General features: G+C 41.3%; 1 protein-coding gene and 2 long non-coding RNA genes across 5 annotated transcripts; 1 reads left to right on the top strand and 2 right to left on the bottom strand.

Annotated features, from left to right (window-relative positions):
- The first annotated feature begins 3,829 nt into the window (after positions 1-3,829).
- Positions 3,830-14,373, top strand: CBLN4 (cerebellin 4 precursor). 3 transcript variants are annotated; one of them, XR_008206930.1, is made up of 6 exons: positions 3,830-4,581; positions 5,355-6,341; positions 7,528-7,644; positions 10,161-10,296; positions 10,896-11,601; positions 14,084-14,373. XR_008206930.1 is itself a non-coding variant. In XM_052683841.1 (5 exons), exons 2-5 carry the CDS (start codon positions 6,066-6,068, stop codon positions 11,129-11,131), a joined length of 765 nt encoding a protein of 254 aa, XP_052539801.1. In that variant the 5' UTR covers positions 3,830-4,581; positions 5,355-6,065; the 3' UTR covers positions 11,132-14,373. The 3 variants fall into 3 exon arrangements, 2 of the variants coding, with proteins under 2 accessions (XP_052539801.1, XP_052539802.1); XM_052683841.1 differs by having other exon boundaries at positions 10,896-14,373; XM_052683842.1 differs by lacking the exon at positions 14,084-14,373 and having other exon boundaries at positions 3,835-4,581; positions 10,161-11,008.
- A 6,636-nt stretch (positions 14,374-21,009) lies between these two features.
- Positions 21,010-24,387, bottom strand: LOC128080899 (uncharacterized). The gene is made up of 3 exons (XR_008206914.1): positions 24,204-24,387; positions 23,638-23,785; positions 21,010-22,192 (listed from the first exon to the last, which is right to left on the bottom strand). It is a non-coding gene; the product is annotated as an uncharacterized LOC128080899 (long non-coding RNA).
- A 23,505-nt stretch (positions 24,388-47,892) lies between these two features.
- LOC128081022 (uncharacterized) lies at positions 47,893-49,884 on the bottom strand. The gene is made up of 3 exons (XR_008206948.1): positions 49,772-49,884; positions 49,488-49,640; positions 47,893-49,101 (listed from the first exon to the last, which is right to left on the bottom strand). It is a non-coding gene; the product is annotated as an uncharacterized LOC128081022 (long non-coding RNA).
- Positions 49,885-60,948: the final 11,064 nt, after the last annotated feature.

Here is a 60,948-nt window from a genome sequence, read left to right as displayed (position 1 = left end):
CACTGAAGTCAGCAGTGTTTGTATATCAGGATCTATAGCATCTGTATGTGTCAGGAGCTGAAGATTACTGCTTTTTGGCTAGAAGAGGAAAATTCAGTTCCTCTTCCAGCACATGTGTACATCATAAACAACCATTGCAGTTTCTGATGTGTGTTATTCCCTCTCCAAAATCTGAACCATCTTCATTTATATGTGAATCGTGTAAGATAACACTGCCTACCAGTGCCATTTCCATGGTATCCAGATCCCTGCATCCCTGAACAGCATTCGTGATGGCCATGATAACTTTTATGTTTTTCTGCCATTACTTTAGCTCAGGAGTCCTGGGAAGTCTATCTTAACTAAGTTGTTTTCTCTTTTTTTTTTTCTCCTGACTCACTTTTCCCCTCAGTCTCTTTTCTCTCTTATTATATCTAACAGCTTGTACTTGTTTTATAGCTCAGCTGGCATGGCTTCTTCCAATTAAAAATATATTCTACACAGTAGTTGATATCTGTGTCTTTGCATGAATATCCTGCAGCAATCATTTGAAAAATTAATGACCAAATACCTTCTTGGCAAGAAGCTCTGCCCCTCCAGAGGACATGAAGCTTTCCCAAGGAACGGGAGCTTACAGAGGAGACACGTTTCCATTTTCCCAAACAAAGCATTTTTTCTGTGTCTGTGAGTGTCAGAGCTCATCTGATTTATATGTAAAAAGAAACAAATACAGCTCATTCCCTTCTGCATTCTTTTTTCCCCCCAAATAATATTTTGCATCATATTGGTGTTTTTTTTTCTAGGTCTCTTTGAGCCAACTCTCTCACTCTGTTTTAATGGCATTTGTTTGTACAGAATAATAGTTGTTACACCTCAGTGTTTATATAGACAAGCTCTAAATGTCTCTGCAGACAATTCCTGTGGAATCCTTCCTTAGCAGCTGACAGCAGTACCCTGCAAACCTGCAGCCATAAACGCCCATGTGTGAGGTGAGGCTCCAGGAGTGAACCCAGATGGAGCACTCCTACAAGGAGCTGCCTTCCAGATCTGTAGTATTTGTAAGTTTGGGCTGACTATTGCCCTACAAAGGCACCAAGCTTACTTTGGCGTATTATGAAATGTGAAATCTGAAGGAGGATGCAGTCCTGCTTGTTATTATAGATAGAAATTTGCTTGACTCATTTCAAAGCAGAAACTTTTCTCAGGCAGTAAATACTTCCCGGCTAATATCCCTGCTAGGATATTACTGCTGTCAGTACAGCTGACATTAAACTTTGTTTTTGGGAATCCTGCCATCGAAAACAATCTGACGTCTTCCTTTGCTGTTAGGAATTAAGCTGATTAAGGAAATTAAAAACAAACAAAACCATTTTGATTCTGGATTTACTGGACTTGCCCTACGCAAGCCACCTGTGCCGCCTGCACTGTGCGAGCTGAAGTACCGCTGTCAATGGAGCAGCCCTGCGAAGCTGCAGAGTGCTGGGCAGACCAGTGCTTCTCTGTGCTGTACCAGAACAGACATCTTGGGGAATGAAATTTACACATTTAGAAAAGTTACTGGGTTTTTTGTTGTGTTTTTTTTTTTTGTCTTCTTCAGTCTCTCCCCTTACAGCCGTGCAAAATTAGTCAAGTGCTGCTGAGCTGCACGTGGAACGTGATGGCTGGAGGGGGAGATGGAAGTGACAGACAATACTTCAAGAGATGTTTGTGTATTTTTTATGTGGAAAAATCATTGGCTTATAAAAAGAGAGGCCGTTGATATGGAAGGCAGAGTTCACACTGCTTCTGTTCAGGACAGAGCTGTGCACCCATAGAGGCTCATTCCTAGAGAGACAGTGGCTGCTCATGGCTTTTGTAGTCCTTGGGGTATTTTGCTTCTCCAAAACACTGCTAGGAAGCAGTTTCCAGGGGTTATCAGCTGAGGACAAAAAGAAACACAGAACGTGAGCTGAGGAGCCTCATTTCTCCCTAACAAGAGTTAAAAAAAAAAAAAAAAATAAGACAACAGTCTCCTGGAAAAGACATCTACAGTCCAGGGAGAGAAATCGGTGAGTTCAATGGATTTGACTCCTCAGCTGTGAAATAAACGTATTACTTTCTTCCTTGTATCTTTTTAAAGCATTCACTACCACAGAGAGATATTTATTGTTCTTGACAGCCTTGTCTCTTCTGTTCGAGTTGGCACATTTCAATAGATGGCACTAAAAATCCTAATGCTGAGCCCTTCTCCATGACTTCCATCATCATCATGAGTCTTCCAGTACAATCTCTCCCTTCTGAAGATCAAACAGGCAGTGCAGCCAATGGACAGACTCCTAATGCACTCTCTTAGGCACATCCTTCAAAGCAAACTATTCCCTCATTGGCTTTTGCTATGAAAGCCACTCTGTGAGCAATTTCTCTGGGACAAGTTCTGCTGAGGGGAGGTAATCTGTGAGCTTCTGTTGATGTCAAAGGAGATGCACTAAATTACACCACTTCACTATCTAATTTTCTGTGGTTTTCTTGACACGGTGCTGGCAAACTGTATCAACAAAATGTATCAACAATTTAGCAGTGTAAGCTAAATTGAGTGCCAGCAGATCATTGAATCCTTTGCAAACTCCATCCTGTGCATTCTGTGCCTGCATTGCTTGGGGGAACAGGTTCTGAAGATCAGAGCAGGCAGCAAACTGAGTTCCTTCCTTTTCCCTCCTACTGAAAAAGAACAATTTTCCTGCCAGGCTATTTGTTTCCCTTATTTGCTGACCCTATCTGATTTTATTCCACCTTGGCAAAATGCACACTTCTTGTTTCATTCAAACACAACTGAAAGTCTGAGACCATTGCATAGGTCAACAGAGTGCCTCAAAAGTTGTTTATTTCCTAAAACTGCACTAAATGTATCAGGTAACTTAGCTAAAAACACAAAAATGAGGTTTTTTTTCCTTTTTTTTCTCCTTTCTAGACATGAGCTGAAATGTAATAATAAACCAAGAATTTAATTTACTTTCTTATGAGTTATAGGGCTTTGAGTACCTGCTATAAAGGTGTAAATGTCTGTACGTGCACAAGGTCATTTTTTGGTCTTAGTCCACAAAAACTCTTTTATGAATGTTTTGGGAATACATATAAATTAGCAAGAGATGTTCTGGATAGATTTTGAATAACAGTTCACTCAAGAAAAGCCAAGCTCTTTGTGGGCTGTCCCCAGCTGCGACTGACAATGAAATTTACCATCATATTGATGTTGTGAACAACTGACCTATGAAGGAGTAGAATGAACTGTCAGGGTATCAGCTACTGATGTAAATCTGGACTAAGTGTATTGGACTCAGTGGATTATTTGCAGACCTCCATCCAGTAGCAGCAGAAACAAACAGCTGGACGTGACAGCAGAACCTGCCCAGGAGCATCTGCAGCCCTGATGTGCACTCTGCGCTCAGGTCTGGCGTGTGCTCAGGTCTACAGCACTGAGCAAACAGAGGGTTTGGCTGGGTGAGAAAGCTGAATAAAGACCTGAAATGCCAATGCTGTCAGCAGAGCTGAACGTTTGTACCCCCACACACAGGCGGACATCCTGCTGACTTCATTTTGTAAATTGCCTCTAAGATTCACACACACTTTCTAAATTCCATTTCCAGTCATCAAAGCACTATTATTTATTTGTTCATTGTCATTTTGTAACAGAATGCCAGGGAAACTAAACAAGTACCAAAAATAGGAGCAGACAAATATTTTTTCCTGGTATCCTTTCAAAAAGAAACACTCAAAGATGGGATGGTGTGATGAGAGCAAAGTTCGAAACAGACGAACAGAAGGAAGAAGCTTAGTAAGCCAAGCAAGGCACCAGAGATGGAGCACACACACACACACAAACACACAGAGGTCTATGAAATAGATTAAAATGAAGCAAGGAAAACGCCAGCTTGGTTCTGCATCTGAAGACTTCATGGGCAAAAGCTTTTGTTTATTTTAGCCATTCCAGCCATGTACATGTGTACATCGCCATACACTTAATGTTCAAATTGGGGGGAACTTTATAAAATAATTATTGAATCTTCTTAAGGCTCATCAAGCTCATTATCCAAGTGAGCTGGTTTTGCATTTAGCCAGCAAACCAGCGAGCTAACTGCAGGTCCTGAGGCCAGCTGTGCAGGAGAGCAGTTAGCTGTAATTGGCTGTATACTTAATTACTAATGTGTTCGCACAGCTGAAGTAACCTGTGTGTACAGCAACGTGTGCACACCACTGGGATAAGAGCACAGAAGAGAGCAGTGCTCAGCTGAGGGGGGCTGTGCAATCAGCCCCATGGCATGCGAAGGAGTGGAGTGGGATGGCAAACAGGCTTAGAGCGTGCAGCTGCAAGCAGGGAGATGGGGAAGTCCTCTTCTGAACCTTCATCATCCTGCACCCATTTCACATAGAGATGATGTCATTGTTCACAGCAAAAAGACACTGAAACAAATCTGGCTGAAATGACTGCAAAATTCTGAGTTTTGGACAAATGATGGAGCTTTCAACAATGTCAAAAGTTTCAAATTCCAGTCAGAAGGTGTATCTATGCCATATGTATATTAGCTGTGAGTGGTGCACAGCTGAAAGGCTGTGGAGCAGCATGAGGTAAGAATGAGATGTTAAGGGGGAGATGTTGAAACAGCGTGGGATTATTTATACATATGTATTTATCTACAAAACATTGTGAAGCAGAATCTTGCTGTTTTCACACAGTTCTGCTTTGCAAGGGTTCTCCAGACAGGTGCTCCTGTGTGTGGGCATAAATCCTTTTATCTGCAGATCCAACTTCTACAAAAGAAATAATGTTATGATGCAAATCTTTGTTTCCTTTCTTACTTCGTTTCCTTGTTTACAGCAAGCGCCTCTTCTCAGTTTGACTTTTCATCGCTGTTGGTGTGACTGGAAGAAAAGGATATCAGTGCATTCCTAGAAAACAGTGCAATTTCTTAACTCTTATCTGAGCTAAGGGATTCCTTAAAATTTGCATCTGGCTTTCAGAATTTGGCAGAAGACTTATTGTAGGCTAAGGGGACTTTGGGGCTGCTCTACGGCTTCTTGAAAGTGTGGGCAGTGCTGATGGCCGCAGCTCCAGCAGCTCCAGTTGGGTCTGGCAGCTCCGGGCAGGGGTTGCTGGACAAGAGGTGAATGAAGGCTACTCGTAGTGGTTGACACGCTCTGCTGACAGGCTCTGAGTGCCCCAGCTGGGCAGCGCCGGGTCCGGGTGCAGTGCCAAAACAAAACCGCCGAGCAACTCACAGGGAGGCACCTGCAGGTTGAGATGCTGCCTCCCAACCAGGCTGCAACTCCAACCCCCGCCTCCTTGTAAGAGGCGTTAAGAGACGTTGCACTGATCTGTTGCTTTCCCTTCGGCTTTGCAGCTGCCGTAAAAGTTGGCTGGGAGGACGAGTGTGTGCGTCTGTAGGTGGCAATTCCGAGAGGAAAGTCCATCCCAATGGAGCCCAGCTAGGTGAGGGACGGGCAGGCTCGTTGTGACATAAGTCTTTGGGGGTTGTGGCAGAGAGAGAGAGAGAGAGAGGCAGAGAGGCAGAGACAGCCGGAGCCCGCAGCTGTACCGGACCCGGATCAGACAGCGGGGTGAGCGCCCGCATCTCCAGCTCAAAGCAGGGACACAGAAGCAGAAATCATGGCAACGTGGAGTGGTTTCATTTCTTCGTCACCTGTTTCTCATCAATAATTCACCTGACTTTTTTTTTTTTTTTTTTTTTTTTTTTTTTTTTTTTTTTTTCCCCCCTACCTACCACTCTCCTCATTAATCTCTTTTTTGATGCGGAGAGTGAGGGGAGAAAAGCGTGCACCGGAAAGTCTTTATTTTGTTCGGCTGCTTTTGTAAAGAGCTCGAGAAAGGACCAGGTAAATTAAAAAAAGAAAAAAGAAAATAGAAAAAGGCACCAAGTGGTGGCGGGCGGGAGGAGGAGAAGACGGAGAGGTAAATAAATAAATAAATAAATAAAAGAAGGGAAGAAGCCGGCAGAAAGAAGACTTTCAGAGCGGCTGCCGCTGCTGCCGGCGGGGAGCGCCGCTGTGCGCGGTGGCCGGAGCGGGGCGCGGAGCGGCCGCGGGTGCGGACCATGGGCTGGCGGCTGCTGCCCGCCGTGCTCCTGGCCCTGGCGCTGGGCGGCCCCGCGGCGCGGGCGCAGAACGAGACGGAGCCCATCGTCCTGGAGGGCAAGTGCCTGGTGGTGTGCGATTCCAACCCGACCACCGACGCCAAGGGCTCGTCCTCCTCTCCGCTGGGCATCTCGGTGAGGGCGGCCAACTCGAAGGTCGCCTTCTCGGCGGTCAGGAGCACCAACCACGAGCCCTCCGAGATGAGCAACAAGACGCGCATCATCTACTTCGACCAGGTGAGCTGGGGGCCCCGCGGGGCCGCGCTGCGCGCAACAGGTGCCAACGCCCCCCCCCCCCCCCCCGTGTCCGCCGTTATTTCCCACCGGAGTTTGGATGGCAGCGGGAGGGGTGCAGCCCCGTACAGCACTGCGCTCCGCTGTTCTCCCTTTGCCTCCCCGCCCCCGGAGACGGGGCAGCCCGCGGAGTGGGTGTGCACAGCCTTCTGAAGGGGAAAGAGGAAAGATTTGCAGGGAAAAAATCATTGAAGTTTTCTCTAAAAATCACGGCTTCGTAGCCCAGCCCCTCTCATCTCAATCACATACAAATACCAGCACGCGTTTAATACGAGCTCCTGCCCTAGGGCAGGTAACTGATGCTGATGCTCGCTTTAGTCTCTGTCTGCTATCATAATGAACAGTAAATTGTGGTGACAGCTGGAGCCAGGCTTGTAGCACAGCTTTATGCTGTTTGCATCACCCCAACTTTGTGGGCATTCCTAACGGCTTTCTGTAAAAATATCAATTAAACATAGAGTATAATTAAGTGGGATGAAATAAAAAGTAGGAACTAAAGGAGATATCATACGGATAAAGGAGATATCATACGGATGATGCACTTATTTGGTGTATTCCCCTCTGTTCCTTGACTCTGTTTAACCAGACCCAAATTACAATAAGTGCTTACATAAAGAGGGCAGCAAAGGCTCCTGGCCAGACAGTGCTCATCCACCAGGCATTCCTGGAGCTCATCTGACTGAGCACTGAATGAACTGTAATGTTCCCATACATTCTTGCTTCCAGCTTGATACTTCCAGGAAGGTGTAGAATTGGCCATTGCTTTGTATCCCAAACCGGTGTGCCACCCCTAGAATCAGTGTTTTGATGTCATTTTGGGGGGATGATGAACAAAAATGACTTTTGCCAATATCCTCTAAATGTGTAGAATAAAGGTCATGTAGGTGTGAGATGTAGCAAAGTAAGAAAGATTTCCCCCTCAGCTTATTTATCGTAAGGCTGCACTGTAGATAGAACTAACATCCATTTTATGTGTAATATTTCCATGTGAGTTGATAGAACAATAAATAAAAAAGATAAATGTGGATGGAAAATTTTCCTTGGGTGAATAGTTTCTCCAGTTGAAAGTCTGTGTTTTGAGTACTGCTGAATGCCTGTGCTAATTCCCATCTGTACTTTTTGTTTGTAGATCCTAGTAAACGTGGGCAATTTTTTCACATTGGAATCTGTCTTTGTGTCACCCAGAAAAGGAATTTACAGCTTCAGTTTTCACGTGATTAAAGTCTACCAGAGCCAAACAATCCAGGTACGCCTATACAATCTTCTCATTGAATTGTTTATTCACAATAGAATCTAGCCTGAACACAGGAGTGTTTCGTACACTCTTGAAGAGGAATAGCTTAGTTTACAGCAACCTGTGGTGTACAGCTCCCAGCAGGGTGAATACATTTAAATCGAACAGCTGTAATGAGGCAGGATCCTCAGCTGAGATATATTGGGCAGCTTTGCTGTGAGAACCAGATATCTGGGTGTGTGGGGTATGAAACAGAATGGACTGAGTAAAATATATCTCTAAATTTCACTTGGTTGCCTAAATACTATTGAAAAATGGTATTTTGCTACAGGAGTCAGTGTTGATATGTAACAATTCTGTCTGTTCTGGTAGGATCTCATCACCTGGCTGCCAGGTCATGGTGCCAGATGGATGCTCATGAACCCAGCCTGCTGTGTACCAAGGCTGAAGTGGTTGGTTTGTTCTGCAACAACCAAAATGTTATATCTCTGTAGGGAGCCTTTATAGCAGTTTAAACTTGCTTACCCATTCAATACATAAAAGATGCCTCATGTACTAAAAAATGGTGTAATTCTACTTTTTTTCTGTAGCTTACTAGCAGCTGAACTACATAATTAAATATAAATTATTCTAAGTTCCTGAACATTTCCTTGCTAAGCCAAAAGCAAATTGCTCAAAGCCCGTTCCTTAATCTTTGCCCCAGGTCGTGCAGTGCTTGTGATGTTTGTACTGGCTTTCTAGATGTAGAATAACATTTTGTTTCCACCTATGAGGCCATTGGATCCACAGAAGAATCTGATGCTTTTCCCCTGACCTGTCTTGCCATTGGATATGTTCTTCATGTGACAGGGCTGAGACAAAGCTGATTTCTGCAGGAGTGATCCCTGTGTGCAGCCCTGGCTTTGGGCTGCCAGTACTGAAAGGTGTGAATGGTGGAGAAGGCAGAGAACCTGGAGGGCCATCCCTGCTTATAGCTTTGAGTCTTTGTTTCATTCAAGACAAAGATAAAATCTGGGATGAAATAATGGCATCACCAGCTCCCCTGTAATGGACTATTTAATAAACTCTGATTTGGTTCCTTTCACTCTTGAATACCAAGTGTTGAAATGGTCTGGAATGATGGATATCAGCCCTTGTTACTGGGTTTAAACTACATGTTGCCAGGAAAGACATCAGGGCTTTGGTTCTGGAAGTGTAGGGCAAACTTTGGTGTTTCACTGCCATGTACTCAAACCTGGGAGCTGGGGTGTGTAACAGAGAACATCATGGCCTGCCATGTGACATCTGTACATCTTTCATCAATGAAGTTTTTCAGAAGTGATGGGTGGGTTTGGTTGGCTCTATTTTGGCACAGTTCACGTGAGGCCACCTGGGGCAAAGCTGCAGTGTGCATCCTGATGAGGGGCCCTGCAGGAAACCAGCCCAGTAGAGAACAAAGAAAGCCAAGCCTAGCCATGAGCAAACTCTTGGTGTCCTTTTGTGCACAGCATGTTGTGATAGCAATAGGGAGGACTGAAAGCATTGCCATCGAGCAAACCAGCTTGAGTTCCAGCCATGTGCAGCCTTAAACACCGCTGACTTGGCAGAAGGCTCCTGTAAGTGATACCACTGCGCCCCTGAAACATCTGTTAGTGCCATTAACTATCATTAAGCTCAAATTGGTTCCCTGGGGACATCTGATTAAGTGGATTTCCCCGATAAGTGAATCCCAAATCAGTGCCAGATTCTGCTGCCTGACTTTTGCTGAGTAGTAATTTATTCTGCTGTGACTCCTGTTAAAACTGGTGGGAATGTGTGCAAGGCCAGAATACTCCTCTTGAACAGGCATTTCACCCCTCTGTGACTGCTGTTTAAAAAGAAGAAAACTAACATTTGCCTCTGGAGAAGTGGAGGTGAGTGGACCTGCCCGTGCCCCTGGCCCTGCCTGTGGGTATTTACACAGAACCTGTGTGATGCATTTGGGGCAGGGGCTGAGCTGACTTCAGAAGTGTTCTGTGGAAGAATGAGTTCACTATCAAAATGCAGCTGCTCATAAAGCTGAAGGTCTGTTCTAGACTTTAAAATGCAGCTACTGATAGAAGGGATGTTTATTTTACTCTCAGTGGAGCGTAAACTTCCACTCTACTATGGGACTTCTGAAATGTAATTAAGTGCCTATAGTGCATCTCCAGGTGCCTATAAAGTCTCATGAAATTGTTGTCTTTACTGAATGTGTCTGAATGACCAACGAAATGGGTGAAGTGGAGCAAAACGGAGCTCCCAGGTCCATGTTACCAGACAATGAGCACAAAGGGTGCTGCCTGGCCAATAACTGACAGCACATGCAACCAGTTATCCTTCACTCTGAGCCGCAGCCTTGCAGTTGGGATGGTGTCCCACTGATCGCTGTCAGCTGCAGATCAAGGCCAGGAAACAAAAGGGCTTGTCCACAACATACCTGTGGTACTGTAGTTAATATTCAGTGATATTTGATTAATTTTTTTTTTTTTGCTGTTAATTAGAGCTTCTCAGTGCTTTTTCTCATGCAGGTTAACTTGATGCTCAATGGGAAGCCAGTCATCTCTGCTTTTGCTGGGGACAAGGATGTCACTCGTGAAGCTGCCACTAATGGAGTCCTGCTCTATCTAGACAAGGAGGATAAGGTTTACCTGAAGTTGGAGAAAGGTAATCTGGTTGGTGGATGGCAATATTCTACATTTTCTGGCTTTCTGGTCTTTCCACTGTAAAGTCAATTTTCCTGTGACGTTTGTCCGGTTGTGGAGTCGTCATTGCCCCTGTCACACGAAGATCATTCTGTCATCGTGGGATTGATGTTTCCTTATTGGTTTTTCATGGGTGAATATGGATTCTCTTTATGGATTTTGGCCTCATCTGAACTACGCAGAAGTTTCACAGAATTTTGTGTGTTTGAATACAATATGTTTGGATTGAGACTAAAGCAGACGATAAATACCTGTGCTTAATGTTACGGTCTAAAGCTGCCTGCACATTTTATTCAGATTTCGTTTACTGGACTTATGGATTTGTGAGAGAAGTGGATTTTCTTTAATTGTAAAATGACTGGAAACCAGGTCCTTAATTTATCAGAATTTGAGTTCGTTCTTCAATCAAGAGTTAGTGTGTTGCTGCCAAAGAACTGTATATTGGTATATTGGTCATACATGTTTCTGTCACTGGGACTTAGCTAACATGACTCATTCCATTGTCTTGAGAAAGGTAATTATTTATGCTAAGTGACTGACTTTAATTCTCCTCTGCTGTAGTGTCTTGGATGGTTCACCCATACATTTATGCTCTGTCACTGGCTGTGATTGCATCTTGCCTGCAGAAAGCTGAGAAGGTATGGCTGGATTTTAGTGGGATCTGTAAGTTTTCCAAAAACAAAGAGCAGCTGATAGCCATTAAGAAAAACACTCCTATCAGGGTTAGAGGTGATCATCCAGGCGTGATTTTCAGGATAGCTTTGCTCTTCAGGAAATCTCACAATTTTCAATTTTAAGTAATGTGATTGATAATAAATGCTGTATTGAAAACCTGAGGGATCCCTTCCTTAGACACAGATGCTTTATTAGCAGGAAATGTGTCCCCCTGTTTGTAATTATGCCCATTTTTCAAACCTTCTCTTGTGTTACAGGTATCATCTGGCTTTGCCTTAACTCCACAACTGTATATAATGTTAGATTGTATGCGTAACAAATCTGGAATCCAAATAGGCAGTACCTCATATGGTGCAATATCTTTTTTGTACAGGTCATAAGAAGCTCACAAACTCATTGATTATGTCATTGTTACATAATAAAGATTAATATATGTTAGCTGAATTTTTGACCTTTGGATGTTGGAAGTCACTTCATGCTATTTTTTTATAGGATATAATTATTATATGCAAGATATGAGCTTTTGGGATTCACAGAAAGTGCCCTGGGAGGCAGGCGTGCTGTCCTGGTTCAGTCTGATGGAATCCTAGAGGTAATCAGAGTGATCTAGAAATAACCTATGCATTTTATTTGAAAGCAATTAGGCAGAAATCCTGGCTTTGAGGAAGTTAATGTTAAGAATCACATTGATTCTGAAGGATTTTGGATGAGATCTATGCTTTAGGTTTTGCCATCGGCATTAAACTCTGGTGCAATTAAAACTGAATATCAATTGAAAATGATTTTCATGAGCTGCTAATGAAACCTTCCTTCCTCTTGCCCTTCAGTGATATGAAGTCTGCTCATGGCTGATGCTTCCATTACAATTTCTGAGCATCACTGGCAAAGAATTGTTCTCAAATTCCTATTTTGTGTTTTGGCTCTGTGTGGTTTTTTTTTTTTTTTTTTTTTTTTTTTTGAATTTCAGAAAGTGAGATGGGTACATATGGGTACATTCCTATGGATAGGTCAGATGAGGAGGAGGTTGTTTGATTGAGACCTTATAGTCTCTGCACAGAGCACTGCAGTTTGGGTGGATGTGGAAGGACGTGGCAGGAAGGCAAATGATTTACTTCTCTAAAAAATACATTTGAAAATGTCCATTATGAGAGATCAAAATGTACGACTGCTACAGCAAATAAATGTGTATATATGTATATACATAAAAAACATTCTGTGATTGCAGCACATAACATGCATGCCATTATGAAAAATTTATTTTCCATAGGAGTTGATTTCAGAAGGGAACGTCAGCACTTCTCTATTTTGTATTAAATCAGTGAAATCTCAAAGCTCACTTTAGCCACTGATATCTGTGAAATGTAACTGAAATGCTGCTCCTGCACAGATGGAAGAGGAATGGTACTAAAAGTGTCTGTGTACTTTTTGGAATGATCAAACGTATCCAACTCCTTCAGTCTGTAAACTTATGATCTCTTAAAGCTGCCATCATCAGTAATACTCAGCTCTTAATATACTTTTGATTTCCCCTTGGCAAAGCGTTTCCTCTTGCTTCTGAGTTGTTAACAGATATTTAAACTTGAACCAGAGTCTAGGAAATTATTCGATTAAGAGATGCATTTTGATAGAAATGCCCTACATTTTTCTCCTCTGCCTCTAAAATGACATTTCCTGCCCAGTTCTGCTGCTGATGAAGGGGAGAAGCGCGGAGCAGTGGCTGGGAGCAGCAGAGTGAGGTGTGTGAGGTCACAGCTCCTGGTCAAAGGTCTCAGCAGGAGCAGCAGTGGCAGTTTGTCCACAGCTAGAGCTGCCTTGCAGAGCTCTCCCATTCTCTGATCCCACACTGCTGTTGTGTTGATAGGAGTTTCTCCCAGCAGAGCTGCTCAGAGGAGGTCACCTCGTGCAGAAGGATCTGGGCTTGGGAACTGCTCCTTTTCTTCTCTGTGCATTCCTTTTGCCGCTGTCTTCCTGCGTCCGTGCTGCAGCATCAGCTCTGTGGCTGGAACAGAAAAGCATGAGCACATGACAAAAGTTTCTGGCTAAGTGTGGTGCATACATTCTTATTATCTCCTTAAAATGAGATCTCCATTTATTTTCAACTCTTTCTCTGTATTTCATTTATTTTGGATCCGTGTTTGATTATGAAACTGAGGGAGGGAAAAAAACCAACTTATTTCCCTGCTCAGGTGTTGTTTTGTAGCAGAGGCAGGCATTGCTCTGTTCCCTTGCATTCACCCTTCGTCAAAGCAGCTCTGCCCTGCTTACTGGGAGGCACAGAGCATGGAGGTGGCACATGGCTGTGGAGCCCGAACTGGTGCTGTTTAAAAGAACCCAGGTAGCAGAAAGCAGATTGAAGCATTTCCCAAGCAGCTTTTTCTTTATGAAAGAAGGAAAAGCTAGCTTTGAATTATGGAGAAGGAAAATGTGAGGGTTGCATTTTATTTATTTATATGCATTTGTTTTACATTATGTCAATTTCAGGTAGTGCTGGAGGTGATTCAGTCCCCATTCCCAGGCCCAGCACTGTACCTGGGCTCTCACTGCCCCTCACTGCTGCTAGCCCCATTCATTCTGCTGAGCTGCTCTTTTTTTCTGATGTAAGGCAATTGTTGAAATGGTGTTTTGGAATGAAGGGCATATTGCTGGTCTCCTCTTCCTTACTGTTTAGATCTTCCTTATTATTTAGATCTGTTACTGCATTCGTTTTCCTAGAAAAACTAGATGGTTTTTAAGTGTCCTGAATCTCAACCTTAGCTATCAACTCTATATATTCATTTTTAGCTTAACTTTGTTTTTGTAAGCCCCCAGAAGGGCAGGTCTGTGGTACATGCAGTACTTTTACAAGCAGGATTTAGGGTAGAGAAGATAAATGCAAGAAGCAGTATGTCACAATCACAAGAAGGCACCTAAACCATTAATAGGAAATATGGGCTGAGGCAGAGAAGCAGATCTATTTCCTCCTCCATTTATAAGGGTTTCTGAGTCAGTAATATGCTTTACCTTAGCAGTTCATTACAGTCTCCCATCATATTGCAAGAGCTCTTTATAATATTAAAACTCTTTGTCTTCTAAAGGCATTGTTAACCAGCTGACACAAAGTGCGTACAAGAAGATCCCCAGTGACAGAATGCAGTGGTTGGCACATGCCACAACATCGTATTTTTTGTGCTATTGTTGAGCAGATGGAAATGGCTCCTTTGAGGAAAGACATTGTCTTGGATGCTGAGCTGAAGTTATTTATCTGTTGCTGTTTGCCAATGAGGGGAAACCTTTCCTACCCAAGAGCACTAAGGGAAACGTGCAAAGAACAATGATAAAATCAGTCCCCATTATATAAGTGATGATGAGGATGATGGAAATGTGGCTTGAACAGTCTGCTTGTTCTGCTGTGATCTAAGGTGTCTGATGGAAGCAGTCGCTGTTTTAATCTTTGCAGTTTGGGGAAGGGAAAATGCCACTTTCCTCATTTTTAATAGGTTATTTCCTTGACCCTCAACCCCCTTTTTTTCCTTATGTCTTCTGGTTCAGACTAGCTGCAAAAAAATACGGAATTGGAAATGATCTAAGAAAAGTTCATTTCTGAAGGGGGAATGTGGTTTGGTTTTGTCCTTATTTCCTGCGGTGTTTGATGTGGGGAACAAATAACCACAAGGGGGGTGGAAATGTGACAAAGCTGGTTTCTATGTAACCTGAGTTAACCCAAACACATTCTTGAGCTGCTGTGCAGTTTGGTGCCCTGCTTGACCTGTTCTGCTCCTACATGTGATACTTTTTTACCATGCATGGTACCGACCTGTCCTGTTGAGGCTACAGTATTGAAATCTGATGGCCTTCATCCTGCTGGAGGAATCTAGATGTAGAATCATAGAGCAGAGCACTGGAGACCGACTAATAAAGCAGCTTTGTTTCTGTACCCACTTGTATGCCAGAATTTACTGCTACCCTTGGGCTGTTTGTGGTGCAGAGGGCAAATGTGGGTATGAACGCTGACCCACGCAAAAACGAGCTGAATTCCCACTGGCATAACAAAACTGTGCTCTGATGGCACTGTGGAGACCTGATGGTAGAAGGGAGGTCTGTGCTGGGCCACTGCTGGGGCCCTCTGAGTAAGTTCTGATCAGTTTATGGCAGCTGGACATGCTCCTAGGCCCTCCTTAAATCTTACCCTGTTTAAACATATAGATTTTTTTTTTTTAATCTTTTTTTTTTTTTTTTTTTTTTTTTTTTTTTTTTTTTTTTTTAAGTGAAGCTCTATTTACAGTGAGCATATTCTCAAACAAAGGCAGGCTTTATTAACATTGTCTTGACAGTAAAGTTAAGAAAGGTTTTCTGAGTAAATAGCAAGGCTAAATTTCTCAAGTTGAAGGCATGCAATTATGCGGCAAAGCAGACTAAAATCAAGGCACATCTGTGCTCTGCAGCTTTATAGCTAAAAAGGGAGAAGATAACCTGATGTACACGTTTAAAGAAACAGCACTGCTCATTTCTTTGGGAGAAATAGATTCTGGTTCCAGAAAGCAAAACTGTGACCCAAATAAAGAAAAGACCTGAAGAACGATTGTGTAAAACATGGGAATATTAAGGCGATCAGTGCTGTAGAAGAGAGGAGAATTCTACTGCACCATCCTGCATTCTGGTTTTTGTTGCCCACTTAATTGGATTCCTGCAAGAAGAATAAAGGTTTCTGGAGAAGATAGCACCAAGACCATCTATCTTAGCTGTACTGAATGGAAGACAGCTAAGTCAGATAGTCTAGGCTTAGTCTATTATAAACAGTGACTCACCGGGTGTGATTCAGCTGTCATGTACATTTTGAACGGGAATTATTTAACTGCATGAGTATGGAAGATACTTTTCTTTAGGGCTCTTAGGCGGCTGAGGGTGTATGACTTTGAATGAGAATGTTAGAAACTGAGAAAAGGCTGAGTTCAGTATTCCGGCTTGCAGACTGTAATCCATGCTACCAGTTTGTGTAAGTTGTATTGAATTTTATGCACATACATTTGATGAAAAAAGCTGTGAGATTTTTGTTCCTGTCAATATCAGTCTTGGCTAAGACATAGAATTGGCTTGAATGGCGTTTCCAGTAAAGGTGGCATGCAAGATAACATTTGTGAACATTTCTAAGCTCTGGTGATTTGTCAGCAAGTCACCATTAAGTGAGAATTTTGCTGAGCATACACCCTAAGGATTTCAAGATGAGAGACCTGTTCAGTAGAGCTGGACAAAAGGTAGCAAGTGCCTTTCATGGAGGAAAAAAACGACTTTGTTTTCCTTCAGACATCTGCAAGCTTCAAAAAGTAGCAAGAAAATGCTTTTCAAAAGCATTCTTGCCTATGGGAACACCATGATATTGCATCAGCTTAGAGCCATCTAACTTATATTCTGCTTTCCATTGGGTTTGTGTCTTCTAGACTTCGCTGTTATCCTGAAAGGCACTTGGTCATTGGGTGGTAGATAATGAGGGGATTATCTGTGGAGTAGCAGTACCTGTCCAGATCAGCACAGCACTCAATCCAATATGCATGAGATGAGTACAGGAGGGTTCAGTGCTTCCCTCACCTATTGGGGTGCACGTGTGTTACTGGAGGTCTGCACCGAAGGTGAGAAATTTGTCTGTCCTGTGCTGTTACGAGAGGCTGTCGGTAGAAATGTCATCTCATACCTTCCCAGTGGCAATGGAAACCCATTGTAAATGAATGAGTAACCGTTTGGGCACTGCAGGGCTGTGCATCTTCAGGAGCAAGGCAGGGTTGCCTGTGAGCTCTGTAAGCTCAGTCTTTTTGCCTATAGTGTAAATCTAAAATGTAAGGTGTTCAAAAGGCATTGCTAGTTTTTTTTCTTTCTTTTTATTCTTCTGGAAACCTCAGCTAAAAAATTTGGTTTTCATGATGCCCCTTAGGATGACCACAAAGTAATAAGTCAGCATCATTTTCTAGCTGCAGTTGATAACATTTATTGCTAATTCTTTAAACAGTTCTTTAAAGGAAAACAAGTCTGCAACCTGCATTGCACCCACAGGAATAATCTTTATTTTCCTCAGTTTGGTAATTCAATTGTGGCTTGTAATCTTGTGCAGTTGTAGCAAAAAAAAGTATACAGTCAACTCCAATCTGTCATGAGGAAAGTAAAAAGTGCTTACCACTACCAGTATAGTAAATCCTAGCTGCTTTATTAAATAAATGTAGAATTCCACTCAGAAGCCTTAAGGAAGAAGAGTTTTAGAACATCCGAACAATTTAGCACATTTGAAAGCTGAATGAAGACTGATTTAATTTTAGGGTGAGATTTAAACTTGTGGCATACCAAATCCAATTTACTTAAATTAACTTAAGAAGTGTAGGCATTATTTATGTCTTCTGAATTGTGAAAAGTGATCTGGTCTACCAGATAAATTCTGGAGTATCATAATCTTTTCAGTACTGCAAAAGTAAAGACTCTAAGAAAGATCCCTTGACTATTTAGAACTGTAAATCGGAGAGAGTGAGACTGATAAAAACCACTGCAAGAGGAATTCAGTGCTTGGGTGGAATGGTGCTGCTAATGTTGAAAAATAGCCCTTTAGTTCCAGCAGCAGCACTGCTGAATTTCCTTTCAGTATAAGGTGTGCTGGCTGTAAGTGGTGTGGGACAAGGCCCACAGGCACAGCAGAGCCTGAGGGCTGTGCCTGTAAGAACTGCACTGTGCTGGCAGTTTGGTTGTGCCTGGGGTTGTGACCCTTGTGTGAGTGCTGCTGTGTGCATCTTCTTGATAGTACCAAGAGCCATTCAAATGTTGCACTTAAATACAAGCCCCCGGCAAACTGCTGGCTGTGGAGAGATGCATGCATGAGAAACAAGCAGGGATGTGAGGGGCTTTTTCAAATCAATGTTGTATGTTTCCTTGGTAGAATGTGCAATTCTCTGCTTCTTGTACTGTGTGTTGTAGTTGTGCCTAGCTATGAGAAACTAAACTGAATTTTATCGGTTTGATTTACAAAAAGAAGTATTTTTCCAGCAGCTAGATTTAGTAATGGTTTCCAATGGAATAGCTTTTGTTGTGTTTAATCAACGATATCAATTTCCCTTTCAATAGAAAGATTGCACAGTTCAACAAGGGATGAAAGAATGGTATTTTAAAGATGAAGTGACTGCGTGGTTTGCTGAGCTCTCTTCTCAGTAAATCACCCTTTGTTTCACAGTTTTGTCAGGCATGGATCTTCATGAATTAGTGGCTTTCAGTACTCAATGATAAAAGCCTTATAATATGTTGAAACAAAGCTCTTAGCACTTTTCAAGGCCTCAGTATGCATTATAGGTTATTTTTTTCTAGTTAACTTTAGGTAGCTATTGAAAAGCTAGGTTTCTTTTGATTTGCTTCTCCATGAATATAAGAAATGTCAGACGGAGGGGACTGTGTACCCCAAGTAAGTAATTTCCCTATGTAAGGAATTGAAAGGAGTGAAGTATTTAATTGAATTGATAAGGCTGGAATCCAGCTGAAGGATAGAGGCCAATTTAATCCTGGACTGAGACTTCGGAGAAACCTCTAATGGAAAATGTTGGAATGGATTTTTAGCACCAAAAAGAATTGCAGGAAGCAGAAAGTGGAGTGTCTGACCATCCACAGCACTGAAGGTTGGATTTGATCTTTTTGTCCTTCTTGCAAAGAAAGGCTGACATCTCAGGAGAGCTGGGGGTGGTTTCCTCTCCTGATGGCTGCTGCATGCTGCTTGAAGCTCAGCTCAGAAATCTGGAAGGTTGGTGAGCCTTAAGATCATTTGTATTTTCTAATCTAAATGCCATTAATGCTTTTGCACACCTTTACTTCTAATAGGAAAGAGGTGTGAAACACAGCTATTTGTCATAGCCAAAAATATACTGAAGATTTTCACAGCCACTCTACCTAGTGAGTATAAGAAAATGAAGGTGTGGGGAACAAAGAGACCCCCTGCTTGAATCTTTGGAGTGAAATTTGCTCCTGGATGGAGTACTGAGTTTAGTGGGGATGCAGAGACTGGTAAGTACTTCCTCTGGTGCTACGGAGAGAAGTAAAATTAATGATGGAGCAATTAGGAAGAAACTGGAGCAAGAATTGAACTAGGGAATAGGAAATTATACTGCTAAATGTCTCATGAACAATTAAGCTCCAGATGAGGCATCTAATGTAAAAAAACATAATAATAAAATAAATTTAAACCATGACAAAGGAACCAAATATCTTTTTCTGATAGAGGAAGATATTAATAAATCAGTGCAACAATGACTTTGAGTATTTTTACAGGAGCTAAGGAAGGACAAGCACAAAGGTGGGTTGGGCTGTGACTGTCCTGTGCTCTATCGGTATTCGGGTTTGCTCTGTGCTGTTCTCTGTAGAGCCATCCATAACATAACACATTTGATGGCCTTATAGTTCAGCAGCAGTCAATAGGTGTACCTCTGCAATCTGAATTACATTAAGAAAATCATTATAAAATGAACACGGTGACATCCCAGTTCTCTCAGTTATGTCCCACTGCTATTCACATGCCACTGAAGCCAAGGAGAAGGAAAGGACATACAACTGCCTTGAAGGCTTCTGACAGCCATATGGCACAAATATGAGAAAATCCTTATACTCTTTGTTCAGTGTCACAATTAGTGAGAATCAAAGTGTCTGCAGCTGCATTTAATACAGTAAATTATTAGGTAATTAACCCTCATGCACCCTACTCAGCATCTCTAGCTTTCAAGTGTAGCTGAGAGCATCTTTCAAATGCAGCATTACATATGACTGCATTACTGCTTAATTACAAACAGAACAAGCCTCTAATGCAATGTGAGGGATTTTGATGGTGCTAAGGGAGAACGGAAGAGGAAGAGGGAAAGAGAGAGAGAAAGAGAATGAAATCTTTCATCAGAGCAGAAAGACAAAGGTTCATATATCGCAAGGATGCAAATAAAAAAACATCCAGACAAAGGCCTCCTGGCTTGCAAGCAGATTCATTTTATTATGTTTATTATCTTCCACAAGGGATTGCGTTTGTTCTCTTTCACATACAGAAGTGTTTTATGTTTAATAAAACAGGGATAATAAATGTTTAAACCAGCCTGTCTATAAATAAAACTGAGATTTTCAAAATCCCTATTGGCCAAACCCCTTTTCTGGGCTTAGGGCAGAGGCTGGCCCTAGCAATGTCAGGGACTGCAAGCTTGGAAACATGGAATCGCTAAGGCTGGAAAAGACTCCCACAGGATCACCCAGACCAATCATCCACTGATCACCTCTAGTTCTCACTAAATCATGTCCCTCAACATGAAATCCAAACACTCCTTGAACACCCCCAGGGTTGGTGACTCCACCACCTCCCTGAGCAGCCCATTGCAGTGCCTGACCACTCTTTCAGAAAAGCAGTATTTCCTAACATCCAGCCTAGCACAGCTTGAAGCCATTCCCTCTGGTCCTATCACCAGCTACCCGAGAGAAGAGGCCAACCCCCAGCTAACAACCTCCCTTCAGGTAGTTATAGAGAGCAATAATGTGCCCTCTGAGCCTCCTCTTCTCCAGACTGAACAATCCCAGCTCCTTCAGCTGCTCGTCATAAGGCCTGAGCTCCAGACCGCTCACCAGCCTTGTTGTTCTTCTCTGAACCTGCTCCAGGGCTTCAGTGTCTTCATTGCAGTGAACCTTGAAGCTGATACAAGTTGAAGTATGTTCACAGCAGCAGCAACACAACTGGGATGGGCAGAGGATCCAGCCTTCCTCCAGACAGCAAGAAGGATTGGGACTGCTTAGATTTCCTGATATAGTAGTGCTGATGAGAGAGAGGGAAAAAAGGAAAGTACACACATTAATAACATATTGCTGGCCATATGGCTGCTTCAAGAGAGCAACTATGGACCATTCTCATATCATTTGAAAGGGAATGAAAAAGATAGGAAGAAGGAATAAGTCCGATGTCAAAGATGAGATCTGCTATTAAATTGCAGCCTTAGAAATATACTTCAAGATGCACAAACAAAAAGCAGCAGTAGAGCTGCTAAACTCCTCACAAGCACGAATAAGACCTGTTGGCAGTAATGTCATGGGTTTGGTTTCCACTGAGCACAGCTCAAAGGACGGGGTTTATTGCTGCTAGTGAAAGTGGTGGCACTTACTGGAGGAATCTGGATAAGCTAGGAGTAGAATCTGCAGCTCCACATGCTGCTGGCAATGCTGGGCTGTACCAGTTCCCCACAGCTGAATGAGAGTTGCAGGCTTCTTAAAACAGGGGAGCTGTATTTGCAGTTCCCCCACTGCAAGGGCAAGTATAAATGCAAATCAGCACAGGAGTACAGGGTTGTGAGAAAATTGCAGGAAACAAGGCTTCATGTGGTGGATCATTCATCTCCTGTGCTGCAGATTTCTATGCTGGCATATAACTGCAGATACTGCACTCCATACACTTAAAAAATGCACTAAATAACATTTATCAAACTGTCAGTGCTAAGAAAACAGTTTTAGGAATAAAACTCAGGGCTGTAGAGTCTGGATCTTCTGGGAGGGGAACGCAGGCAGATGCCCACGAGCCAGATGGAGGCACCCATTTTCAATGGGAATTTTCTTTGTAGTTGCAGGAAGATTTGACCCTAAACAAGCACTGGTTTAAAAGGACAGGAAGAAGAGAGATGGATGAGTTCTGCCAGCTCCAACAACTCAGCACAGCTGCTACTACTCACAGGACATCTCTCAGGACTCGACAAGAAGTGATTATTTTCCTCTGTAATTTCACTTGTCAGCAAACAGCAAAAGCCAGCAAGCACCACATGAATCTCAGCTTCAAAAATGTCTTGCTACAAAATGGCTATTCCTCCAGGAGCTGAGCAGTATAGGTCAGGTGCAGACACTGTCTGAGTCTTTCATCAGAAGGCAAGGAAAAAGGAATGAGGATTTTTCCTTGTGATCTTGACTCAAAGTCAGCTGGAATTTGGCTCTGCGTGGGAACCAGTGCCAGATGTGCCATCTTCCCCTTCTCACACATCTTCCTCAGCTCCAACCACATGTAATAAATCAGAAGTTGTATTAACCTGAGATCCCTTCCTCTTTTAGCCCAGCTGAGCAGAGTGAAATCCCAGACCAGAGGCAGAGCTGGAACAAACAAACATTCTCAATATTCTGCACTTCACAACTGGTACAAACTGTTGAAGCTTCGTTGACTTGCTTTGCTTCAGGACATGTCCTCACTTCTAGAAAGGAAAAAAGCATGCTGTAGGATGCAGGCAAAACAACCCACCTGGCAGCCATTCCAGCTGGCCCTCCAAAGGCAGCAGCAGAAATTCCTGCACGATAAACATCACCTTCTTGTGGTGCAGATGATGCTCCAGTGGTAAGATGGTGCCATCAGTGTGCAGAAGAGGACCTCACTGTTTACTTGAGCCCATAGGGCCCTCCTGTGAGACTCGAGTTGTGTAAGGGCTTTCCTGTGGTTACATTTAGTCTCCTCTCTCATACAGTGAATGAGTCAATTTGAGCTCACTGAAGGGAAGTAGAGGAGGTGGAACACTGGTTTTTCTCTTCAGGAATTCCTGAGGACTCTCTGATTTTTTGCTCTGTCTGTGGTAATAGCTTTGGATGATTTAAAAGTGACATGAGTTGCATCTTATGGGATAAAGGTGTAATACATGCATTCACAAAGAAAATCAAAGCAGATCAGTGTATGTGTGGGTATTCAGGGATCACTCTGAAATGACCATACAACTCATGGCTATAAAGCAACAGAGTTGCTGAAGCAAGGAACTGACTCTGACTTTACCTATGTGTTCTTATACTACTTGTAAATGCTCTCAGACAGACTCTTATGTATGTTGCTGAGTATCCCAGAGAGATAAACTCTCAACCAGAGCTCCACTAGGCTTAATGATACAGAGAGGGGTGCAAAAGCACAGTATTGCTTACAACAGTGAAGTTCTAGCAATTTACTAGAGCATTCATTATTTAAATAATTACTAGGTGCTCGATCTGATTAATTTGCTCTATCTGAAGTCAAGGTGCACTTTAAGGTTTGTTTGTTTGTTTTAAATAGAATAAAACTGTGATAGAAATGCAAAGTGGAAAAACTTAACTCATAGCTTAGAGAGGGAAAAGTTATATAAAGCACATCAGCTGCAGCCCTGACTTTATTTTCACTTTCTCATCTACAGAAGAGTAGCCAGTCAACAGGAAATGCAATTTTGACCACATGAAAGCTACTTTTTGCAATTCTAGGTGATTGTAACAAGTCTATTGAAGAATTTGTACTCCTGTGGTACTGTCCAAATGCTGGTATTTTTCAAATTACACACTGGATACAAATACTGCAAGGAACAGCCTTTTTCCAGCACCTTCTAATGGGCTCCTGTGCCCTTATCCACGCTGAATGTATACTTTATTGAAGAGCAAAGCTATTGACTTACTTCAGAGGTATTATTTACAGTATCAAGTTTTAAGACACTCAAATCACCCTGAAATTATTTTCTTCCCTTGCTTTCCACCAGTTAATAGACAGAACTGAGAATGGGCCCAGCATCTTAACACCCAGAACCGGATCGAGAGCTCCAAAAGCTTCAGCCTCTACTAAATCAGGAAGTATTTCACTCAGCAAAAACAGAGTTTTACCACTTTAGAAAGTCAGTACAAAAATTTTCACACTGACCTGGAAACTTCCTAGGTTGTGATTCTGGAGGTCTGAGGAACTGGACTCTGGTTGTGTTTTTGTGCCATAGCCAGAAAGACGCAAAAGGAGACCTGTGTTAGCTGTGCTCTGACCCACCAGGAACCAAGTCTTCTTTGCTTTACTGGGTCTAAAAATGAGAGAGTAAAAGTTGTACTGACTTTACTACCATTAATTAATTTCCTAGTTTTAAAAAAAAAGCTAATTTCTAATGTGATTAAGAACATGCTCAACTCCCACTGCATTCAGTAGCTGCTAAGAACGTACTCACGGTTTGCTGGATAAAAAGAGACTTCCCTCCAACCAAAGAGCTATACTTTACAGCTCTGCTAAATCAGAGGATTTCTCACTATCTCACCCCAAACTAGAAAAGCACCAAACCAGGCAGTGCTTTTGCATACAGTGGTATGCATGCTACCCTGTAACACAATAGTAATGTGTTACAACAAAGCAGTAAGGGCCTAGGCTGAAGCAAGTGAAAAATGGTGAAAAAATGAGCTTAAATACAACAGTCATTAGCACAGAAACAAAGGAAACAAGTTGCTTACCTTCAGAAGGCCTCAGGTACACAGGAATTGCCAGTAAGATATGCTTGCCTTCACTACCAACCCTTAAATGAGGGCTGGAAGGGGTGGATCCTGGCTCCAGCCCTTCTGGTCACTCAAGTACATTGCATGCACCTGGGCTCCCTCCCTTGGGTTTGCCCTGCCTTCCCACCAGGTGTTCCATCACTAGTGCAAGCCAGTTTGTAGTCCATCAGCCTCATGGAGTGGTTCAGGTATTTGTTCATATGTATTTTCTTCAGAAGTTGAAGCTGTCCAGGCGAACACAGGGAGGCCACTGTGTGTGCTGATTCAGCAGGGTTGGGTAGAGCCCCAAGGAACATCACTCTGCACCTTCCATGTTTTAAACCCCCTTATGTGCTGCCATGCACTCAGTTCCAATTGGCTCTCTGATAAGTGAAACTTCTTGCAGGCATATAATGAGGATTTGGTATTTTCTGGATAGAAAACACTAATACTGAAGGAGCTGGTAGAGGAGGGGGAAGTACCAAGAATTACTGAGTTTTTACCTTGCAATCTGTCAATTATCATGAATTGTTGCCCTGGGAGGAAGGCAGTGAAAGAAACCAGGAAAAGAAATCAGAACAGCAGGAAGGGTGAGACCTGGGAGAAGAGAAGAGAAGAGAATGTAATGATTCCTAATAGCTATGTATTTTGGCAGTGTTACAAAGCAGCAGTCACTGTTCCACAGAGCTGAGGTGGTTACCATTGAGAGCACGTGCCTGCACATCCACCAGGTGCTGAGCAGCCCGTGCACTGATGGGCACTGCAGCTCTCCAGGCTCTGGTTTCCTCCCAAGGAAAATGAAGGGCTGCATAGAGCCCAGTTCCCTCTGTGCACTCTGTCTGGGAGATGCCACAGTGCAGGACTGCCATGAGGAGCCAGTGGGCTGCAGTCTGGACACCACCAAGTGCATTCACCTGTAGGTATTACTGAAGGAATGTGACTCATATGAAGCATATGAAAAAGAACCCTCCAGATTTCATTTTCCTCTATGCTAGCACAGAATCCGAGCCTGCTATGACTGGGTAGTGAGGAAACCTGTTTGAAATAATTACTGCCTGGTGAGGGGATAAGGCAGAGAAATATGCTGTGCCCCTCCACATACATCTTATAGAAGCCAAACAAAATGCTAGCTTCGAAGAATTTGGAATGTGCTGTAAATCTGGCATAGGAGGTCTGTGTTCTTCCCTTTGTGAGAAGTAGCCTCTTAGATCCACTCTACTGTGAGAAAATGAGGGAAAAATGGGCAGGTTGATGAGTGCTAGAACTAATAAATTCTGATTCCTATGGATTTGTATTGCCTGATTAAATAACTCTGCCTGAATTCTACCAAGGATTGCTGTCATCTGCATCTGCCAGTTTCTGCAGGTAGCTACCATCTCCTGAGTTAGCCCTGCTGATATATATTGATCCCCTGCAATATTTTCCAGCAGAAGGAGGCCCCTGGAGCCTAGCACTGCCACAATCACAGAGTTCTGAGCAACCTGCCTCTCATAGTCCCTGTCAGTAGTGATATCTGAATGCCGAGGACTGAAGCAATCCACCAGCCCATTTCTTTCCTCCAGTGTCCCCAGCACTGAACAGTCCTCAGTTTACTCTCCAGTTAGGGACCATGTATGGCCTCAAGTGCATCTCCTGCTGTGCTGAATTTGAAAGCTGTTTTCTCCCAGGTCACAAGTGAACTTCTGGAGCTCAGGAACATATATATCTATGGCAAAGTTTTTTCAATATCAAGGTGTTTATAATGCTGCTGGCTGCTGTAGATTCTCTGGTGTTTAATAAGCTGTGAACTCCCACTGCCACTTTTCTCACTTTTTTTTGCCTGAGAAAGCTCAAATTGAACAATGGCAGCTCTCAGGGAACATGGAAGGACAGATGTAGGCATGTAAACCTCCCACCCACTCCCAAAGCGAGGATTTCCTCAGGGAGCGAAGCTAAAATGAGAGAAAACATCCTCAAGGAAACTGTGTTTTACGTATCTGCAAGAGACTGTAGTGCTGTGAATACGAAATGGATGTCTACCTCAAAGACAGAGGACTCTCGAGAGATTTAAAGGCATAACATACAGTGAAGAAATTTGTAGTAGTTATTCAGCTCAATACAACATTGAAGCATTTTTGGCAGAATGAGCTTTTCTATTCCTACATTAAAAAGCATCAGAGAGCAGAACAATCCTTTAGCAAACGTCAGCAGCAAAAACACATCTATTCTGCTTTTTATTAAGCTACTCTGTGGTAATCTGTTTTAGACACTGGTTGCAAATTCGTTTTCCCAGAGTTGTTTTTTGTTGTTGAGAGCAGGATGGCTTGGCATGGCAGGTGCAGGAGAGTCTTCTGCACACTCAGACACAGTCTGAATCACTACCAGCACTTGGGAAAGGCCCTGCAGAGACAGTGCTACAGGAAACTGCCTCTGAAGCTGGGGAGATTCTCATCCACAGCCCATGCAGATGGCTGGGGCTCCTCCATCTGACTTGTCAGCACTAGGCATTGTCAGCTGTGCACTCACCTGGAGTTTCCTGAGGATCAGAAAAAGCTGATGGACTACCTGGCTTGCAATTGACTATAGAAGGAAAATTCTTGACAGTATAACCCCTCTACCCTCCCATTCCCTTTTTTGATGTGTGTGCATTTTTTCAGGAGAAGGGGTTTCGTGCCTCTCTGCAGCACTGACAGCAAATCAGCTGCAGATCATGGCCTGCACTGAGCAAGGAGTGGGCTCAGAGTGAAGGACTGCACTCCCTGGGAAGCTGGCATAGCTAAAAATACAAGGGTTCACTCCTTATTTCTCAAAGCTTAATTATTTCATCCAGGAGATCCTGTAGCAGTCTGCAGTGGTTCCTTTTCCAGACAGGGGCGATGATACCCGGGGCTGCATTGCATTCTCTTCCCAAATGGCCCATTTGCTCTCTGTGTGACACTGGGCAGAGGATGTGAAGGACAAGACTTGGCTCTGAGGCTTGACATCTGTGACTCTTCGTATAGATCAGATAGTTTGGCACATTAAAATACTTACCAGCCCAATACATGTTACCTGCTGTGAATATGCTAGACTTTACTAGAAGATTCAGAGAAATAACCAGGTCTTTCCACAGTACATGTTTCAATACATGAAACAGCTATTATATGCAGTTGGCCTTTTATTTTTTTTAAGTGTCAGTCTAGAGCAATAATTTCAGAAACAAACATGACAAATCCTTAGCTTCTGTCAGCTAACAGCAGTTTACACTCTGGTATCAGGCATTTCTCAAATGCACCAAGAAACGCCAGCAGTGACACGGTCTCACTTATTATGTTTCTCAAAATCAGAGATGATACATCACATCTAAAAAAGGAAAGCCTTTCCATTTGCTGGTTGCTCTATTCCCTATTCCCTCTATTCACTGTTAATTAAAGACTAAGTAAAAGCTTCAGGCATAAAACAACCTACCAAGAACAAATACTGATGGTACTTTTGAAAGCTAAATGATGGTACTTTTGCAAAACAAAGCAAACCCAAAAAAAACCTCAACCAATTCCAACCCCAATTTTATTAAAATAGTTGCATGAAATTTATATTTCATGTTTAATACCTGTAACTGGAAGACCATTGCCAGGACCTGTGTGTATCTGCAGAGTCTGCAGGGGTGGTCAACCTGTAAGTGATTCAGTTTCTCAGCAGTTAAGAGCAGAAGCTGTACTTTGTGAGCTGTCATCTGTTAGGTACTCTGATTAGTGGGTTTTCAGAAGGACCTGGGTCTGGAACCCAGAGCATTTCCTAGAGTAACCTGAGTTGGAAGGGACCTTCAAGGTCATTGAGTCCAACTCCAAATTCCCACTTTCAGTGTTAATGAACTCCTATTCTGCTAGTAGCCAATATTTGTCCATCACAACGTGTAGATCTTAGAAGAGTAAGGACCAAAAGTCTGCTTGGAAGCTCACTACTTACAGCAAATGTAGCAGCAATTTAGTACAAACTCTTACATAAAGCACACCATGAGGATCAAACTATTGAAATTACTTCTCTTTCTCCTTTTCTAAAGGCTTGGCTATCAAGCTGTGTTGGAAATGGCTAAGCTGTTCGGCAGAAGGCCCAGCAACATCAGCAGTGTACTCTTGAATGACTTTTGGAGATCTCATTTTCAGTAACCTTACCTTTCGTTTTCTCCATAGACCTGAAGGGCCTAGATCTGATTACATTCTGTAAATCTAATGCTTTAAAATGACCCTTCAAATGTAGTCAGTATCTTAATGCCTGGAAGTTATGCAAGAAAGTAAAGCAAAAAGACGAAAACAGTTTAGAATTTTCAGTGAGAATGGTAGGTTAGAAACCAATAGTTTTTCTGAGAAAATATTGGTGTCAAAAACAGTTGATGCATCCAGCATCAAGGAAAGGGGGAAAATGGAAGCCAAAATGTCCTTCTGAAGTAATTTGAAACAATTTTTTTTCCCCCCAGTAAAATTGGAAAGAATTCTGTTTTGGGGAAGGCTTGCTTTGTGTTTTGCTTTGTGGTTGTTTGTTTTTATTTCATTTTAATGTGGGAGTGAAAATTATATGTTCTGGCCACAACTATTGGCTGACTTCTTTATGTATCTTATTTATTTTCTGAGTCTACATTATTTCTACATTATTTCTTTTATTGCCAATATAGACACTGTCATTGCTGTTGAATACAAACTAAATGAAAATCTGTGGTCTATTGTACATTCCCTTTTCATTGCCTAGGAAACCATGGGAGATCAGCAAGGCAAACTAGTGAAGACACAGAATATCCATCATCTGCATGTCTGCGTGAAAATGTATCCCAGGCATTAATCCCACCTTGTGGGATTAATGTGACAGCAAGACAGTGGATTTCTATACCTAAGGCACAAAGATGTCAGCAAATCCCCCCTCAAACTGCAGAAGTGAGTAGTTCAGGGCACATGGCCTGGTCTGCCCCTGTCTTGTCCCTACTGCATTCGCCATGGCAAGCTGCTGCTCCAGCCTGTACACGATCTTCTCATCCTGGGATTCTTTTCATCAGCACTGTCATTCTGAGAGCTATCTGTTGCCTGCTTTGCTCTGGTACATGCAGGTCCTGACTGAGTTGCCCAGACGGCGCTGCAATATCTGAATGTGTTATTGCACCGTGCAAAACCCAGCAGAATTTTTTTCCTCCTGGTTTCCTTAAAACCTGCCTCTCTGCTGTAGTCATCATTTCACAGAAATTCCAGCCCATTTGCCCCAACACACCCTCCTGGTCTCACTGAACTCCTGCAGCTTCTGCCTTTGTTGTGCAGAGGATTGGTCCAGCCAGGCTCTGTCCCAGAGCAGCATTTCCTCTGCCCTGTCTTACACCTGCCTGTGCTGAAACATTAAAATCCCATCCTTTGCAGTATCTCCTTTTTTAAGCATAGGAATACATTACAATTACTGCAAACGCCCAAGGCAATGAATCCTGAGCCTTTAGCAGCATCTGTTGTATGCATGTCTTCAGTTCTTTTTTACAAGCCAAATATTTGATGGAATTATAGTTCTGGCATCATGAAAGGAACTGGTTATCTGTTACTTTTCCTTGCCTCCCAGCCTGGGGCATCTGTCTTTGCAGATGACAGCAGTAACACAAAGGACTCTTATTCCTGTAACCTGAAGTGCTCTGGATCTCAGACACACTGCAGATTGCCACTGACACTTTGTTCATATGCTCGATGAAAAGAACTGCAAACTCATCATTATAAAGAGATATGCAAATCCCTCTTTTGTTTTCAAAGAAACCATTTAATTGTCTATTTTTCATCCTCAAATTTTTCCCAGCAGTTTCATTAGCTGACGTGACAAAATATCACCTCATTTCATATTTAAATATAGGACCAATTTGAAATAATTTATTTTCACTTTGGGAGCAAATTCATCTATTATTATTCTGTGAATAATAATCCAAAAGAACGAACTTAAGCCCCTTTCTACTCTTTGCATTATACCGTAGAAATGCAGGGAGAGCTGACAGACAATTTATTTTTCTGTAATAAAAAAGGTGCTTTTTTCCTTTTTCTTTTTTCTTTTTTTCAATTGTAGGTGTTTAAAAATGAACAGTTCTCTGAAAAACTGAAAGAATCTCATGAAGTCCAAATATCTTCATGGATTGCCTGCTTCAATGGTCCATGTGAACAGCTTAAGTGTGTTAAACCTTAAATTTTGGGCCTCAATCTCCTATTGAAAGATATAGGTAAGTATCTTTCTATATCCCTGTTCCCCTTTAACCAGAGAGATCTTCTACGACTTAGTGACTTTGTACCTGGAAGCCATTTTTTTCTGCCCAGAAATGGTATTGCTCCTTTGCAATGCAGTCTCAAACGTTTATAATAGTTCTCCTTGTTTTTTTGTTGGGCCCTTTATTCCAAAGCAGTGTTTCCCACTGTCATCCCCACAAGCACTGTTCACAATGCCCTTAACTGTGGTTACTTTGCTATCAAAAAAGAATAATTCTAGAAAACTGCTCTGTGAGTAAAACCAGCACAGCTGTTGCCAAAAATATCTGCACCATAATATATTTGTGACACTGACTGACAGCAGCTCCTCTGGCTGCCATTTCCTAACAGGGAAACTCCACTTTATATGAATGGTGGGGGTTGACGTTATCCTACTGTTTGACCCAATTTGATATTTGATCAGATGTATTCCTGCATTATATTTTCTGTTTCTGGGGGAAGGGAGCTTTGTGTTGGTGGGCACGCACTGAAATTCATAACTCATCATTCATACTGTAATCACTGCATTGCATTAATTGATCCTATTCAAGACGACTGTTACACACCGTGCAGGCTGTCCTGGAGCTAAAGCAGGCAGCAGGAGGCTCCTTGATACATTATCTTGTGCAGGGGAATTAACTTCTGACAATGCAAGTTTTGATTCTGGCCAAGTTTCAGAAGCTCTTGCTCGGGAGCTATTCACCAATACAGCAAAGCTTTGATCTCCCTTCTCATGGATGATGGAAGAATTCTTAGATTTATTGCCTAAAATTTCCACTTCATTAAGCTGTCAAGTTTTGCTCGCTGGCCTACTACAGAGTGAAATATTAAATTTGATTTAAAGGTCAGAGGAGATGTGTGCCACCTACAATCTGCCTTTGAATTGTTTTTTTTTAACATTAAATAGAGTTTACAAGGAGAGAAAATGGGAACTGGTCAGCATAAGTCATCCCAATCACAGGGTCTTTGGAAAGACAGCTCTGCTTCCAACTGCTCTACAAGAGATAAAGGAAATGGATCCCAGAGTCCCAGGCTAAAGCATCCATGAAACTGAGCAGAATTCTACGACTGCAGTTGTAACAACAGAGGAAGGGAAAAGCATCAGGAAAATGCTTTTGACCACAGTTAAAAGAAACCTTAATTTGGGGAGAGGTTTTAATGTGAATGTACTGACGGTCTAAATGAACTCACAACAATAGGATCTGGCCACTCTCCCAGCAGACCTGATTATTATTATCTCTGCATCTCTACATCTTTTATTACAGAAGCCAAATAAGGCCCCAAAAGAAATTGCTTTCTTTTAAAATAGTTTTACAACTGCTGCAAAATATATTAGCATTTTAATTAAATATATGAAGTATAACAAGGGCCAAGATATACATTTCTGGAAGAATGTAGCCTAATTTAATTTCCACATGTTATGTATAAAGCTCTTGACACATACAAACTCTTAACATTCTCATTTACTTCTTAGTACAGTCTTTTATCATGTAGATGCCATTAGTCACATAGATAGAAGAAAAGAATTACAAACTAACTGTTAGGTCTATGTGTGGCATTGCTGGGTAACAAAATTTGGTGGTACACTGCGTGGAAATCTGTGTTTAAGATAAAAAGAGAAGCAATTTCCTTCTGTCTCATTAAAGAAAATAGAAGCTCACTCCTAATCACTGTCTAATTCCCTAGACGTGTCAGGACAGTTTCTGATTTTCTTGCTTAGGAATGTAGAAAGGAGTCATTCTTTCCTTAGTTAAGAATCCCCAAAACAAACACCACCTTCCAGTACTTATTCCCTTGCATTACTCCCCTGATCACGTTGGACAAGATTGAAACAAATGGAAATGTTAGCATTCACCTGAGAAAGGAGCCAGGAAGTGAACTTGCTGTAAACTTGCTAATTTCAGCTCCAGACAGAGGCAGTGGAACACGAAGCCATGTGGGTTTGCTGCCTGGTAGCACATGGCTTGGGTTTGGCATGGCCCAGATCAGCATACAGAGAAATACAGTGAGAGCACTCCATCTCTCTCACCCACCATTTGGGTGGTGTAATTAATGCTTCTCTTTGGAAATTCACACATACCTTCTCGCCAACTGTTTCCCACCTCTCAATACCATTGCCCATAACTGAAATCTTTTTGGACATTTCTTGTATATTAAGGGGTCACTGTGAAATAAAAATACAGTTTGAAGGGAGAAAGTGGCCATGGTGTCAGTTTTTGACTTTTTCTTTGAGGTTTCACATAAAACCCTTACACTGAAAGTAAACCTTTCATCCAGAAAGGACCCAAGAAATCTGATATTCCAGAGATGAAGTCAGATAAAATTTATGAATCCTTTAATCCAAACAGATTTGGAATCCCCCTCCCCCCCTTCTTTTTAAAGTTCTTAAAAGACAGTGTGGCGGATTAGAAGAACCCATTTAAGAAGGTAACACAAAATAATGGCGAGGTTTTCTTCACTCAGATACTTCCAGCAGTAATCTTAGAAGCATATCCATGGATTTATACACTCTCATTACTTTGATGTATTGCTGCATTTCTGCCTAAAACTAAAGTGAAATGTTAACTTTGGCCTGAGATGAAATATTGAATTTTCAATACTAAAATGTTTCAATTATTCATACTGAAGGATTGGGAAACTTAGCAAGGAGATAACCATTGCTCATACACCGGTTAAGCATGCCAGCTGCTAGAAACATGAGTTTGTATTTCAGAATAATCTTATTACCATGAGTGTCAAGTCATTAACGTACTATTCAGAGTGAAGTTATCTCTGATTTAAACTTGACTGTCACTCAATTAAACACATAGCCAATTTTCCCATCACTCAAGTATTATTCTCTTTAAAAAAAAAATAAAATAAGATCCATATACTTCTGGCTGAAGATTTCAAGTCTCTGTATTAAAATGTCATTTGCAGGAGCTTTGGCCTGGACTTGTGGTTCCCAGCTGTTCCCACACAGGAATGAGTGCTTGCAGATCAGAGCAGCTCTAGAGAGTCCTGAGAAGCCACTTGAGATGCACACATCAGAGACACCTCCACAGGGAAGAACTCAGTAACTAAGATTAAATGAGCTGGGGCTTGCTTTAAACAACCTTAGCTGTAGCTTTCTTTTTTTCTTCTTTCTTTTCTTTCGGTGTGAGAAGAGTCCCTTCATACTGATACAGCCCAATAATGTTGGGGCTGCAGCTGCAGCACTGATACTTCTCCTAGAAAACACTCTATCTCACCCATTCAAGAGGAATGCAAATGGACAAACATGGAACAAGAAAGCAAGAAAGCTACAAGAAAACTGTAGTGAGAACTGAAGATAAAGCATATGGAAGCCAAAAGCTCTACAGTGAAAGGAAATGGTTAACTTGAATGAAGAATTTAATCTAAGTGAAGTTAAATTAAATCCAAGGAGATAGTCACAAAAGAAAAGAGAAGGATGACTGACAATGACATACTGACAATGTATGGATCATGGCCCAGGTCTGCAGAGACGTAGCTTTGGGTTTGTTATTTGGATGACACGTGAAAGAGTTCCTTACCATTGGTTTGATAACACAACAAGACACAATAGGGATTTGCCTTCCTGAAAATTAGTAAATGCTAGCAGTTAATTTTCCTGACATTTTCTTACTTGCTTTTCATTGCTTACACAGGCTACACATTTAATTTTATTTCTACAGACTAAGACACAAATTTTCCTTCCTATATAGAAAGTAGAATAATTTTAGCAATATTGTCCCTTGAAAAGTAGGAAATTGGTTTAAATTTGAATCCAAGCAATTAGGCAAGGAGAAGGCTAACTCAGCAGAAGTGGGCTTGCTTCTCATTTCCCATAGTGCAAGAGAATTTTTCTTTGTTTCCTCTCTGTCAGGTCTCAGTATCCCACAAGCTGCTTGCTGCAGTTTCAATCTTCATGCAGAGTAACTGCTGAGCATAAACTGTGTTTACATCCACCATTCCAGGAATGCAAACAAACCAGAAGGGGTAGAATTATGAATGAAGACTTGATTAAGCAGTGACAGCAAAGATCTGTGATAATAAAGGGTTGAATAGCACTTGTTTGGATGCGTGCCAGTTACTTGCAATTAATTTCACTAGCTAGCAAACAGGACGCCTGCTGGATGGTAGTCAGAGCAGCCTTGTTCTGCCCACATTGGTAGAAAATGGAAGAGCAGAGACAATGTCAGAAGCAGTACGTTTTGTACTGCAAAGCAACAGACAAGTGACAGAGCAGGACAGCACAGCCTTGGTGTCGGGAGACTCCCTAGCCTCTTACTGTGATCACAAGTCCATCCTGCGGCCTGCTTAAATAAAGCCAAATAACCCTGAATCAAACCTCTGAGAAAAAATAATCACAGTATCCACATATCCAATAGAACCATTCCCTTATGCTCCTTAAACTCTAAAATAAATAAATAGACAAACAAATAAGATAAAAAAGCACATTTTTATCTACTAGCTGAGGTATTTAATGAGTCCCAAATGGAAGGTGATGACTGATCAGCCCCTGGCCGATCAATTTATTGAAATCAGGAACAGGCAGCAGCTCAGAGCAGCTTTGTGCAAGCTGCTATATGAGAAGAATTGGAAAATCAGATGCAAGTTTGAACACGGGTCAACACCTTCTTGCACTGTTTCACTCGCAGCACGGAAAGCAGTGCTGTTACAATGCAAAGCTGTGTTTTTGCTAGCTGTATGAGTAAGATCATGAAGGGGGATTAGAAAGTGAGAGTGAAAGTAAATACAGGAGGAAACCAAATGATTCATTTAACTAAAGGACTGATTAACCTTAAAGGCTTGTTTTACTTCATGTTTTAGCCACTCTTTATATGCTGGGATTTTTTTAAAATCCATTTCTATTGAAAATCTTTCAGATTCAGCGTGTAATCTACAGAACGCATTTTCAGACCCAATCCAACCTCTGCTGAAATCCAGACTTTAACAAAGTTTTGAACAGACCTTAACATTACAAAGGCAAAAAGCTTTTTTTGATGAATTCTCACTGCAGCTGTAGTTCTGTGAATCCAAACGATTTTATGTCAAAGGCTCTTCTCCCGCAGAACACTAAGAATACAACTTGAAAAAAAAACACCAAACACTATGATACGAGAAGTAAATAAACACAGGACTTCTGAATGGAGATTATAAATTGCCCTCCCAGTTGTTTGTCCAAGCTCAATGTCACTGCGCAACCCAGACACAGTCATGTTATTGAGATGTCTCTGACAGCCAGTCAATGGATGGCAGTTCATTACAACAATATTAGCAATTAATGAGGTTGTATTTAGTCAGTGGCAGGTAATTAAATAGAAAGTAAACAAGTGCTAGGTGTATCTAAAACTTAAAGTTCTGGTATTTTAATATAGATCTTGAGTGAAAGAGAGCAAAAAGCAGTGAGAAAGAGTCAATGTCATTTAACCTTTTATCCTTCTGTCATTCCGTTGTCAGCCACCTGTCTGCTGAAATCGACTGATTCTGATTCTAGGGGAATACTTTTAAAATTGCTGCATAGACTGAAATTTCCCAGAAGCTCAGAGAAGCAGCTGGCCTGAAGTTTTACTCAATTAAAGCTGGTCCAAGCTTCAGGTCCACATTCACGCACAAAGCAATACTTAATGATTGCAGTTTTAAAAATGAAGCTTTTCCCTGAGATTCCTTCGCATACAAAATTCCCCACATGGAGGTCCAGAAGAGCAGGAGAGCCTCCCCAGAATCTTTGCTCTGTAAAGTTTTGCAGAAAGCCTACAGTGCAGTGAAGCTATTAATCTTGTGGAGTTTTCTGACAGACGCAGCCCAAAGGCATCCCTTTTCTTGGCACCTCCTGCTCAAAACAGAGAGAGAGAAAATCTGCTCCCGGGGATGGTCTGGTTCCATATCCATGTCAGACTATTCAAAATGATTGACATTTCCCTGCTTCGAACCACTGCATGTTCTCTACCTGTTCCTGAGTCAGTATCTAACAGATGCCAAATTATATTATTTAATGGAGGTGAATAACTCAATGATCAAACAAATGTGCATCCAACTGCAGCCATGGAGAAACTTCAATCCCAACAGTTCCTGATTGATTTCAGGGAGGTTTCATCCTGCTCAGAACCCTGCTTAAAAATCTTGCTTCTGGTATTTGGGAATAAAACCACTATCATTCTATACTTGTTAAAATAAATGTATCAGTAATGATTAATCTTTAATGAAAAAAGCATAGGTTACGTGTGCAGAAATGCACATACACCAGAATACAGATGCATATTTTAAAAGCATTGAAAAGCACGCCATTTTATTGATAAAAACCACTTAAAGTCTCTCTCTGTGCTTCTCCTGGGAGCTTTAAACACAAATGACTCTGACAAAATATGAAAGCTTCCACTGATTTATTGTTAATAGCAAATAAATATATTTAGGGGAAAAAATGTACTTTCAGGCATTATTGTCGCTGAGGGACCAACAAGGTCTTCAGTTTCCTCTATCTGTAAAAAAAAAATCTATTGAGAATCTCTTTTGCATATTCATGAGCATGGTGGTTTTAGTAAGCACTGTCTCTAAGTATTCTTAGAATTCTATTCTAAAATTCTTCAGGCCTTTGCTGTCTAATTGGAAAGGTTTCATCATTAGGATTTTTGGCAGAAGGTTAATGCGAAATGCATTCTTTCTATAATGAAGCAAAAAGGATGCTTATGCAAATGTCTAAAAAGTAAGAATGCCAACAGTCTCAGGATAACTGGTTTAGAGATTCTCTCTGAGATTCTCATTCCATACCTTATTAGTCAATACACGGAAGATGGTTTTGTCTTTCTTTAGCATTACTTTGCTACCTTTCCTCAAAACTGTTGCTACCTCTTTGAAATTTAAAAGCATTTGTGAAATTATGATGAAGATCCATTTAAAGCAACCTCCCTGCTCTTAAAGGAATTACTGGATGAGATTTCCTGAGAAACTGTCCTTAGAAAAATCAAGAAAACAAGCAGAGAAGGCAGGAAACCAGCAGGGCTGAGCAAGGACCTGCTGTCCAGACGGGGAAAGGAACGCAGAGGAAGCAGGGATGGGTGGGCTGGCAAGAATACAGGGATGTCTGGAACATGCAGAGATGGAATAAGGAAAGGCAAAGTGCAGATGGATCTAAAGTTGGTGAGGGGTGTGAAAAGTAACAAGGGATTCTATCTATAGGTACACTGGTCAGAAGAGACAGGCAAAGGAGAGCGAACCCCCCGATAAATGATCAGGAAGAACCGCAGTCAAGGATTTATGCTTTCCAGAATCCCTTACAGGGGTAAAGCTGCAGCAAAGTACTTACAATATAAAACCATTGGGGAGAAATTGAGACATGTTCGAAGCACTCTTAGTGCAGTGGGGTGGTCGATGGCCATGGTGGCTGGGACCACTTCAGAGAAATAGTAAGAGGAACAATAAACTTAACAGCTCTTTTGAAAAACACAATGCGGCTCAGATGTGATTCTGTTTTGTTTAACAGTGAAAAACATTTTCCCTCATAAGCATCATATTTTTTTCCCCTTCCTTGGACTTAGTTCAGCAGGGAATTCTCACTCCATGCTGTTGAAGTAAAAGTCCTTAATGTGTACCTTTAAGCCAGGTTGTTAATCTTCCATCATTCACCTCCTGGACTGTGCCTTAGCTTACAGTTAATGGAATATTTAACTGCCTTAAGAGGAACAATAAATTGAAGTCTGTGCTTCCCTTCAAGTTTTTTATCCACAACGTCACCTAAATAAAAGAAAATCTGTTGACTGGGAAGCATTATGATGTGTTTTTTTAATAGCTCTTTTTTTTTTTTTTTGGTGAGTATATGGTGAAATTCCATTCCATAATGTGTTAACAAAAAAAAAAAAAAGGAGTGTTTGTGCATCACTCAGCTTCAAACACAGCAGAGTGCAATGCACAGAGGGGTATTTCCCTGATTACCCAGAGAGAACGGGGAAAAGCATATGTGTGCTTTTTAGTGCTAAATGTGGGGCTCTGAAAACAAAAGCTTTTCTCCCTTGATCCTAAATAGTATCTTGTTCAAAGGAAAGCACATCTCTGAGGACAGCTGTCCTCAAAGCTATCACTAAAAATAATGACATCAGAAATTCCCTTCCCACTGCTCACATTCAAATTCTGTTCCTAACACAGAATGTAGATAATAGGAAACCATTCCCAACCCAAATCTAACCCTAAGTCTTGAAGTGCACGTATTCTGGAGATAACAATACAAGAGGTGGAAAACAGTCTGCAGTGATTTCCTACAGAATCCTCAGAGCTGAGTGCTGTTGCTGTAAGCACAGTGCCTGCTTTGCTCCTGCAGGGATGTCCCTGGGGTTCCTGCTGTCATGAGGGGTGCAGCACACGTGCATGGATGGCACCATCAAGGAGCTGTTTGGTGGAGATGTGAGATGAGGCTGTAACACAGGGAAGTGAATTCCTCTCTGTTGCCAGCTGCACAGCGTGGCACTGTGTCACACCTGGGTGCCACAAAAGCAGGCTGCTACGGGTGGTGAGGGTGGCTGTGCTGCTATGCAAGCTTTACATGCAAATCAATTACTGCTACTTACACTCTCAAAAGGAAACCTGGGGAAGTTAGGAGTGGGCCCAATGCATCTGAACCACACAGCCTTTGAAGAAGTCATCCAGGAAACTATGTAGTTGTATCGAGCATTAAGAGGATAAAAACAAGCCAGGAATCTCAAGTGCCTCTCCATCCTCTTCTTATCCATCCCACAGGATAGCTCCCTGCTCAGTTAATTCATTCTCAGATAAGTCTTTCAGAATTGCTTTAGCATCAAGTGGATGTAAGCTGCTAGCTGCACGTAACGGCAAGCAGCATTGCTGGGGGAACCTTTCATTGTATTCGTTTTTACATTGTGAAATAGAAGCCTCCCACAGATTTCTTTCTTTCTTTTTTTCTGTCTCTCCTTCTTTCTTTCGTTCTTTCTTACCCACATACAATGTTTCCGTCCATGGAAACAGCTCTTCTTTTAAGTCTAATCTTTCTGTTCTCAGACTCTCTTTGAGGATTGATTGGAGGAAGTATATCAGAGTTCTATGGCACTTGATGCTGTGGCATGTGTGGGAGCACACAGCCAGCACTGTGCAGGGCACTGGGGGTGCCTTGTGCTCAGCTCTCTTCCTTCAAGAACTCTTTCTTGCTTTAGAGAATCAGTTTGTCCCTTAATAATGTCTGCTCTGGTCTTTGCTGTTGTATAATAGAATTTAAGGCAAGTTATGAGTAAGCCCAATTAGGAAAGTAATATAATTTTATTAAATCACATTAGATATTAAGGGAGCATAATTTAGACATACTCAGCATTTTCCTTGGGAAAAATACTATAACCCTAACTGGAGAGAAAATGAATCAGCATAACATAAATTATTTAACATCTAGATCACAATAAGACAGTGAAAGTTATTTGGGCATCAGGCTATAGCAAGGCAGCTTTAAAATGGTTTACATTAATCTTGGAGAATCAGTAACTCTGATATTTTTTTCATCACAACTTTGCTCAAATAAATCAAAAAAAAAAAAAAAAAGAGAGAAAGCAAAACCAATAAAGAATCAAAACTCAGACCTTTCTAAGAGTATTACAGGATTTTGGAATAAAAACATTCTCTTTTTCACTAACTGTTTTGGTTTAAAGCTTATCTAGAGTTCTCTAGCTTCTGTATACTGGGTTTAATGAGGCAGAGAAGGAAGTAGAGGAAGATGGTTTGTGACGTGGGATGGGTAAGCATGGAAAATATCTATAGTGGCTCGTTATACACAGCAGTGAAGGCTCTGAAGGACTAACATACACTGGCATTCCAGCATGTAGATGGCACTTTTCAGAAGCAGAAGGCACGGTCTGCAGAGCTGCATTTCCGTGCTGAACACTGAGAGCAATCATGCAAGCTCTGATGGCATTTCGGTAGGCACAGCCCGTTGCAATGTGCTGTAATCAGCGTTTACTTCACGGATAAAAAGAGCACTAAAGTCAATGACAACAGAAATACAATTTTTCCTGTTGATTTCCTTCCTTTTGTGCAATTTAAGTGGTTTCTTTTCATTTTAGCCCAGAGAGACCCCAGCTACAGTTCACTTCCATAATGACACAGCTGGGAAGAGCAACTCATTTCAGCCAGATCCTGCTTCTGCTGGCAGCCCCTGCTTGATGGATACGCTACCATTACTCCAGTACTTACTGCTCAGAAAGAAATGCCCATAGGAGGGTTTGCATCCCAAGAGGCTGATTCTGATCTCCTATTATTGCTGCTTAGTGATCATAAAGGTAATAAGTCTGTTATATCTAAGCATATTGCAAGAGCATTTTGTCTTCTTGAAATCCCAGCCATGTCTCCTGCTTGCTGGGTATGTGCTATGGGACAACCCAGTACTGAATTTGGGAGTAAACATCAGATTCCTGTCAGTGAAGCCAGAACAGAATGCATGTCTCTGCATTTCAGCCCACTGAATTGTTTTTCTATATACATAATTATTTTAAAATAATAAAAGTATTTTTAAAATATCACATCAAGTTGTTCCAAGCTGCAATTTGATCAGTCCCTGCATCGAAGTAACAAATTACAATCCCAAACATAAGCTGGAGCTGAGAGAGGAAAAGGGAAAGTCCAGAGATTTTTGCTTGAAGGACTGAAACAGTTTTATTTCTCCTGAACAGACTATAGAGCAATTTCACTGTCTCGGGTTTATACGGTGTATAGAAAATTCAGTTTCAAATGACTGGGTTTAGATTTCCAAGTGGCTGTTAAAATAGAGCCCAAATATAATGGAACATTGCTGTCATCTGAGGGCTCTTTGGTGTTCTTCATGAAAGGGAGCTCAGTTCAAAAAGAAACGAGTACCTACAACCTAAAATATCTTGGCACATTTGACAACCTCATTGAAAACCTCAGCAGAGGGACTGATTCTTGATTTTGCAAGTGACAACTGAGGCAGAAAATGCGAGGTTGAGAGGATGTTTCTTCTACTGATGTTCACAACTTTATTTGAAGAAATCTTCGCCCAACAGTTTTGCTCATACCTCATACCAGCAAAGCATCTGGGCATGTGCTGGGCTTTCATGACTTGAGTCTTCCCAGTGAATTCTTTGACAGTTACTCTGTCCTAAAAAATCTTTGAAAATTCAGAGCTTGGATTCACACAGAACACGGCACAAGGAAAAAAGTAAAAACATGATGGTTCCTCATTTGTTTCTGTACCAGTGGCATTTTCTACTGTTTTATACAAGTGCTTATTATCACAGCTTCATCCACTTTGTCTGCACCGAGATAAACATGGCAAATATTTGCATACATAACAAAGAAAGTCAGTAAAGCACTGCCCTTTATGTTCTTCATAGAGAAATGTGGGATGCTGCTGATACCATTGGCCCTGTTTTGTTGATGTGTGCAAAGAATTTGACCACACGTGTCAGAAGGAGCATGTAGATATGAGGAATTAATCAAGAGCAAGCAGCTGGAGGGCACCATGCGTGCAGGCATAGAATCACAAGGTTGGAAAGGTTGGCCTCATTAAAAGTACCCATCAGCGTATACAAAATCTCTCTTTTTTTTTTTTTTTTTTTTTAAATCAATCATCTCCTCTTTTTTCTCCCTCTCAGCATTATGGTTTATGATGCACTTCCAAAAAAAAATAAAAATAAAAAATAGAATTCTCTGGCTGGGAAAGCACAAAAATCAGATTTCAAAGTAAATACCCGATTCTCACCTTCATCTGTATTTTATTTTGCGGTTTTCATTTTTAGCTGCTTTTCCTCTCTCCCCTCTCCCATGAGAAATTTTGCTTGGAAACAGACCTGAAACTTCACAGCTTTTATTCTCTTTTCCCCGGCTGTCCTAATCCTCACAATACATAACTTTGAATTCTTTGTGGTTATTGAACCGCTTCTCTATTCATCTGTGAGCCATCCTGGTGGCTGAGAAACAGACTGCAACACTGACAATGAACCCAGTAGGTGAAGTAACATGGCCAAGCACCCCCAAACAAACCTCCATATGAGTAACAAATTAGTATTTTTTGAGGTGGCATGCATTGGTGTGAAGGGAAAGCTAAGCAGAATGAGTTTAGCTTGCTTTGTTCTCTTACAGGAACCAACCTGTGTTACACACAATTCAAAGGATCCATACTGTTATAGTTGTACATAATCCACTTTTGGTGACCCCTACCTGATGAGAGCAGGGAGAACCAAGGGATAAATCACAATCTTCTTCAGACAGATACGAGCATATAAAATTACTGCATATTTTGAATTTACATATAAAATTATTGAAAGGAAATCTTAGAAGAGATGTGTGTCCTTTACACCTCTTTCTTGATCTGATATTATTTGAATCGTCATGTCTGTGATTCATAGGATGTACCCTTATAATTTTTCCATCTACACCTCTTAGGAATATCTCCAGAGAGAACTAATTATGCTTGCTGAGCTGACAGAGAGAAAGCTGTGGCTAACAAATCCAAAATCTTACTACTTAGTTTCTCTTTGCCTTCCTGCACTATTGTGATCATTGTGTTTGTGTCTAAACTACTGCATTTTAACTCCTTTATCTCCAGTCCCACCTCTCCACTATTTTTCTAAGGGAATGATAATAATAACAGAGGAAGTTCAGGTAATTTCTTTCTTCTTGGCAAAACAAAGTAAATGAAATAAAAGTGACAGCTCTACATTCGTCTGCTCAATAAATCTTTACGTTCCTTTCCAAACTTCCCTATGGAATCAAGTTGAGGAAAGTGTCACAGAGAGATGATGGAGACATAATTAGAGAATGTGCTACACCGTCACCTGTGGGAAAGCAGGATTTGATTTTTCATTAGACTTTTATGGGTATTCAAAAGAGAATTATTGTCACCATAATAGAATCTTATCATAATTTTACATCTAGAGATTGCTGAGAAATAATATATTTATGGAAAATGGAATACAATATATAACACAGGGTGAAATCCACATTGCTTGGACCACTGTGTTTTCAGCTTCATGAAGGCTGTACTTGTTACCTTTAGCAATGGCAGCTGATTTCATAGTGGCATTTTTAGACAAAAATCCTGTGCTACAGAGGCAACATTGTTCAAATGAACCAGAAGAAATCCAGCACAGAAATCAGAATATCCTTGGCAATCCTAAGAGTCCAGAGGCGAAAATGGTACATTTTCCAGACACATCCTAACTGCAGGTTCCTCATGCATGCAAGAATTCCTGATATGGATCCCGACTGCTGAGATTTTTGAGCGGGATTTAGCAGTACTGCACAACAATCATTCAAAAATGCATTCACGTTCCTCCTTTCCCAATCAATAGCTAAAGCAATTGGCAGTAAAATTCAAATAGGAAATTATGAGAGCAAAGAAGATAAAATTGCCCCAGAATGCCCCTCTCAAAAGACTCTAAGAGAATGATTTCATTACGAGTTATTTCCCCAGGTCTCAGCATTTCTCAATTGCGGATGACTGATGCGGCAAATTTTATTTTCACATTTAACAGATTTTAATCTGTAAAACATTTTTGTATCAAACTGAATTTGGAGATGCTTTTTATGAGGTTTACCTCCCAATAAACTACAGAATTCTCCCAAGCTGGCATGACCTGTCGTTTCAAGTTTAGCAGCAGATTCTCAGTATTAGAAAGCCTGTACCCTTGTGACAGCTCTACAGTGCAGTAATACGACTTTGTCTGTAACCTTGAAGAAGCTGCAGTCAAGGTGACTGCTGCCACATTTTCTTGCCTGTATTAAGTCTATAGATCTGCAAGTAAGAATAATTAATCACAAAATTCAGGTTTGGGGCCAAATGCACCAACAGAAATAAGTCAATATAGTTCCTTTAGCATATACAGCTCTCTATTGCTTCTCGCCTGCCAAGGTTCTTGCCCTTAATAGATAAAAACTTGTGAAGAAATAAGGCAGTCGTGAAGGCAACGCGTAGATTTATTACCACAGCACTAAAAAAAAGAAAAAGTTTTAGCTCCTGACAAAAATGTAAAATAAATCTCAACTGTGCTGAAACCACCATTCAGCAAAACTTCCAATGTCCTGCACAAAACCAAAGCTGAAGAGTATTTGGCTCAACCCCAAGAATTTTTGTCCTTTTGATCCAAAGATTCCCAGAGTGGAATTTAACGTTCTGCCCTAAAAGCAGATCTTCCACTATAAGAAATAAAGCAAATAAAATCAACTCAACAACAAACTTTACTTGGAAACTAAGTTGTCCACTAAAGAAAAATGTGGACAACAGCAAAAACAGAAATCCTGACCACAAGCACTTCCCAGAGAGCGATGGAACTGAAGAAACAGTGAGAAGCTCAGAGAGTTTGTGTGAGTGCGAGCTCTTCCACCCCTATCTGCGTACAGAACCACCCCAAAAGGGACAAGCCTGGCCTGCAGCTCCCTCTGGTTTTGGGAAAGCATCTCTCTGCTATCAGTGCAGGCTGCTTGTCTGCCTGCCACCTCCTGCACCTCTCTGCAGACCCCTCCCTGCCCACAGCCGCTCAGAAAACCCTGGCACCAAAACTGTAAGGGTGACAGCTTGCACTGCATCTGAGCATTTCTACCTGAAAGGAAACCTTGTAGACATAATTTAACATCTGTCCAGATGAATGTAAAATAATTCTACGGCTTTAAGAGGAGTCAGGAACTTCAGCTAATGTGAATTTACTCCTTCTGGTACTTTCCCTTTTTCCCCAGCATTTAAGCTGCGTTTGCACAATATGAGATATTTTCTTTCCTGAAATCACTGTAAATGGATTTTGAATGTAATGTAATTTGAATGTTTTCTGTAAGTGATCAGACTCTGGAGTAGCCTAATTCACTCTGGGAATCCATTCCATCACAAAACCTTCATTACTGAAAGTATCTTCAATATTATTACTGTTTCTCCATAGATTTTATGGATAATGGAACCCTTGAAATCTTGTGGCTAGGGTCTGAGATGAACTTCTCCCTCTCCCTTGGTTAACAGCAGCTACAAATTGTACAATTCACGTCTCTGAAGTGAATAAACATGATTGTGTTGAACAAGAAATTGCAGTGAGCAATCAGTGTGTTATATCCAGGAGTGTCTGTGGAGAGCACTGCTATTCCCTCAGAAATTATATCACATGGCTGCATTTTCTTGTTATTTTCCTGCCCCATTCTCTGATTTACTGGTGGTTGCTTTTTTTCCCCAAACTTCACTCCTCCCCACCCCAATTCCCCCTCCTGTAGGTTTTGCAAGACTTTCAACCAATATCATTTTAAATAATTCACCAAGTAATAACTAATATTTTAAAAACTTTTATAGCACCTCAGGTTTGTGAGCTGCAGGATATTTTTCCTGCAGCCTCCGAGGCTGCCACAAATCAAAGGATTCTTTATGCAACCAAATACAATCCCAGACTGAGAGTGTTTGAAAACAATGCTATTTTTTCCTGCAATTATTGCTGCAAAATAACTGGGGGTTTTAAACCAAACAGACAGCTTCACCAATGCAATATAAAAAAATTAATTTTCCAGGCAGACATAGCAGTGCAGGAAGGTTCCCCAGAGCCCTCCTTCAGCCTGGCTGCAGCTTGTTTTGGGGCAACCATGGCTATTCCTCTGCTGAACTGCTCAGTAGAGAAGGGAGCTTGCCTTTCTTTCCCCCCTTTCAGAAGCTTTCTTTCAGAGGCTGTTCGCACCAAAAAGCTACAGAAATTTAAATGGAAATGAAAAATATGGGTGGACTTAATGTTGTTTGCTGCTCCCTCTTATCTCATGCAGTATCAGGAGGAGTGTGATTGCATTGTGTGCTCCAGCCAAGCTGCTGCTGGTAGATGATGGCATCCAGAGTGAGGCCGTGGGGCTGCTGCTGGGCAGAGGCAGAACAAGTCTTGTGGCAAAGCTAATCGACAACTTTTTATTATGTTACTGTGTTTTATAGTAGAAACTGAAATAAGATTTCTATAAAACAAGCCCAGTAAATATTACAGTTTTATGCAGAACACTCCCTGGACCTCTTTGTTATTGCTCTTTTCCTTGGAGATTCTGTAATTCCTACCCTAAAAAAATCCAAGTTTTCTCCTGGTCATGAAAAACCTCAGTCTGGCCATAGGGAACTGCCTGCCTAACTGCAGAGAGGACAGTTTGGTCAGTGATTTGTCATTTGTATACACTGAATTTGCTTTTTGTCTCTGTGACACAGCTGGCTTCTTAATAACAGTACACAGGTATTCTGTAGGCACAAAAGTTGTATTTCCTACAATTCTCTCATTTTATTTCACAACTGCCAAATTTTCAGTGAAGTGCAATTACATCCTACTGCTTCTTCCTTACTCAGTCCTCCCATCTGATAGCCCTGTCCTGCAAGTGACTCACACAAAAACTTCCAGTGCAGAATGGAGAAATTGACATCTGTCATGGAAGGGAGGGTTAGAAAAACCTTCTGTATGGTTATCTAAATTGAAATTACTGTATAATACATTGTTCAGTGCAGATTGCCCTTTCCTCTCCCCCAGAATTGTTGTAATATGTATGAAATATTCTTAGTAATTTCTTGATTGTCATGCTACTATGAAAGAAGAAGGGTTATATTTCTCTCCCTTTTTCCCTTTTCTTATGTGCACTTACATGAATTTCAAGACCTTTTCTGAAAGCATTTCCAGTTTCCTGTCATCTTTAATTTACTGGTATTCAGAAACAGAAGAAAGAAAGGGAGAAAGAGAAAGATATGTTTAAGCTTAAAAAAAAAAAAAAAAAAAAGGCAAAAAAAGTCCAATTTAGCTCAAGAACGCTGTACCAATTGGTGTCAGATAAAAGGCTGGATTTTCACTTACTCTGGTAGTCGTAAACAGACTGCAGAGAGAATAAGTTTTCTAATTATTTCATTTCATCACAAGTATGATTGCACCGAGGCAGATCATAAAAACACATTCACTGAGACGAATTAAAACCTTTTTACTCTCTGCAATAAAATCACCAGAGCAAATTGTTTGCTGGAGTTCTCTGCCAGCTGCCCACCCTCCCTTGAGTGCAGAGACCCGAGTGAGCGTCAGCCACTCACCTGCAGGCACTGTTACAGGTAGCAAGGACAGCTGGACAAGGAGTATGCTAAATAAAATAAGCCAGTAATAACCATATATGAAACGAACAAGAGGCTCATCAGCTATCAGTACTGCCTTTACCTCCCTACAACAACAACAGTTACATTTACTGAAGATGAAGATATGCCTTGAACCAGAGGGCACACCTGGATCTTTATTGTACCAATGAAGAGCTCCACTCAATAACTTCTTAGATACTATTTTAACATCTGAATTTTGAGCATACTCTGCAAGACAGACCAAGGTGTCACCACAGTGAAGTCTCAGCACTTCATGGCCCCTGCACCACCTTAATATATTGCATATCACAGAATCATCCGGGTTGGAAGGGACCTCAAGGATCATGTAGTTCCAACCCCCCTGCCTAGCAGAGCCACCAAACATACACATTCAATATGTACATACATATGTATATACACATACATATTACACTTGTACATGCACAGTATCTACACAAGCTTTTCCTAATTTGTGTTTTGCTCAATTCAAAGTGTGGTCTCTTGCTTTGTTTTCTTCAGTCAGGTTTTCTGCTGAGACTTCTTTGAGATCTGAATCAAAGCTACAGTTTAATTTTGTCTCCCATAGGGCAGTATAACTTATCACAAGTAAACTTGCTGCAGGGAAATCCTCCTCACCTTAAGTGTTCATTTATTGTTCTCGCTCTATCACTCTAGACTAAAACACAGAGCTTGCCTCCCAGGCTAGAATTAGCTTTTCATTTTAAAAGACTGGCATTCAGGTGTGAAAAATAACAAGCTATTCTTTTCCATATTTACAGTGTCAGAAGGGCCTTACGTTGTGGCCAATTAGCAGTTAGTTGCTATCTATAATTCAAATATTTGTCTGTTATTTGGACACACAGAAATCAGCTTGCAGACTCCCCTCCTTACAAGGCTCTCTGACTCACATTGAGCAGTGAGTCACAGAACAGACAGAGATGATGCAGCAACAAGAACTGCCAGAACTTGACATGAGATAACCTTGGGAAGGGAGGGAAAGGACAGTGTATAATTTGGTTAGAAGCACACATCTTTGAAAAAGTGAGCTGACACTTGCTTTGAGTCTGCATTCTGGAGCTGTGGTTGTCTCCACTAAAGCATCCAAGCTCAAAACAATATGCACACAGTCCTGCTCTCTACTTAATGGATCCCCAAACTCCTCAAGCACTTTTCTCAGTGATGCTTGCAGTACACACACAATCCCCAGTGCCACCCATCAGCGGCACAGGGCTCACTCACCCGGCCTCACATCTTATCCTGAGACTTCCCTTCTTTCCCTTTGCGAGTACAATCCTGTATTATTGTCATTGCTAAGGGCAGCACTTTGTGCCCAAAGGCAAAGGGAATTACAGCTTGGGTTTAATGGCTCTTCCAGCAGCCTGTAAGTATGAAGACAGTTCTGACAAAAGAAGCTGGTATCAGCATTGAGTTCCCAGAGTAAACGATCTCCCAAATGAAAGAACACGTGAATAACAAGAGATTGAAGCACACCCAAAGCTGCTCTGCTCATCTTCTGCCTTCTCTTCTTCTCTCTTCCCTCATTCATTATTTTCAGAGTCATTTCAGTGGAAAGAGGACTCCCAGAAGTTTGCCCTCAGTCCCAGGCTCCCCATACTTTCAAGCAAGAACTGCTGCTAATCTGCGTCATAGTCAGAACTAAAACTTTTTGAGGGTATTTTAATAAAGGCATATAGCATCGTAACATAACAGTCATAGGGCATCATAACAGTTAAAAAATTGACATTGTCTAGCAAAGTCAACACCTACAGATCATTTTAATCACACCTTTTAAGAGGCATCACTAGGAATCATACTCTTATTAGCATTGCACCAGCAATGTCTATGAAATTATAGTGTTTCTATAGCAGACCTAATCTGTCTTGCAATATATCAGTACTTCAGTGGGCTTTCTTGCCTTCCATTCCCACTTCTAGTGGGACTACATATGGAAATATGAACTTGAAATACAGCAGTACAACACACTTTGGCTAGTAACTTAATGAGAATACCATAGAAGCCACCTACCAGAAGAACCAGGTCCTGCCAGGCTGGAGGCACCTGTGGATCAGAGATTGGAGCTTCCTTTCAGGCTCTGTGTCAGTGCCTCTGGAGGACCACCCAAGCACAGGGGTCCATGGCTGCCATAGGAACAAGGAGACCAACTCTCCCCCTTGGTTGCTGAAAAGAAGGACAGTAAACACAACTGAGTTCCAAATAGGAGCATTACTTAAACAACTACCCTAAAAAAGTTATGTAAAACAATAACTATTTCCAAAAAACAGGGAAAATTACTCAAATATTGGGGTTACCCAACAACTTACAGGTAGGCATCTGCAGCCTTACAGACTGAAACTTTAACTGAAGCTGCACAACTGATCGAGCATGCAGAAGGAATTTCCCCTAGGAGTTTCCTCTGATGTTTAGTAAGTTGTTAATTGATCCTGCAGCTGGAATCAATTCATTAATTGATCCCTCAGCTGGGCATTGATGAGACTCTTTCTTTAGTAGAGCTACCAATGAATGTGATTTTATATAAAACAATTCTAAATAATTATAAGGCCATAAATCTTAGGCTGGTTTTTAAAATGAAGGCTGTCACTCGTTACTCTAATTAGGATAAGTTAAGAAACTTTTGAACAAACAGAGGGTCAGCAAAGTAACACAAACACCACGACCAGGTACCATTTTGCCTTATGAGCTCTGTTAGTTGTGTCATTGGGTTGTATAACACTCCTTGTCACTTTAAGTCCATTTTCTCTCCTCTTATTTTTCTTACTTTTCCTTGGTTTCCTTTTCAGTTTAGGAGATTAGGAGGGAAGAGAGGGCAATGAAAGAGAAGGCAAATTGCTAAATGGCCAAATGCTTGATTTAATACCATTTCTTTTGCAGAAAAGAAGTCATCTATTCTGCCCGTGTGTGGAAATAATTTAATAGCATAATAAACATTTAGAAAACCATTAATATTTGATTACTAAGTGGTGTTATTATGCTAGTGCCACTTCTTTTTAAAAATACAGGCTCTAGAAATGTATAGATTAAACATCTAGAAGATGAAACAGCACTGGTTGAAACCCTCTTGAATGGCTCACAGAGAGGGATTGTTATTGGCTCTTAAATGGGGCCTTTATCATGGATGTTAACAGCTCACAGAGAAAGCTTTAAAATTAATCAGAGGGCTGCCTATTATTCAGTTTTGGTACATAAGGGGAATGATGATGATGTGCAGAAACAAAACAGAATGGTAAATTAAAAAGAAAAGTGGGACAGCTCCAGAAAGAAATGCAGAGGGGCCATGTGCATGGAAAGCCAACAGAATGACTATCAAGAATTTGTTTTTCAATAGAAGAAAAGGCAGAACAGGGAACTCATTTCATTCCAGTTATGAAAATGTATCTATTTTGAATGACCATACACAGAACAAGTAGTAAAAAGTTTTTCTATTGAATAGATGGAACATTTATCTGATTTCACACCCGTTGTCCAAGTAACACCAATGGCAGCTATATGTGTTCTAAGTAACGTGCAAATCTCAGTCAGTTCACTTCTTGCCTGCATCAGGGGTCTCTAACAATCAATCCTCAAACCCATTGCTTTGGTGAATATGGATTTCTCTTCTTTCTGAGGAAAAAAAAGATTCCACCTAGCAAAACATTCCATATAATTGAAACATAAATAACTTCAGGGAAAAGGAAGGAAAAAGAAAGAAAAAGAAAAAAAAGGCCTTCTCCTCTGGGGATCCGCCAAGAATAATTACTTCCCCAGCCTGAGTTCAGCTGGGGATCCTCCCAGCACAAATGTGTTCCTCTAGAAAACAAACATATTCATGCTGGTTGTGATCCCAGCACGCCCTAGGTTGAGGCTCGAGGTGTGGGATGGGGCAGGCAGTGATGCACTGTGGCTGAGGCAGTGTCACTGCTCTGCATCTGCAGCACTGCCCCTGGGCAGCCCAGTGCATCCAGCAGGCAATGGCTGCTTGGTCTGTGGCTGGGAGACAAGTGGATGTTTCAAAGTGTCACAGGCACAGAACTTCTGTCAAGGGTGATTCTGAAGACAGTTTTTCATTTTCTCACATTCTCTCATTTTCTTAAAAAAGAAAAAAAAAAAGAGAGAGAAAGAAAGAAAGAAAGCTCCACATGCATTTTCCAATAGACGATGAAAGAAGTGTTTTCTGAAGTTGTGTTTGCTTCTCTCTCTGTAAGGGTAATGTGCCTTTTTATAACAGAGGGGGTCAGATGAGTCTCCTGAAATGGTAAAAGCAGATAATTTACATGTGGGGATTGCCAGCTGGAGAGGAGAAAAAATACACTTGTGTTCAAGAAAAGTTCTGCGAGACGTTAAAAGAAACCATCTGCTTTTACTTTTTGTTCCCGTTTAAGAACAGCTTGTGTTTGCAGTTCACAACTTATCGCATGGTAATAACCTACAGGACTTTGTGAAGCACGGATCTTGTTTTGCTGCATGAATAAAAAATATAAAAGACTGCGAGGAAGACTTTTCCATCTGATCACTGCCTGTCTGTGCTTGGTGATGTCCTCACATCAGCCGTAATACTGCAGTAAAACCCAGGCAATGGGCATAAGATGCAAAGTAAGGCAGAGATGTCGATTTCTAACTATACACTCAAGCAGAGCTGAGGAATTCTTGTTTTCAGTGCATGTGCAGCCAGTTTTTGTTTATGATAGGCAAATAAATGTCTCATCTGCTCACCATGGAGATTGAAGTTCCAATATTGTTAGGACCTTCAATTGCACTAGTGATAAAGATACCCCTTTCAGCCAAAGAGCTCCTCAAAGGCATTTCCTCTAGCTCTTTCTAAAGACCATTTCATTAGCTGTCTCACGCAGTGAGTGATGTTCCCCACACGTTAGCAGTAAGTGGAGGCGAGGTGTGTGGCAGTGTGAGCGATGGCTGCACCCCCACGGGCAGCAAGGTGTCACCTCCACACCTTCTGCCCCTTCCATTTCATTGCTCATTTGCTCTGTGGCATTTCTGTCTGAGCCAGGGCAGGCTGATGATCACTAACAAAATGATAGATTTCCAGGCAGACTGTAATGTGTTTGATTGCAAAGAATTTGCTCTTACATCGTATCTCAGCAGACCTGTGGGGCCCAGTCTTACTGAAACCTCTTCATGATCCATTAAGTCAGCCCAGATTCCAAAGGCATAGCAGGAATTCTGTGTACCATTCATCCAGGATTTTCAGCAGCATACCTTGCTACCCTGATGTAAGGATCAAGTGTTTGGCTCCCTGTGTCACACAGGTTAGAGTTTTCCTTTTATTGTGTTTTACTTGTGTGTAAAGCTTTTTAGCCTTTTTAGTTGCTGTGACTGCCTGCCAACAAATGGTCAGAATAAAGTACTAAGTGAAATTGGAGAACTTAAATAATGGATTTTACAGTTAAAATGCAAATCTGGCAGAATCTCTGGTTGAAATAATGCACTTCAGTGAGCATTAGTTAAGGTAGGATATTATGGAGAATTTCCTTTCCCTTGTCTCTTCCCTACACCCCCAAGAACATCTGATGATTGGGTCTGGCACATGAACGATCCCATATGTACTGTTATGATATCAGACATCTGCTACCCATCAACATGTCAGCTTAATTTGAAAAGAAAACATCTATAAACACATGTACAAGCACCAGCCAGAATGCTTTGTGACCTTTAGATATTTACTTAAGGAAATTAAATGCAATCTGATAAAATCGGAATTATGGTAACTGTGAAAAGACATAAAGTGAGTTTGTTCCCTGAAGTGGAACTGTGAATTCAGGAACGTTTTGTTTTTATTCTTTAGCCTTAAAAGGAGAAATGACCTTCTACTTTCCCAGATGAAGGATGACCACCTGCTCTCAGAGCCACCTGCTGCTCTGAAAGAAAGGACAAACTCTAGTAGATCTAGCTGGTATCATTTTCCAACCATTCCATTTCTAGTAGGTCTGAATGCAAAAAGTTTTGGAACTGGTAAGAGAATTTTGGTCTCCTCTCTCTGGCCTCCTGTGCTTCCCCAGAACTCAACAGAATCCCCTGAGTTCGTTCTTCTAAAGAGAGAAGTATCACCAAAACTACAATTCTAGGTAGGTTGGGAAAACTCCCAGGTAGGTAGGACAAACTCAGGGAAGGATGGCAGTGAAAGTACAGCTTTGACAGGATTATGAATCCTGGAGTGTCTTCTAAGTTATAGTTGGATATGCACAGCAATAAATTATTGTCTTTTATTATTTATTACATACAATAGAGAGTATATTGAAAATGAAAATACATTACTTTTTTTTTGAAAGAGAAAGAGAGAAAGAGAGAGAGGAAAAAAAAGCATAGTTAGCAATTGGATTTGTATTTAGAGTCTTCAGCAATTGTCATGTGCAATAATGGTAGGCAGTCATGTTTTACTGATTGCTATTGAAAAGACAACGGTAGAAAATCAGACTGGTCAAAACATCAGTGTCAATAAAATGGGAAGAGAAAAACAGGTCAAAACCTTTTTCATCTAAAAGAGTTCAGTTTGAGAAGCGTTGCTCTGATCAAGTTTGAATAACAAACTTGGGAATGGAAATGGAGCACAGGGCTAACTGCTTTAGTTCAAAAGTGCAAAATCAGGCTGGAATCTGCAGCCCAACCAGCGGGAAATGAAAGGAAGAGTTCCAACATAGTGGGTTGAAAAAAGCCTATTGCAAGTACGTAGAAAACTGCTCCGAAATCAAGCTGAGTTAGAATTGTCTAAAAGATATGAAGGGGTAAAAGACATTTTAACAATATAAATAAAAAGAGAACTAGAATAAAAGTGCTCTGCTATGCAGTGAGAATAGAGTCAGGAACAAAGAATCTAGATATTGCCCCTAAAATAGTGCTGGCACATTTCAGTGTGGGAGCAACAGCAGAATGGCTGATGAGGATGAATGTACTGCATTTCATTAGCACATCTGAGGTGGCAGAAAGCCATAAGTGTTTCTTGCACTCCAGGTGAGAAAACCCATTCATCTCCAACCCAAATTCCTGCAGGCAGCAACAGAGGAAGCAGCGTGCCTAGCAGTAAGTGCTGATGGAACCTCATCTCAGAGGTACAGGTCTGGCCCTGGAAAGGTGAACTCAGATTTGGATAGATGCAGAACTGGGCTGTGACAAGTAAAAATTGAACGCGTGCACATTGGCTAAGAACAAATTGTAGTGGTTAATTAGGAACCTTCAAAGCTATTAGAAGAGTGATCCATGGTTGAACATGGGGAAAATATCAAGTACAAAACCAACCAGAAATCTGCAAGCTTTATAGTCGAATGTATGAAGTTTATGAGCACATTTCTATCATAGCAAATGATAGAATGCAAATTATTTAGGAAACTATTAATCCCTGTGCAGCTAATGCCTTTAGGGAAGAATTCACTAAGGAGCACCAATGAAATCTGAATGCAATCTCATTTGCTCCTTACAAACCCACATAAAACTCTAATAGGGAAACGCCACAGTATAAAAGATTCATTTGGCATTCCTGTAGCAGTGTCTTTTAATGCTGAGCTTGGGCTGCATTGAGCTTTTCCTGACAGAAGCAAGCAGCCTCACAGGGAAACAGCAAACAACTCTGCTGTCTCATCTCCCCTCACCACAAACCAGAGCAAGATGTTCTGTAGGCTCTTAAGCACCGCTTATCATCTCTGTGGATCATCTCTATGCTACTTATCAGTGATTTTTCTTAATGTGGGCCCACAGGGTGACAAACACTATGTTCAGTGGTCATCAAACCACCATCAAAACACTGGGGCTTGTAATGATCATCCAGCATGGAGCTTTACATGAGTTCTGTGCCCTTCTGGCTGTGCTACATGCATGCAGGGCTAGGTTAGCAATATGGACAGGAAAGTGCTCTTTTTCAACATGAGATTTTACACATCTAATGTACAACTGCTTGCACCTACAAAAGGATGCACACGTCACTCTGGTAGATGTCAGGACGGATCACTGTCCCAGCCATCCATCCTGAAGAGACTGCAGGAATGGGGCATGGCACATCAGAGTGGGCATACAGATTTGGCATGGCAGAGGAAGCAGAACATACTCAGAACAGATTCTGTGGGTCATGTTGTTATTATGGAAACGCCATCCTAACAGTCTGGCATATGAAGTGGCTGGCCAAGTACAGCACTGCATGGAGAGCAGTGATGAACCCTCCTTTTCCATGGTTATTTAAATATTTGTGTGATGATCTCTTGATCTTTTAATTTATGTGAAATTAAAAGTGCCTCAATGTCTAGACTTGGCCCACTTGAGCCCCATGAGCAGCCCCATGAGCCCCAGCCCTCGGAGCTCAGAGGCGCCTGAAGATGTTTGATGTGCCTCCCTTCCACAGCAAGCCCTGGAAAGAGATAAGCTTGCAATTAAAGAAACTTCTCATAAAAGCTGTTTTTAATGGATCAGATATAAGCTGATTTCACAGGGCTATGCAGACCCTGAAGGTTTTTCTCAATAAATAACATATTCTCTGGCCAGCTGGGGTTCAGCCTCCTGTTCCTCTGAGCAGCAGTGACATTGCTGACCTTGTAGTCACTTTCTTCACAAATCTCATGGCTTGGAATGGTTTGTTCTTGTTGACTTTGAGATGACCGCTAATTTCTTTGCCATATACTAGGATGCACTGGAAATAACATGAATTAATTTAACTAGGTGACCTTTTACAACTGTCAGAAAGCAGTAATTTCAGCTTTCTTGATTGTCTCTGGATCCTTTGAAAAAGCAGTAGAATAGGAGGCTCAGTGTGGCTGACACTTCTCATTGTATCATGGATTTGTCTGAGAGGTTGCCTGATGAACTGCAGTGCCAAGGAAGAGGACGATCTACGCTAAAATGACATAATTTGTTTTTGAGATGTCTCATGAGCTGTTCGCTTTGAAAGAACTTATGGCTGAAGAAAGCCAACAAATTTATGTTAGAAACCTGCTGGATTGTACTTATACAAATAAACATAGCAATAGGAAGAGTAAGGCAGGAAAAAGATGCTATTCAACACTATCTCACACTTCTTGCTGTGCAGTTTTCATGAGGGATGTTTGATCAGGACACAGGGATGTTCATTTCCATCAGATGTTTGTTTTGACTACACTGCTCTTCTCATGCAGTTCTGCCCCCAAGAAGGGTGCATACTGTATCTCCTTGTGAATAGCAAACAGAATTTTCTTCCCCAGTTCTCATTCCTTTCTGGTCCCCATATTTTCTTACCTTCACTATCAGTTTGGCAATTCTCCTCTTTAGTTTTAGAGGCCTTCTTTTATGGGGAAAGATATCAGCAAAGATTTCTTAATTCACTGTGTCAGCTGTCAGCTGAAGAGTGATCGATGTACCTCACTTTCTAAAAACTCACAACACAGCTGTCTGTCACTGCTGGTTTGCTACCAGAGGTGTTCTTGACCCGGGCGGTTTGCTTTATCATACGTAGGTGTTTTATTATACTTCAATTTCTTCGTATAAAGTACATGCATCAGAGTTACATTGATTTAAGAACTTTCTGGATGGCATCTCTGCCAGGTCAGAATACAGAGAATGCATTGCAGAGAATGTTCATTTGCTCAGACCAAATGAATGCAAAAAAGAATTTGTATCTGAGTTATAGATGTGAGTTTTATCTCCTGTGCACAAGGTAAACCTTTTGAGACTCATTTTTTCTAGTTGCCCTCATGTATAGGAGGGGCCAGGGGTACAGCACTGCAGTTTTATCCCTCAGGAGGGATATGAGCCCCTGGAATAAATTTCCAACAGTCTTCCACGAGGAGCCAAGGAAGCCAGGCAAATAAATACCTTTGGAAGATCCTTGAATAAAATTGCTGGCAAGAGCTAGAAGTATTTTTAGATCAAATGAGCTTTTGCCATGAGAAGAAATATTTCCCTCTTCTCAAAAACAGTATCTTTTTTGTGTGTGTGTGCTAAATTTTCTTTTCCAACAGTTTTCCCCCACCTTATTCATTGTCAGTAGGCTGAAAGAGTTGCACTGGGAAAAACCAAGTCCTTTACCTTTCAGTAACTGAAATGCCAAAAGATCTGTTGCAGATCATTGCTGTAAAATACTGAGTTCAAACCTAACAGTACAAGAGCAATAGAAACTGGAAGTGTTTGTTCAATGGAGAGGTGCTGTAGAACATTGACCAGGGAAGAGATTTATAAGTGATTACAGAAAAATCCCTAAAGCTGTCTGCTCATTGTAGAGGCTCAGCAGCGGGAAGCAAACAAGATTCTCAGATACAGTGAGCTGCTGGAGGAATATAAATGAGAGTAGGAAGCACTGTGCACTCTGTGCTGGGCAGTCCTCCCCCAGAATCCAGCAATGATCAAATGGTCACTACAGTTTCAAGAGCAGATGAGAACAAGGAATGGATGAGGCAGCTTTATGAAGAGCCCGAAGGAGCTAAGCTAGGAAAAGTAGTAGGGAAAAATATGTCTCTTTCCACTTGGAAAGAAGTCAAGTTGAGAGTAACGAGAGCAGATGAAATGCTAGAGACAAATGGAGGGAGGAATGGTACAGAGACTTCTTAAAACGTAGCTTAGATTGATCAGTCTACATAGAGATTCACTGCCATGCTGGCTGCTGGAATAAAGGCAGGCATCAGCAGCTACCAGCTCATACCTGGCAGAGCAAGCAGCAAATATTTGGTTTCTGCTCCTCTTAACAGGAGAATCTGGACAAACTACAGTTGCTCCTTTCTTTGCATGTAACCCATATTTGGTTTTCAAACTAACCAAAAGATTTCAAAAATCAATTTTTTCACAGGACTAAGACTGCACAAGTTGGAAGAAAAATATTATTTTTAACATCTACATTGATGAAAGAGATGCTTAAAAATCCTCCACTAGGTAACACAATATAGGGAAGTTTATTAGAGAGAGAAGTCAGCTTCCACTTCAGCTGAACATCGTTTATAAATTCTAAGTGATCCAGTCAAAAATAACCCAAGCCCAGACCAGATTTGTCTTGCATTACATTTTTTATGATAAGATTTACATTAATCTTGACTTGTGGTTAGCACACTTGAGCCCTCAGGCTCCTTTCTGATCTCAGTGTGAAGCTGCATTGTTATTCACCTCTGATATAATATTATGAAAGAACTGCAAGCATATTTGGGAGCCAAATTAGTGCCAGGCCTCGCTGTTTGTTCATGACAGTACAGGCAGACCTGAAAGTTGGCTCTCCAGGGTCTAAAGGCAAGATTGTTTAACTCCGTATGAGAAGCATGGCTAAGCCTAGAAATGAATAATCAGAAATGACCCTAACCTTCACATCTCACATATGGCCTCATCATAATAATTAGTTTCGAAATGTGCAAAATGTGCAGAAAGAGTCATGAAGTGATTTTTTTTTTTCTTTTTTTTCCTGTAGTTTGTTTGCAAGAGGCTTCGTATATTTCCTTTCCTTTCTCTGCCCATGGGCATTTATCTATCCATGGCTGTTGGCCAGTAGTCTTACTCAAAACTGTTGCTTCAACACATAGAGAATTCTATCAAGATATTGTTTTGTATCTAATATATGAATGTGTGATCCTAGTAGGTGAATCATGCATTCCTACCTGTCTTCTCTACCCCAATTCCAATTTATCCAAAAAAACTTGGTCTTATCTTTTCATACCATTGCTTTCTGTTTCATGAAACCAAGCCAATTTCATCTGCTGCTGTGTGCCTGAACAAAGCTGGGCGTGTGAAATATATGGTAATCTAAGCATTGCTGATGTACCAGCACCAGCTGGAAAATAAATCAGACAAGACATCATTCTATAGGGAGTCTTGATTTCAGATTTATGGTGCTGCTTTTTAGAGTTTGGAAGGCCAACACATGATGCCAATTGATTTCAGTGACAGCAGAAAGAAGCCCCTGTTATTCGAAAGTAGTCATTCCTGTGTTGTGGAAGAGAGTCTTCTCCAAGAGACAAATGTAATAAAAGTTAATTGATACAACTAAATTAAAAAATGCAGGTATGAAAAAATCTAATACCCCTGAATCCTTTAACACCAGACAAGTGTAGAGTTAATCAACTGCAGTTTCTCATATTTGGGCACCCAGCAACCTGGCTTCTAGAAGTAGTGAAGAGAGAGAGAAAGAATAGTTGGCTAAAATCTGAAAAAGGAAACGCCTCGTCTTACAGTTTGGGTAAGGGTCAGGGGAAGGAAAATGTACTGAGCTGAGGAACTGACCTGGGTCTTGCACGAGTTAGGTCAATCTCCTCTGATTAAAGAGACCAAGCCAATAAACCTCTTACTTTAGAAAGAACATCATATAAGTGAAGAACACCTAAGACCACCAAGCTGGATTTGGGCACAATTGCCTAGCAAACAACAGGATAATTCCTCTGTTCTATTCTGAAGTTTCAGCCTCCTCTTCTCCCAGGCCACTCTCGCCAAGAAGACACCATCATCAGAAATTGTTTGGAGCTCTGTGGGCTGCTCAGCCAGATGCTTCTCACTAAAGAAGAGAAGATTGATGTAGCTGACCTGTACACAGAATTGATGTTCGTCTCCAAACAAGCTGTTGCTTTACAATCTCTGCAGAGATTTCAGATGCCTTTGTTCAACCATTTCTTCTCTTCCCAGAATGCATCTCAGAGAGCTGCAGTCTGCTTTCTCCTTCTGTTTTATACGCGTTTTACAGTGGCAGAATTCTTTTCAGATTGTTGGTTTCTAAACAAAGCGGGTCAATACCAAACGCTCTGCACTCTCATGCACAGCAGTAACATTTTATGGTACATTAATCCAAATCTCATGAAGGTGCCTCTTTAATTGGAAAGTGGAAAAGGGAAAAAAAAAACATTGTAAGGAGACTTGGTTAAAAATCTAAAGCTAATAAAATGCAACAAGCAACCCCACACAGAAAGAATGAAACAAAAATCAACAAAAGCAACCCACAAAAAACCTCACTTGGACAATTTCTCTGCACAGTAATTGGCAGCTTTAAAAACTTGAAGTACCGATAATGAACAGAAATACTGTGGACATTCTGAACCTTAGCTTTAGCGTGGTTCAGCCAGATGGACACCAGACTTTGTATGGCACCTGGTGGGTTTCAGTATCATCCTTACTTTCCTGTTTCCTGGGAATTAACTATTTTTGTAAGCCTGGAACTCTTAGCACAGAACAGGTTGAGTGATGTGTTCGAAAGCAATAGTTTCCCAATGAGTTCTACCAGGCAACTAAAAATTGCTCGTTAGAACCCTGAAGAAAAACTTCCCAGCAATAAATCGTCCATTTTTTATCTGCGTATTCATGATGATAAAAACAATCAGATCATGAAGGGTTTTACTGTAAGCAATATTTTTGACTACCCACGATTTCACAGAGAGTCTAAACCACGAACTCTAACAATCAGCTTGGGCAGGAATAGGACCCAGGGTAAAATATACTAAAAATAACAATAACATGAATTTTACCCCCGAGAAAGATTAAAATGTATATATTTATATATAAAAGCTCATAAGAGCCAAAATATTTGTGAATAATATGTTTTGACATACAAAAGACCATT

The sequence above is a fragment of the Tympanuchus pallidicinctus genome, unplaced genomic scaffold, assembly GCF_026119805.1.
Source record: "Tympanuchus pallidicinctus isolate F22 unplaced genomic scaffold, pur_lepc_1.0 scaffold20, whole genome shotgun sequence".
Classification (NCBI taxonomy): domain Eukaryota; kingdom Metazoa; phylum Chordata; class Aves; order Galliformes; family Phasianidae; genus Tympanuchus; species Tympanuchus pallidicinctus.
Note: the sequence above shows the minus strand (reverse complement) of the source record. Positions and strands in the feature narration are given on the sequence as shown.

Excerpts from the sequence above, each read along its gene's own strand:
- CBLN4 (XM_052683841.1), top strand. The coding sequence starts at position 6,066 with ATGGGCTGGCGGCTGCTGCCCGCCGTGCTCCTGGCCCTGGCGCTGGGC. Across the intron at positions 7,645-10,160 it reads ACCAGAGCCAAACAATCCAG|GTTAACTTGATGCTCAATGG; the intron begins GTACGCCTATAC and ends TTTCTCATGCAG. Across the intron at positions 10,297-10,895 it reads TTACCTGAAGTTGGAGAAAG|TGTCTTGGATGGTTCACCCA; the intron begins GTAATCTGGTTG and ends CCTCTGCTGTAG.